Source organism: Helianthus annuus, chromosome 11, assembly GCF_002127325.2.
Source record: "Helianthus annuus cultivar XRQ/B chromosome 11, HanXRQr2.0-SUNRISE, whole genome shotgun sequence".
NCBI classification, from domain to species: Eukaryota; Viridiplantae; Streptophyta; class Magnoliopsida; order Asterales; family Asteraceae; genus Helianthus; species Helianthus annuus.
Genome location: NC_035443.2, coordinates 184,859,801 through 184,931,889, shown reverse-complemented (window position 1 = coordinate 184,931,889; position 72,089 = coordinate 184,859,801). Strand labels below are relative to the sequence as shown.

Genomic DNA, 72,089 nt, shown 5'->3' with positions numbered 1-72,089 from the left:
GCACAGCGGAAGCAGAAATAGATTCATTTCAACTTTAAATAAAATGTAATATTAAATATCACGAGTAGTTGAAACGGATCCACAGGCGGATCAAATAAAATAAGATAATTGTTCAACAGTTTTATTGTCGTCCGAGCTTGCGAGACTATTGTGGACGCTCTAGGAGACAGCCAGCCTAGTACGTGTAGTACCTGCACTTAACCTTTTGGGAAAATACGTCAGTTTACACTGGTAAATACAAATTAACTGACTCATTTTGAAAATGATTGAAAATTGATTTAAATGCACATGGCATAAAATATTTTTATAACTTAGGATAATTATGCAATATAAACTTGTAATGGATTTACATGTTACTCCGCGTTCAGTAGCCCGATCCGGAGACCGGGTTAAAGATTAATAGACACACCACAATATAGAGTTATACACTGACGGGTGTACGCCTACACCCCGTGCTCAGGTCGTGGCCATCTCGTAAGATAATGCCAAGGATATCCGGGACATGGTCATTAACCCCCCAAAGGCTTCAAGTAATAAAACACATTCAAAACAAGGTCATCTCAATGAATTCAACCACTATACGATTAAATGATTCGATGCCGGACCAAGCGGTATTTTATATACCTTACCCCAAGCACGTATAGGGAAAATAAGTTAAAAGTATTTACCTTAGTAAGTATGAATCACAATTGGCAAGTGAGGGTAGCTTTTACTGGGCCTCCTATTCTGGAACAAAGGTTTATAATAACCTATTAGATTCCTAACGGGTCTTTTATTTAAGCCTAAGCTTGACCGGTTAGTTTTAAGGACGATACGGTTCAAGCGCACGGTTAAGCGAAGACCGGATAGAATGTGATTTAGACCCGACAAGTTTGAATACTTGTGTAATATGGGTATACTAAATACATTCTGGATTTTGAGACAAAAATGATAACGTTTGACCCGTTTCGGTCAATTTATGCAACTAGTTACATAAACCGAACCGAGCGCTAAAAGCGCGTTACGGGTAGCCAAAAGAGTCATATGCAAGTTCCCTGAGATAATATGCTTTACATATGATATAATATCAGCAAGTTATGTTCCATTATGCCCCGAATGAATTTAAACTCAATTTATGCCTTATAAGGGCATTTTGGTCATTTAAAAGATTATGAAAGGGTTAAATTGGAAATCTGAGTTACAGGTCTGATTTATACAGTAAATATACTTAATTTGACATATTATAACAGTAGGGTATGACCCATATACAAAACTTATCATTTAAAATCAAACTATGCACCTTAGGGGTATTTTGGTAATTTCACAAGGGCTAAAAATGTCAAAACTGGAAACCTGAGTTCAAAAACTTATACTTACTGTTATTTTATAAAAATATGCTAAATACATCAGTAGGTATTAACCGTATATGTTTAATATGGGTATAGCGCATACTATGCGCTAAAAACGCTTAAAAAGGCGATTTAGAGCCGTTTCCGGGTTTTTAAAAGAAAGCTGAGATTTTTATATTTCCAGAATGCTCAAAATAATTTATTTAACAAATAAAATCAGTAGAAAAAGGTTTGGGGTCAAAAAGATTTATAAAACTCATTTTATGGCTTAAATGGTCAAAACCGGTATTAACCGAATCAAACTTAGAGACCTATGATACGATCAGCCAAAAATTAAACAAAAATCTTTAAAAATCCCAAAATATTATATAACATCAGTGGGTAAAAAGTTTTGTATCAAAACGTGGCCTTAAATAGGTTATACGCTAAATGCGCCGTTTATTTAACAAAAAGCTTTGGTTTTACGATATCGGCCATAACTTTAAATCCGGACCTCCAACTGATATCAAATTTTCGGTGCAAGTTTATAAATCAGTAATAAAGGTTTCTACTCTTTCATTTTTCCAAAAATCACATTTTATAACAAAAAGGGCAAAATAGTCAACTTTAAGCATAAATCGGAAACATGCATATGAATCGGTTAAGCATGGAATCAAGTTGTAAAATTCCAGAGAGTTATACATAAATAAAAATGGTCCAAAATAAGCTCTAATGCAGATCTCAAACATGCATGCACGGATCCGAATCGAGAGTCAAAGAAAAAGTCGTTTTGTAAGACTTTCGGTTCCAATCCGGGCTTATACTAAAGATTGTCGAGTTGATCATGATAAAACATATTCTTACATTCATTATAAAGTTATTTTTGATGATCAAACTGATTGCATGTCATCTACATTACCATTTATGCTAGATTTTACGAAAACAAGTTCTGTTGACTTTTTAAGAACAACTTTGACTCGACAAATAGCATGCTTAGAATGGGAATCAGAGAATACCCTTTTGAGGGTTTGTTTCCCACATAAATACCAACTTGTAAGTAGTTTCAATTTGAGAAATGACAGAGCCATCTTCGTTTAATCGAAAAGTCAAACTATATTTACTACGGATTGACTTTTGGCTAATAATCTATGCTAGAACGAATTAGAGGAAGTTATGGATGCTTACAAGAGTCCTAATGAAGCTTAGATAGCACTTTATAGTAGCCTTGTCGATCAGAAAGCTCCTGGAGATGCCTTGTGAATTTTTGAAGGTTGCTAGTGTTCTTGGTTACTACTCAAGATCTCAAATTGTGAAGCTTTTGATCAGATTTAAAGTGGTTTCAGGTGTTATGAGAGGTCCACAGGTGTCTTTACATGCATGGAAGTCGATTGGTGCATTTTGGAGGTGGTGCAAGCTGTAAACAACTCAAAAATCGGACCCAAATCAGGCTGTTCGCGAGTTTCTGCATCTGGGCATGGGTCGCGGCCCGCGTAAGGCTGCCCAGGCGGGCCGCCTGGGGTCTGCAGCTTCCAAACATTTGTTAAATGTTGCAGTTTTGGTCCCTGTTCTTCGCACGCGAGGTTTTTGCCGTTTATCTTGACTTGTAAACCCTCAAACTTGGTTTTTAGGAACCTTGGGACATTTACCAACATGGTAAAGTCCTCGGTTAACTTTGCGCTCACCCGAAAAGTCATGAAAATTCGACGTTGACGCTTTTAACCCCTCAAGTACGGTTTTGGCCATAACTTTCTCATACGATAACGAAACTTCATGAAATTTTTACCACATATTCTAGTGAGTATATTCTAGCATTACAAAGCTTCGGGGCTGCCAAAAGATCACTCAGAGGTATAAATTCAACATGTTGACACTTTTAGTCCCTGTAGTTTGTAATTCCTCACTTTCGTGCATTTTCCGCTTCGTATGATCCATGATCTATCCGTTTAGGGTTATAAACACCATGTAGGATTATTATAGAGTCTATTTATCCATTGTTGACACTTTGGACCCTTACGTTCCATAGTTTTCACTGTTTGTCAACTTTAGTCCCTCTAAAGTATGTTTTCGCATATCGGAAGTCTATGACACATGTCAATGCATTATTGGACGAAATTTTCGAGGTGTTACATCCTCACCCCCTTAAAAGAAATCTCGACCTCGAGATTTACTGGAACAAATGAGGATATTTTTCTTTCATCGTGGATTCCACTTCCCACGTATATTCGGGACCTCTACGGGCATCCCATTTGACCTTGACAATAGGTATATACTTCCTTCGAAGCTTCTTCACCTGTCGATCCTCGATCGACAATGGTTTTTCCACGAACTTCAAACTCTCATCTATGTGTATATCTGTATGCGGTATAACCAGTGATTCATCAGCGAAACACTTCTTCAAATTACAGACGTGGAACACATTATGTATAGCGCTAAGTTCTTCAGGCAAGTTTAACTTGTAAGCAACTGACCCGACACGTTCGATAATCTCGAAAGGTCCTATATATCTCGGGCTTAGCTTGCCTTTCTTACCAAATCGCATCACCCCTTTCCAGGGCGATACTTTAAGCAACACTTTATCACCTATCTCGAAGTGAAAATCTTTGCGCTTAGGATCCGCATAACTCTTCTGCCTATCCCTGGCAGCTTTCAAACGATCGCGAATCTGAACGATCTTGTCTGTCGTCTCAAAAACGATTTCTGGTCCTGATAGTTGGACATCTCCAACTTCTGCCCAACAGATGGGCGATCTACACTTTCTACCGTATAAGGCCTCAAAAGGCGCAACTTTTATGCTGGTGTGGTAGCTATTGTTGTAGGAGAATTCGATTAGTGGTAGGTTCTTATCCCAACTACCACCCAAATCGATCGCACATGCACGAAGCATGTCTTCCAGAGTTTGAATAGTACGCTCACTCTGACCATCAGTCTGAGGATGATAAGCCGTACTAAAATTTAAACGAGTGCCCAACGATTGTTGGAAACTCTTCCAAAAATGCGACGTATATCTAGTATCTCTATCGGAGATAATAGATACAGGTATACCATGCAACGCTACAATCTTATCAACGTATAATTGAGCTAACATATCGGAGCTATACGTCTCCTTGATGGGTAGAAAATGAGCTGACTTTGTCAGTCTATCTACTATGACCCATATGGTATCATTTCCCTTTCTCGTCTTTGGCAACTTGGTGATGAAATCCATTGTCACCATTTCCCATTTCCATGTGGGAATTTCAGGTTGTTGAAGCAAACCTGACGGCTTCTGATGCTCAGCTTTGACTTGCGCACAAGTCAAACATTTAGCTACATGCTCTGCTACGGACTTTTTCAAACCAATCCACCAGTAGTTTGCTTTTAGATCCTGGTACATCTTATCAGCTCCAGGATGAACAGAATATTTAGAGCTGTGGGCTTCCTGGAGGATAACATCCCGAAGTCCTCCATAAACTAGAACCCATATTCGTCCGTTTAGTCTTAGCATTCCATCTTTGTCGTAGGATAACTGCTCCTCAGTTACTCCTAACGTCTCTTCAGGATAGTTAGCTTCCAACACAGCTTCCTTCTGTGCAGCTAACACCCTTTCGTTCAAATTATTCCTTATTTCAATGCGCTTGGCATTGATTCTGATCGGTTTCACTCTTTCCTTTCTGCTTAAGGCGTCGGCAACTACATTTGCCTTGCCTGGATGGTATCTTATCTCACAGTCGTAATCATTTAAAGTTTCCATCCATCGCCTTTGTCGCATGTTCAATTCCTTCTGATTGAACAAATGCTGAAGGCTCTTGTGATCCGAATAGATTACACACTTGGTTCCATACAAGTAGTGTCTCCAAAGTTTCAGTGCAAATACAACGGCACCCAGTTCCAAGTCGTGGGTGGTGTAGTTCTTCTCGTGCACCTTTAGCTGTCGTGAAGCGTAGGCAATGACCTTGCCTCTCTGCATGAGTACACAACCCATACCAGTGTGTGACGCATCGCAATATACCACGAATTCTTCTATACCATCAGGCAATGTTAACACTGGCGCATTGCGCAACTTCTTCTTCAGAATGTCAAAGGATTCCTGCTGCTTAGGGCCCCAATCAAACTTAATCTTCTTATGAGTCAACGAAGTTAGAGGCGCAGCAATCCTTGAGAAATTTTCGATGAATCGCCTATAGTATCCTGCTAATCCTAGGAAACTGCGAATCTCGGTAGGAGTCTTTGGCTCCTGCCAATTCATAACTGCTTCTACCTTAGCGGGATCTACTTGGATACCACGCTCACTTACCACATGTCCAAGGAATTGGACTTCTCGGAGCCAAAATTCACACTTCGAAAATTTGGCATAAAGTTTCTCACGATGTAGAAGTTTGAGAATACAACGAAGGTGTTTCTCGTGGTCAGCTTGGTTCTTCGAGTAGATAAGGATGTCGTCAATAAAGACGATGACGAATTTATCCAGATAAGGCTTGCAAACGCGATTCATGAGATCCATGAATGCGGCTGGTGCGTTAGTGAGCCCAAAAAGCATCACTAGGAACTCGTAATGCCCATAACGAGTCCTAAACGCTGTCTTGTGCACATCTTCATCCTTGACCTTCAACTGATGATAGCCTGATCTCAAATCGATCTTTGAAAAGTAGCTTGCTCCTTGCAACTGATCGAACAGATCGTCGATCCTGGGTAATGGATATCTATTCTTGATAGTGGCTTTATTAAGTTCACGGTAATCGATGCACAGGCGCATCGATCCATCCTTCTTCTTGACAAACAAAATCGGCGCTCCCCAAGGAGACGAGCTAGGTCTAATGAAACCTTTAGCTAACAGATCATCTAACTGCGTCCTTAACTCCTTCATCTCCGTTGGTGCCAACCTATATGGCGCTCTCGCTACAGGCGCTGCACCCGGAATGATGTCAATTCGGAACTCCACTTGCCTATCCGGCGGTAAGCCAGGTAGTTCTTCCGGAAACACCTCAGGGTATTCCGAAATGACAGGGATATCTTCGATCTTCGGCTTTGGCTCATCAATAGTAACTTGTGCCATATAAATGACACAACCTTTCTGCAGACATCTGGATGCCTTGAGCATGGACACTTGCTCAGGCAACCCATGCTGGGTATCTCCTTGAATAGTGAGTGACTCACCAGACGGAGTTTTAACTGCTACCTGCTTTCTGTTGCACACAATCTGGGCTTGGTTACGCGATAACCAATCCATGCCTATCACTATATCGAATCCAGCTAGCTTAAAGGGAAGCAAGGATAGTGGGAAAGAATGATTCCTAATGGATATAACACATCCATCTAAAACAGTTGAGGCGGTTTCTATGGTTCCATCGGCTAATTCCACCTCATACTTCACACTTAAGGTTTTAACAGGTAGGTTTAACAACTTACAGAACTTATCATCTACAAATGACTTATCTGCTCCTGAATCAAATAATACTCTAGCGAAAACATCATTTACAAGAAAAGTACCTGTAATGACGTTATCATCTTGAACCGCTTCCTTAGCGTCCATCTTGAAGACTCTTGCATTGGTCTTCTTTCCATCATCGGCTTTCTTAGCGTTCTTTGGGCAATTAGACTTGATGTGCCCCTTCTTGTTGCAACCGTAACATGTTGCATCCTTCAGACCTTTGCACTTCAGAGTCGTATGATCTGCAGATTTGCAGATTCCACAGAATCTCATGGGAGACTGCGATTTTGATTCTAAACGACACTTCCCAAAATGGTGTTTCTTGCAGGTCTTGCATTTGGGCTTATCCCCTGATGGTTGCCAATCTCTCTTAGATCCCGACCCTTTCCTGTGGTCGTTGCTCCCTCGGTGTCTTTTCTCCGATCTCCTTGAGGTATCGTCCTCACGTTTCCTCTTGTTCTCCTCCGAGTTCTTAAGAGCTCTCAATCTGACTACATCCTGGGTGAGCGAGAGAGATAGATCAGCTACTGATCTGAACGTCGTAGGCCTCGATGCCTTGACACTTGCCTTGATCTCTGGTGCCAAACCCCCAATAAAACGGGCGATCCTTCTCGGCTCTGGGGTTACCAGGTATGGCACTAATCGAGATAGAGTGTTGAAAGTGGTAAGGTATGCCTGGCAGTCTAGGTTCTTCATCACCAGGGATACGAAATCTGATTCGATCCTTTCAACTTCATGTTGCGGGCATAAATTTTCTTTGATCAGGGCTACAAACTGATCCCATGACATACTGTAAAGTGTGGCCTTACCGGCAGCTTGCAAGAGGGATTTCCCACCACGCCAGTGCGTCTCCCTTGAATGATTGGGATACGTACTTCACTACATCCCGATCAGCACACCCGCTGATATCAACAACTGTATCCATCTCATCTAACCAGGTCATACAGTCGACCGCTCCTTTCTCCCCAGTAAAATCTCTGGGTTTGCATGAGACGAAATATTTATACGTACAGGACTTGCTGTGCGTTTCCTGTTTCTGCTTGATCTCCTGTTTCGCGATACTGCTGTGGTTAGAGGAGTGGTTATCCTCGTCATTACCAGGTTATGGCACTAATCGAGATAGAGTGTTGAAAGTGGTAAGGTATGCCTGGCAGTCTAGGTTCTTCATCACCAGGGATACGAAATCTGATTCGATCCTTTTCAACTTCATGTTGCGGGCATAAATTTCTTTTGATCAGGGCTACAAACTGATCCCATGACATACTGTAAAGTGTGGCCTTACCGGCAGCTTGCAAGAGGGATTTCCACCACGCCAGTGCGTCTCCCTTGAATGATTGGGATACGTACTTCACTACATCCCGATCAGCACACCCGCTGATATCAACAACTGTATCCATCTCATCTAACCAGGTCATACAGTCGACCGCTCCTTTCTCCCCAGTAAAATCTCTGGGTTTGCATGAGACGAAATATTTATACGTACAGGACTTGCTGTGCGTTTCCTGTTTCTGCTTGATCTCCTGTTTCGCGATACTGCTGTGGTTAGAGGAGTGGTTATCCTCGTCATTCTTCTTTGGCTCATCTTTCTTTGATACATCATTCTTAGAGGGCGGCTTGCTATGAGCCTCTGAATGATTCTTGGATTTGGAATGAGGTACAGTTCGGGTCCTACTTCGAGTCCCGCTCGATTCCCTGAATTGCCTATCAATGGCCTTGGCAACAGCATTTTCTACCAGTGCTTGTAGCTCCGCACCAGTTACATGAATCTTAGTATTATCTGGGTTTTCCTCAGAATGACTGTTTGTTTCTTCCGACTTGGCCATGTAGCTTTAGGAGCTACATAAAAGTAAGGACAAGGTCTATTTAGAAACCTAACAGTATTATCGTTCTTGACGATTTATTAACCATGGTAATAAAAGCCATATTAGTTAATTTAGTTAATTTCATTCAGCACTTTCATTAGCAACTTTATCATAGAATGAAATATATATATTGGCACAATAGGCCTAGTCACTTGGAGAAACTTCTAAATTTTAAATTTAGAATTTTTTATAGGATTAGAATTGTATAATTAAAACAAATAATCCTTTGCTTGGCAGGGAGTTTATAAACCACGGCTGCCTTTTTGTTTTATATGACATTAGTCATAACCCATAGGCATCAAGTCATAATCAGACATGTTTACAATATAAATTTTGTGACTTTGTGTGATTTTACAGATCACGCTAGCCAAGAATGTTAACATGTTTACAGATGTTAACAGAGATTTGAATCTTTTTAACCAGGTTTTACCATATTGGTCAGGCCTTTTAATAAGACATTCAAGCTAGGTTTTACCTTCTTAAGATTCTTATTAAAATGGTAAATTAAAATAATAATTGATATTTTTCATTTATTTGTATATTATGTTCATGCATATAGATAAAATGAAAACTTAAATTAACCATTTTAAATAAAATAGACTAGTACCAGTTTGCCCTAAACGGGACTTTTACTCAAATAACATGCCTACGCAGGAGCTAAGCAGATAAACAACAAACAAACCCACGCAGGGGTCAAACAGAAACAAACATACCTACGCAGGGGTAGAACAGGAAAAGATATATGCCCACGCAGAGGCAGAGTACAGAATAAATGTCCTCGCAGGGACATGAGTAAATAAGCTAACAAACAAAGGATTTAATAATCCTTCTTGCCTTTCCCCTTGATCAAATCAACCATCTTCTTAAACATTCCGCGGTTATGTCGGCGATCTTCCCGCATTTCATGTCGCAATTCACGTCGCACGTCGTTTATCCCCTGAAGGATTTCTTGTACTTGCGGTGGCGACATCATCGGCGCCTGCGGCGGTGGCGGATACTGCGGTGGTTGAGGAGGTTGCGGCTGCTGGTATCCATGCGATAAGTATCCAAAAGTTGATTGTCCCGTAGCCCAGGGACCTCCAAAAGCACCCTCCTGATTGAGAGGGTTGTAGCCCGAAGCTATCCAGTAAGGATCCCCTGTATAGTCATATCCTGGGGGAAAAGTTGGCTCGAAGGGATTATATGCGGCCGCGCTAGCATAAGCGGGGATTGGGTTCCCAAAATCCTGTGGTGGTGGTGGCGCGATTGGCGCAGATGTTACCTCTGAGACGGGATGCGAAGATTCTCCCATCTCTGGCTCCTCATGAAGGGGCGAGTATCGGCTGCTACCTGAATGTGGAGGGGTGCCGATGCGTATCCCTCCTCGTGTGGACATCCGAGCGTTCCTTCCCCTTCGCCTCTGAGGCGGAGGAGGCAAAACCGGAGGTGGTGGCGGCGGCGGAGTGACTACGTCGCGCCAGAAACCCTCTGAAGGATCCTGCTGCTGAGGCTGCTGCTGGGAGTGATGCTGGGAGTGCACGGGAGAGCTGTGGTAGGACTGGTGCATGGGAGAGTTATGGTAACTAAGGGTATAAACCCAGTCGTGCTGCTTGAATCTCTCCTCGTAACTGTCGGGACCATTGTAAGGTGATCCCAAAAACGGTGACCCATCAGAAATCTCGATGGGGTGGTTCGGTGTACCGGACGGTGGCATGGAAGGATCGGTATCCTCATCGACATCCATCTCGTTGCCACCCGGAAAGTGGTCTTCAGGTCCAAGTGGGTTATGACCCACTGGTTCTCCCAAGTAATCATCAAGGTTGTACAGGCCCTGATAGACAGGTGCTGGGTAATGATAAGGTGACTGGTGGAGAGGAATGTAGGATTGGTGTGAGTTGTGGGGCTCATTTTCAGAATGAGGCCCAAAAGAGTGTGGTAGGGAAAGTGAGGTACTCAGTGATGCTGAGTGCCTGGCGGGTTCAGCGAACGATCTCCAAAGATCTCGGGCATCAGTGTTTTGGGGTCCTGAAGGGGTTCGCCTATGCGACGGTCCAGCTTCATGGTCATGAGAGGTTGCGAATGCTCCTCGTCCCCTTCCTCGTACACGTGGCGACATCTTGAACCTGTCAAAAATCAAACAAGTGGCACAACAAAATATATAAGACAAAGTTAGAAAATAAGAAAAAATTTCGAACATTTCCTAAGTTCTTTGTCTAGACTCGAAAATCAAGGAATGTGCAATTGTGTAACTGAGATTAAACACAAAAGACTAGTGTTTAATTCACTCAGCGTTGGCTCTGATACCAACCTGTCACACCCCCAATTTCCACGTGTCACCGGTGGGCCCGGTGGAGGGTATGGTGACGTAGTTGGCATCATCATAGACAAACAACACAATATAATAATGCACAGCGGAAGCAGAAATAGATTCATTTCAACTTTAAATAAAATGTAATATTAAATGTCACGAGTAGTTGAAACGGATCCACAGGCGGATCAAATAAAATAAGATAATTGTTCAACAGTTTTATTGTCGTCCGAGCTTGCGAGACTATTGTGGACGCTCTAGGAGACAGCCAGCCTAGTACGTGTAGTACCTGCACTTAACCTTTTGGGAAAATACGTCAGTTTACACTGGTAAATACAAATTAACTGACTCATTTTGAAAATGATTGAAAATTGATTTAAATGCACATGGCATAAAATATTTTTATAACTTGGGATAATTATGCAATATAAACTTGTAATGGATTTACATGTTACTCCGCGTTCAGTAGCCCGATCCGGAGACCGGGTTAAAGATTAATAGACACACCACAATATAGAGTTATACACTGACGGGTGTACGCCTACACCCCGTGCTCAGGTCGTGGCCATCTCGTAAGATAATGCCAAGGATATCCGGGACATGGTCATTAACCCCCCAAAGGCTTCAAGTAATAAAACACATTCAAAACAAGGTCATCTCAATGAATTCAACCACTATACGATTAAATGATTCGATGCCGGACCAAGCGGTATTTTATATACCTTACCCCAAGCCCGTATAGGGAAAATAAGTTAAAAGTATTTACCTTAGTAAGTATGAATCACAATTGGCAAGTGAGGGTAGCTTTTACTGGGCCTCCTATTCTGGAACAAAGGTTTATAATAACCTATTAGATTCCTAACGGGTCTTTTATTTAAGCCTAAGCTTGACCGGTTAGTTTTAAGGACGATACGGTTCAAGCGCACGGTTAAGCGAAGACCGGATAGAATGTGATTTAGACCCGACAAGTTTGAATACTTGTGTAATATGGGTATACTAAATACATTCTGGATTTTGAGACAAAAATGATAACGTTTGACCCGTTTCGGTCAATTTATGCAACTAGTTACATAAACCGAACCGAGCGCTAAAAGCGCGTTACGGGTAGCCAAAAGAGTCATATGCAAGTTCCCTGAGATAATATGCTTTACATATGATATAATATCAGCAAGTTATGTTCCATTATGCCCCGAATGAATTTAAACTCAATTTATGCCTTATAAGGGCATTTTGGTCATTTAAAAGATTATGAAAGGGTTAAATTGGAAATCTGAGTTACAGGTCTGATTTATACAGTAAATATACTTAATTTGACATATTATAACAGTAGGGTATGACCCATATACAAAACTTATCATTTAAAATCAAACTATGCACCTTAGGGGTATTTTGGTAATTTCACAAGGGCTAAAAATGTCAAAACTGGAAACCTGAGTTCAAAAACTTATACTTACTGTTATTTTATAAAAATATGCTAAATACATCAGTAGGTATTAACCGTATATGTTTAATATGGGTATAGCGCATACTATGCGCTAAAAACGCTTAAAAAGGCGATTTAGAGCCGTTTCCGGGTTTTTAAAAGAAAGCTGAGATTTTTATATTTCCAGAATGCTCAAAATAATTTATTTAACAAATAAAATCAGTAGAAAAAGGTTTGGGGTCAAAAAGATTTATAAAACTCATTTTATGGCTTAAATGGTCAAAACCGGTATTAACCGAATCAAACTTAGAGACCTATGATACGATCAGCCAAAAATTAAATAAAAATCTTCAAAAATCCCAAAATATTATATAACATCAGTGGGTAAAAAGTTTTATATCAAAACGTGGCCTTAAATAGGTTATACGCTAAATGCGCCGTTTATTTAACATAAAGCTTTGGTTTTACGATATCGGCCATAACTTTAAATCCGGACCTCCAACTGATATCAAATTTTCGGTGCAAGTTTATAAATCAGTAATAAAGGTTTCTACTCTTTCATTTTTCCAAAAATCACGTTTTATAACAAAAAGGGCAAAATAGTCAACTTTAAGCATAAATCGGAAACATGCATATGAATCGGTTAAGCATGGAATCAAGTTGTAAAATTCCAGAGAAATGGTCCAAAATAAGCTCTAATGCAGATCTCAAACATGCATGCACGGATCCGAATCGAGAGTCAAAGAAAAAGTCGTTTTGTAAGACTTTCGGTTCCAATCCGGGCTTATACTAAAGATTGTCGAGTTGATCATGATAAAACATATTCTTACATTCATTATAAAGTTATTTTTGATGATCAAACTGATTGCATGTCATCTACATTACCATTTATGCTAGATTTTACGAAAACAAGTTCTGTTGACTTTTTAAGAACAACTTTGACTCGACAAATAGCATGCTTAGAGTGGGAATCAGAGAATACCCTTTGAGGGTTTGTTTCCCACATAAATACCAACTTGTAAGTAGTTTCAATTTGAGAAATGACAGAGCCATCTTCGTTTAATCGAAAAGTCAAACTATATTTACTACGGATTGACTTTTGGCTAATAATCTATGCTAGAACGAATTAGAGGAAGTTATGGATGCTTACAAGAGTCCTAATGAAGCTTAGATAGCACTTTGTAGTAGCCTTGTCGATCAGAAAGCTCCTGGAGATGCCTTGTGAATTTTTGAAGGTTGCTAGTGTTCTTGGTTACTACTCAAGATCTCAAATTGTGAAGCTTTTGATCAGATTTAAAGCGGTTTCAGGTGTTATGAGAGGTCCACAGGTGTCTTTACATGCATGGAAGTCGATTGGTGCATTTTGGAGGTGGTGCAAGCTGTAAACAACTCAAAAATCGGACCCAAATCAGGCTGTTCGCGAGTTTCTGCATCTGGGCATGGGTCGCGGCCCGCGTAAGGCTGCCCAGGCGGGCCGCCTGGGGTCTGCAGCTTCCAAACATTTGTTAAATGTTGCAGTTTTGGTCCCTGTTCTTCGCACGCGAGGTTTTTGCCGTTTATCTTGACTTGTAAACCCTCAAACTTGGTTTTTAGGAACCTTGGGACATTTACCAACATGGTAAAGTCCTCGGTTAACTTTGCGCTCACCCGAAAAGTCATGAAATTCGACGCTGACGCTTTTAACCCCTCAAGTACGGTTTTGGCCATAACTTTCTCATACGATAACGAAACTTCATGAAATTTTTACCACATATTATAGTGAGTATATTCTAGCATTACAAAGCTTCGGGGCTGCCAAAAGATCACTCAGAGGTATAAATTCAACATGTTGACACTTTTAGTCCCTGTAGTTTGTAATTCCTCACTTTCGTGCATTTTCCGCTTCGTATGATCCATGATCTATCCGTTTAGGGTTATAAACACCATGTAGGATTATTATAGAGTCTATTTATCCATTGTTGACACTTTGGACCCTTACGTTCCATAGTTTTCACTGTTTGTCAACTTTAGTCCCTCTAAAGTATGTTTTCGCATATCGGAAGTCTATGACACATGTCAATGCTTTATTGGAAGAAATTTTCGAGGTGTTACAGCCGCGATACGAACACTAATCTTCGCACACATGCCTGGAAGGCCTCGATACGAATACTAAACCTCGCAAACATGCCTGGAGGGCCGCGATACAAATACAACTAGTCTAGAATACATGGGAAACCCTTACTAATCTTCGCAAACATGCCTGGAGGGCCGCGATACAAATAAATACGATACAAAGTTTACAAAATGAACATGTGAATTACGAAACGAATACTATAACTAAACAACCAACTGTGAACTCGCTCAACTTTGTTGTTGACTCGTTGTTACATGCCTTGCAGGTCAATAGGTACTCATGGAGCTTGCACTGGGAGGCGCGGTCGTTGTGGACATGGATCGTGGATGCCGTGTTAAACATTTATGACATTTCGAACATATAACTTATGTTGGGTTTTACATTTATGCTTCCGCTAAACATTGAAATTATACTTTTGTTTTGGGAATACCTTTCATATTGATTGGTTGAATTACATTTATTATTGTTCAATATGATTGGTGGTTTGATCCTGGTCAGTCACGCTTCCAAGCGGTGGTACTCCGCGTGTGGATTTTGGGGGTGTGACAATATGACATTTTAATATTTGACTTTGATGTCGGCTTAAAATGTGTAGTAATTTATAATTATTCGTGTTAGTTTTAGTAAGTTAAACATGTTTAAATGTTATGTGTTTATATATTTAAGTGTTTATGGTATTTCGTGGTTTAAACATGTATAAACGAGGTTAAAAGAGAAGTGAGTTGAAAACACGGGCTCGGCAAGTTAACACGAAACCAGAAACAAAAGAGAATCACCAAGCATAGCTCCGCGCCACGCGGTGGATAGCTACTTAGCTGCCGCGACCCGCCTGGCACATCCAAATCATGTCGGTCATATTAAAAAGAGAAGTCGGTCAAGTGTTTCAGGTCCGCGAAACGCGGGGGGTGTTTGAGTTGAGTCCCTGACATGCGGCGCAAGTCCTTTACTTTATGGCAATTTTAAAGAATTGCCAAATTTAATTATTGAAGGATTCATATTCATAATAGGGAATTCAACCGTCACATGCATATTTTAATGGGCTTAAATACTTTATGGCAATTCTTATTTAATGGGCCTGGACATGATTTTTAGTATATACCTTTCATTAGGAGGCATTCATTCGCAGCCGTCATACGAAAAGCAGAAGAACATGCAGTCGGATCAACTCGGTATGACAACCGGCACCGTGAAGACAAGCATGAGCGGCTAAATCTTCTTGTAACTTCTGCCCGGATGAACGTTTACGCGGTTTGACTTAATTATTCGTTTTTTCTGATTCTTGTAAACTGGTATATCTTGACCACTTGTGTTAGATTATTGGTAAACGTTTCTTGTGTTTGAATTACTTGTCATTTATTAAGCGTATTGGCAACTTTCTTGCGTTGTTAGCGGGTTGGTAAATTGGTGGGTAATTGATACAATCAAACGGGTTATTAGGTTGCATAGTGAATCTTAAAAACTATCCCTATTAACTAATCAAATTCATTAATTCCGGGGCCATGTCTATGTGGTGTTTTGAATTAGAAAACGGATTTTTATATTAAAACGGGTATTCAGGATTCCGGGTGGAGGTTACATCTTCTTAATATTGATAACACTTTTCGTGACAAATCGTGTTTTCTTTTAAATCTACAAACAAACCCCTAATTTAGATAATTTAGTTTAATTATTTCCTTTAACGCTAACCACAAATTCCCCGTGGATACGATACCCTACTTACGCTATCTACGTAGTTTAATTAGGTTTTTGCATGACCCTTACGACAGTCATCAGACTTCACGAGTAGGGGTGTAAACAAGCCTAGAGGCTCGAGAGCTACTCGTTATCGGCTCGGTTAAAAGCTTGAATGAGCCGAGCTTTAACGAGCCCGAGCTCGGGCCTGAATTAGAGATCGTTTAGTTATTGAGCCCGAGCTCGAGCCTGAAATACAAAGCTCGTTTAGGCTCGCGAGCCTAAACTAGCCCAAACAAAAATTTATTTATTTTTTATATAAATATAATAATAATGATTATAACATTGGCGAGCCCGAGCCGAGCTTTGGCGTGTTTAAGCGATACTGAAGCGAGCTCGAGCCGAGCTTTTAGCTCGTTTGAGGTTGTTCTCAAAATAGTTTGAGCTGAGCTCAAGCTTTGGGTTTTACTTGCAAGCCGAGCTCGAGCTCAAATAAGTAGGCTCGAACCGAGCCGAGCTCGAGCTTTATAAAAACATGACGAGCCAAACTCGAGCCCAGTCGAGCTCGGGCTCGGCCCGGCTCATTTGCACCCATATCCACGATTCTTTCATTTGTCTCTGACTCATCATCTGAACTCGTGGAGTCTTCCATACACAAATCTTCTTCTAATGGATATTGATTGACTAAACTAGCCGTGTCATTTGAGGTTCTTAGTAGTTGGTTTTGTCATGTATTCAGTATTCCTTCCTTATCACAAAGTCTCGGCCCACTTGAAGAATGATAAGACCCGGCCCAAATTAAAATTGGTCTTCATTTGCTCTTGGCCCAATAATATAAAAAATAAACCCGGCCCAAAACAAATTCTTAAAAGGTCCAACTTCTAAAACCCATTCAATATTTGCGGCCCCATTGACCCAAAAAGATGTCTTCGGCCTATGTACCTTAAGAAAACAGACCAACCGACTTGCTAACTAACTAAGAGCATTCACATCCAATCCATCAAATTATACATACATTTCACTAAAAAACAACTTCTATATCAATATATTTCCACTAAAACAAATACTTTTTCTCTCTCCTTTCAATTAAATAATATTATCATTACCTTTTTCTCTCACTTCCACTCACAACCACTTTCAAAATATATTAAAAAATTATAACGGGTGAACAGTGTCCCCCCAAATATACAGATGAACAGTAACATTTTATCTCTCCTCTACTCACAACCACTTTTTATACCCTTTATAATATAAAAACCCCTCCTCACATAATTTGATGGTTAGAATGTGAATGCTCTAAGATATATGGGTTCCTATCGGTGAAAATTAAGTCGAAGACATGTATACTAGATTGGTGCCAATGAGGAAGTGGTGGAGTGGTGTTTTTTATGACTCAGGTTTGATTCCACTCTCCTCATTATTTTCTGCGTCATCCAGGTGAAGAGCGAATACGAGTGGCGTTTGTTCGACTTGGATGGAGGTGGGTTTTACCGATTATTCCACTGTCGTGCCTTCGGACGGGTGGAGGTTGGATTTCCACGCATCTGGGGAGAGCCAAGGGGCTGACAATGGTTAACTAGTCGACCTTGACCACAACCCTTGGTGTGACGGTGGTTGACACATCGTTTCTTGCCGTTAAAAAAAAAGTTATAATAGATTGGTGCCATTAGATTTCTTTTGACTTCTAGATACCCTATTTCTATACGCTATGTAAATTTTCTTTTGAGTGAATTTCAAGGATTGTCCTTTATCTTTATACCCATTTCAGGTGTTGTCATTTATATTTAAAATTGACGAGTTTTGTCCTTTATGTTTTCATATAATACACGTTTTGTCCTTTAGGCCTAACCCAGTTAGTTTTTTCAGTTAAATTATGTCATATGCTTGCACATGAGAGCATTTTTGTTAATTCAAAGTTAAGTTCAACGGTAGATTTACAGCTCAAAGCTTCTGCAACCTTTGAATTGACAAAAATGCCCTCATGTGCAAAGTACACGATCAAATTTAACTGAAAAAACTAACTGGGTTAGGTCTAAAGGATAAAACGTGTATGATATGAAAACATAAAGGACAAAACTCGTCAATTTTAAACATAAAAAACAGCGCCTAAAAATAGATATAAAGATAAAGGACAATATTTGAAATTCACTTTTTTCTTTTATATCCTTCTATATTTAAAAAAGTTGGAAACCACAGACTTCAACGTAAATTAATTGTTGACTTTTCAAATTGTATATGTTCCCAAGACCTTCTAAAGGTGAGCAGTTTCAACCTTTTGTCTTTTTTAGATTTCCAAGGCTTCAAAATATACGTATTTGGAGAGAATTTTAAAAAGTCGGGTGGGGTCTGCTATAAAGTTAATTTTTTCTATAAAGTGTACAAAATTATAAAACACACTCAAAATCTAAAAATAACATAATGAATATCACTAAAACACAATATTCAAACCCTAACAGTACTTAAAAACTTCAAACACACCATCGTACAACTATGAATATAAAACCCAATATGATAATCAACACAAAACATACTAATGTTAGGCATTCGATAATCAAAGCTTTATCATCCAAAACACAACACAAAACCCACAAATATGGTGTTTTAGTAATATTCACTATGTTATTTGTGGGTTTTGAGTGTATTTTATGTTTTTGATATTATAGTTTTTATGACTTTTTATACTTTGTAGAAAAAATAGACTTTCTAGCCAAATCCACTCTTAAAATGTCACACCCCCAAAATACCACCCAAGAGAAACCCTACTAGGCATGTGACAAACCATTAACGAGCCACCAATCATATTGAACCAATCATAGATTGTTAAATAAAATCATTAATTATTACTGAAAAGCACCGTCAATAAGTTTAAATGAAAACCAACATGTCAGCGGAAGCAAATAAAAGAAAACATAGTTAACTGTTTCAAATTAAATGTATGAAATCAATAAACCCATCATTCGTATCCAACCAGCACGACCCATGACTACTCCAGCTACTTCAGACAGCAAGTTCCAAATCCATATAATCTAACGACCTGCGAGCATGCAACAAGTGTATCAGACAACGCTGGTGAGTTCATAGTTTTACAAAAACGTTGGTTACCAAGTGTTTAGTTAATCCATTGAAGTTAATTCCGAAAGTAAAGATGAAAACAATGTTGATAATACCCCAATACAAGACGGCTTCTGATTATTTTGCCCTTTCTCCAATGCTCCTATCAAAGCATTGGTCATGACTAGGTCATTAGTTCAACACCCGTTCTCCCAGATACGGGGTGAGGTTGCCAAACCTAAGTAGCGCTACTAACTAATACCATGTTACCTTCCTGGTAACCAAACAACACGGAGGGACTTTAAAGGTGATAGGAAGAGTATATTATCCAACATTCCCGTTTTTACCCAAAAGACTTGTCCCTCCCAGGAATACCCACTGACTGTCCCAACCACCGGGACGCATGCTCAAGAGATGAACTCACCTTGGTTTTGCTCGGTAAGATTATTTACTTGTTTAACAGTTGACCGAATACGCCCTATGAAGATTTACCAGAACACTCAGTTTAGTATTCCAATTTCACTTATGTCATACAATATTCTCACATGTTACACAAACAGTGTACTAGCATTAAACGAGTTGTGCAAGTTGTTTCAGTCAATCAACATTATCCATGTCTAACGAAAACATTTATCCAATCCTGTCATCTAAACTGTTACACTCATTAAATCACAAGCATTACTCGACATATTGCAACTATTCACATACTGCCCATATAATCATTCTTCACAACATACATGATTTGGTTCACCACACCTTCTGTTTATTAATGTGAGTTTACAAGACCATTCGGCCCAATCCTACCAACAGTTAATATGCAACTCAATAGTTATGTTTAACCAACCCCCTACTTAATTAGAAACATATATTATATTTCACCTATTCCGTTTTGATAATTTTAGCGCAACCCAATAGCGAAACAGGCCCCAAAGCACATAGGGCCTGACCAACTGTTGTGCGACCCAGTTAACATTCTGTGGCCCAAACTCGTGTGCAAGTAGTCCAACAATCACACAACAGTTTATGATTTATATTGTGGTTTGATCTATGGAACAAACTAATATATATTCGGCCCACATATTATTTGATTATTAATTCACAATTTACAACATCAGTTACCTACCTCACAATTCATTAATGATCATTTATCAACATGTAACCAATAGTCAACAAAGGAGGCACCATCTCATTAATTACTATTTCCTAGGTACATCGATGTCAACTTCAACAAACATGGCATCATCTCATTAATTAATTCACACCATATTAATTACCCATTATTTACATCAATATTTAGTCAATAGTTCTTGTTCCTTATCACACTATATATATGGCTGACAAACATGACTTTTAATCAAAATCTAATTGGACCCTTAGAATCACTTAACCATCACTCCATTGGACCCTTAGAATATCATGATTTGATTTTGTTTAATTGTTATTCAAACTTATGTGGCCACCGATTACACCCCAGGTTTGGATGTTATAAACAATATTAGTTGAATCAGCATTAATGATTATGTGCGAATAACATCAGTCAAATCAACAAGGCCGTCCGACCACTTTAAAATTCCGAACGTATTCACACATTAATTACCAGATAACATATTCATATTAAACGTTCATGCTACACCTTACACATATACCAACTTCTTTCTATCAACACATAGCTTATGATCATTCATTATCATATAAGATCATCATAACGATTTTTATATGTTACAGTGCACACATAACCCTAGTCAATCAATAATTAAAATCACATAGCAACAAAGATTGAGAGTAATTATACTAACCGAAGGCTTTTCCAAAGAAACTAATGCTTCGAAGAAGGAGAGAGTCCTACTGCCGATGCAATACAAGGGAGGGGGTTTCTATGTCCGCAGCAATCAAGAGAGGGAAGGTAGGGTTTGTTTCAACTAGCCAAGATGTATATATCATGTGCAAGGAATGATTTCCTAAACGTAATCAGAATCAAATAGGCCGAGCCCACTTGAACCTCATTTTGTTTCATTGTCAATTGGGCTTTTAAGCTATTGGGCCCAGTTTAACAAATCAGACCATAACATGGTAGTGGGCCGAAGAAGTCACTTAATACATGAGGTGGGTTGGGCTTCAAGTGGTTCAGGTTTGTTAGTAGTGGGCCGAATCAAGCTATAAGGTGACCAAAGTGTATGTGCGGCCCAACCTAACCATTGACGCCTAGGATAGCCATCATCTATATATCAAGTAATTAATTGAAAGATAGAGTTTGTTGTGGTTTATGTTTTAAATTTACCTTAATCAGGAGCATATTACAAGTTACAAGTTCATAAATAACAAGGATTGATCTTTGATTGAACTATTACAATGAAAGGCAATTGGTTAACATAGTGGGCCGATCTTTAAACTAATTGAATTCTAATGGTGTGGCTCAATACCACTACAACCCAAAAACATAATTATACGGTTATACACGAGCACTGAAAGGAAAATAAAACGCTCGAAAGAGGAATAACGGGGAGTTAAGATCACGAGGTTTAAGGTTCACACATTTTGAAAGTTCAGGTTGTCACATCATCCCCAACTTGAAAGAAATTTCGTCCCGAAATTTGACAAGTATGCACAAATGAGTGAAGTGAGAAATCAGGATTGTTGCAGGTTTTCCTCAGGTGTCACATCATCCCCAACTTGAAAGGAATTTCGTCCCGAAATTCGCCAATGATATTGAAAGTTAGTCCCACCGTTTGAACAATCGGGGATAACAGAGCTTCACCTGATCTTTGTGTTCTCCCACCGCGAATTTCCACTATTTCTTAAGCTTAACAGCTTCCCAAGGGGTTCAAGTGCAAATCTTGGATCTGTGACCAGGTTCTCGTTTCCATATATGTGTTTCTGGTTGCTAATATCCTACCTTGACTTTCCCCATGTCAAATTTCGTTCCCATGCGTGGATATCTGGGCCTTCAGGCCCGGTCACCCACATATGGTCTTCAGGTTTCAATGTATCCTATCAAAACTTAGGATATCGAGGCCCATGTGCTTCGCCTACACCATTTCCCTAAGCTGAGAAAGCTGAGAAGACGTCCTCCTAATTTGGTTCCCAAGAGTTCACCGCTCCCCGCAGTGCTAACGAGGTTAAGGCTACGCAATCTTCGAAAATTCCGTGATGAATCTGTGATAGTATCCAGCGAATCAAAGGGATTGCTATATCCCAGAAGGAAATCAGGATTTGCCTAAGGTCAATTCTGAAATTCCACCTAACGATGTGGAAGCAAACTAGGTAACACGTCAGAAAATTCACGAATAACTGGAAGGTACTCTATCTTCTTTTCTTAAAGTGGCGAATCTGTGACAAGAGCTAGTATAGCAGAGTAGCCCTTCCGTAGACACTTCTGGGCTTTCATGACTAAGACGAGGCCAACAATGCGATGATCTTGAATTGATAAGGATTCCCCACTAGGGAGAGGGATACGCACGATTAACTTCTTGCAGAGAATTTTCTGCTTGATACATAGATAACCAAGTCCATGTCAATGACCATGTCAAAACTTACAAGAGTATTGGGAAGTAGGTCAATGTCGAACACTTGACCCACGAGATCAAGTTTACAACCAAAAGAACATGAGAAGCTTCTATCGATTTACTATCAGTTAATTCTACTACATGCTTATTTACAAGAAAGGTGGGAGTCAGTCCTAACTGACGACTGAACCCTAAGGCACATCACCCCAATCGAAACAAGAGTCAAATAAAACAGAAGCAGAAAAAGATCATTCAAGAAGACATACCGGTCTCAACATTGCCATCAGCCGATTCCACATCAGGTTTGGTTTTAAGAAGTATCAGGGTCAAGCAGAATAGAGACGAAGCGAAGAGCTACCTATACAAGCTATCCTGTTGCTGCTATGCCTGGCGTCGCCTATGCCAATCCTAAATGTCCTTCCATGAGCATCATTTCCAGTGTTGTTGTTACAGTTGCGAGGGTTCCCATCACCATCATTATTCCCTTGGTTGTTGACGTCTGGACTTAGCGACAGTCAATCCCTGTCAATGTCACCTTCGTTTCCATGTTGTAGACTACGATTACGAGTAAGAGTTGACTCCCACGAGTTGATTCGTAAGAGTTGACTCCCACGAGTCGCTGACTAGAGTTAAGAATTCAATTGAATTCAATTTGCCAGTGTTTGTTGCCGGTAATCAGGGTTGTCCAAATACTGAGGTCGGTAAAATACTACGCTCACCCTTTTGTCTATCGATCTAGCAAGTCGATTGAGTAATACGCGGTATGCTACGAGAGTGTTGCAGAAGTGATCACACTTCGAAATCTAAGACGTCAATACATAGAGTCCCAGCAAACGAAGAGAAGCGAGAAAGGTATAGACCAGCTCAAGGACGTTCGTTCAAGCACCTAACATTCTACACGTTTCGCTAGGCGTTCAGATGTGTGTTCAGATAATACTCGATAGCATCGGAATTTGTAAGGATTCAGAAAGGAGTGAAAAGATCATGTTCGAGTAGGAGACAATCACTGCTATGACTCCTATGGACTGTTGTGTTCTAACATAACGTCAATTAACAGAGCGGAACCCCTCTCACACTCGTTAAGCCTCACTGGGACTCACATGCACCCTACATTATTATTATGTGTGCACCCATAATAATAAGGCAATTTGCATGCTTATCTCAGTGCCTCTTAACTTGCGCAAAAAGTTTCCCCTCATCCAAACAACAAACGAAAGGTATTAAAGGGTTAAGAATCAGAATAAGCAATGGGTAGTGTCACACTAACAAATCACATAACAGGGGTTGGTAATATAAGGGCTCATACTGCAGTGTCAGGTGTGCATTCACGTGTAATGTTATACATAAGAGTACACTAGATATACTATGCAACAGTAAACGAGAAACGAACCTTGCAGTCTGGAGCTGAGTGTCATGGTCGATTTCTGATCTATTCGGTTATAGTCTGGTTTTATAAAAACGTTTTAAAACCAAGTTCACTATAACCAGTGGCTCTGATACCAAACTGTCACACCCCCAAAATACCACCCAAGAGAAACCCTACTAGGCATGTGACAAACCATTAACGAGCCACCAATCATATTGAACCAATCATAGATTGTTAAATAAAATCATTAATTATTACTGAAAAGCACCGTCAATAAGTTTAAATGAAAACCAACATGTCAGCGGAAGCAAATAAAAGAAAACATAGTTAACTGTTTCAAATTAAATGTATGAAATCAATAAACCCATCATTCGTATCCAACCAGCACGACCCATGACTACTCCAGCTACTTCAGACAGCAAGTTCCAAATCCATATAATCTAACGACCTGCGAGCATGCAACAAGTGTATCAGACAACGCTGGTGAGTTCATAGTTTTACAAAAACGTTGGTTACCAAGTGTTTAGTTAATCCATTGAAGTTAATTCCGAAAGTAAAGATGAAAACAATGTTGATAATACCCCAATACAAGACGGCTTCTGATTATTTTGCCCTTTCTCCAATGCTCCTATCAAAGCATTGGTCATGACTAGGTCATTAGTTCAACACCCGTTCTCCCAGATACGGGGTGAGGTTGCCAAACCTAAGTAGCGCTACTAACTAATACCATGTTACCTTCCTGGTAACCAAACAACACGGAGGGACTTTAAAGGTGATAGGAAGAGTATATTATCCAACATTCCCGTTTTTACCCAAAAGACTTGTCCCTCCCAGGAATACCCACTGACTGTCCCAACCACCGGGACGCATGCTCAAGAGATGAACTCACCTTGGTTTTGCTCGGTAAGATTATTTACTTGTTTAACAGTTGACCGAATACGCCCTATGAAGATTTACCAGAACACTCAGTTTAGTATTCCAATTTCACTTATGTCATACAATATTCTCACATGTTACACAAACAGTGTACTAGCATTAAACGAGTTGTGCAAGTTGTTTCAGTCAATCAACATTATCCATGTCTAACGAAAACATTTATCCAATCCTGTCATCTAAACTGTTACACTCATTAAATCACAAGCATTACTCGACATATTGCAACTATTCACATACTGCCCATATAATCATTCTTCACAACATACATGATTTGGTTCACCACACCTTCTGTTTATTAATGTGAGTTTACAAGACCATTCGGCCCAATCCTACCAACAGTTAATATGCAACTCAATAGTTATGTTTAACCAACCCCCTACTTAATTAGAAACATATATTATATTTCACCTATTCCGTTTTGATAATTTTAGCGCAACCCAATAGCGAAACAGGCCCCAAAGCACATAGGGCCTGACCAACTGTTGTGCGACCCAGTTAACATTCTGTGGCCCAAACTCGTGTGCAAGTAGTCCAACAATCACACAACAGTTTATGATTTATATTGTGGTTTGATCTATGGAACAAACTAATATATATTCGGCCCACATATTATTTGATTATTAATTCACAATTTACAACATCAGTTACCTACCTCACAATTCATTAATGATCATTTATCAACATGTAACCAATAGTCAACAAAGGAGGCACCATCTCATTAATTACTATTTCCTAGGTACATCGATGTCAACTTCAACAAACATGGCATCATCTCATTAATTAATTCACACCATATTAATTACCCATTATTTACATCAATATTTAGTCAATAGTTCTTGTTCCTTATCACACTATATATATGGCTGACAAACATGACTTTTAATCAAAATCTAATTGGACCCTTAGAATCACTTAACCATCACTCCATTGGACCCTTAGAATATCATGATTTGATTTTGTTTAATTGTTATTCAAACTTATGTGGCCACCGATTACACCCCAGGTTTGGATGTTATAAACAATATTAGTTGAATCAGCATTAATGATTATGTGCGAATAACATCAGTCAAATCAACAAGGCCGTCCGACCACTTTAAAATTCCGAACGTATTCACACATTAATTACCAGATAACATATTCATATTAAACGTTCATGCTACACCTTACACATATACCAACTTCTTTCTATCAACACATAGCTTATGATCATTCATTATCATATAAGATCATCATAACGATTTTTATATGTTACAGTGCACACATAACCCTAGTCAATCAATAATTAAAATCACATAGCAACAAAGATTGAGAGTAATTATACTAACCGAAGGCTTTTCCAAAGAAACTAATGCTTCGAAGAAGGAGAGAGTCCTACTGCCGATGCAATACAAGGGAGGGGGGTTTCTATGTCCGCAGCAATCAAGAGAGGGAAGGTAGGGTTTGTTTCAACTAGCCAAGATGTATATATCATGTGCAAGGAATGATTTCCTAAACGTAATCAGAATCAAATAGGCCGAGCCCACTTGAACCTCATTTTGTTTCATTGTCAATTGGGCTTTTAAGCTATTGGGCCCAGTTTAACAAATCAGACCATAACATGGTAGTGGGCCGAAGAAGTCACTTAATACATGAGGTGGGTTGGGCTTCAAGTGGTTCAGGTTTGTTAGTAGTGGGCCGAATCAAGCTATAAGGTGACCAAAGTGTATGTGCGGCCCAACCTAACCATTGACGCCTAGGATAGCCATCATCTATATATCAAGTAATTAATTGAAAGATAGAGTTTGTTGTGGTTTATGTTTTAAATTTACCTTAATCAGGAGCATATTACAAGTTACAAGTTCATAAATAACAAGGATTGATCTTTGATTGAACTATTACAATGAAAGGCAATTGGTTAACATAGTGGGCCGATCTTTAAACTAATTGAATTCTAATGGTGTGGCTCAATACCACTACAACCCAAAAACATAATTATACGGTTATACACGAGCACTGAAAGGAAAATAAAACGCTCGAAAGAGGAATAACGGGGAGTTAAGATCACGAGGTTTAAGGTTCACACATTTTGAAAGTTCAGGTTGTCACATAAAAGGTCTTAATATTTTCACATCCCTTCCTTTTAAGTCATGTGTAGTGGCAACCTTTTTTTATGGGTGGTTTATATGACAAATGGAAAAATAATGAATTGTGGGAGTTATAGAGGGTTATATAACATGTGTGTGTAGCGGAGGATTATGTAGATATGAGGTTATATATGTATATATATATGTGTGTGTGTGCGTGTGAGAGAGAGACAAACTTTTCACCTGTTATAATTTTCGCGAGGGATCCGGATTCAAGGGCTATAGCGCCGCTCAGGGTGGTGTGGGGAGACGCCATAGTGCGCTATGGTGGCCAGTGGCGTCGTATCCTTCCCCACTACGAAAGGACTTATCTTTTTCTATATATATATATAGAGAGAGAGAGAGATAAAGTGAAAAATGTATAGGAATAAGATGACGCATTTTAATTGGGATTCCAAGCTACAATTTACCAGCTTTGATATATATAATTTTTAAATAAATAGAAAACCTAAACCCTAATGACCTAAAAATAGAGGATTGTCACATGATGATTAGACGTATGTAGGGATGGACGTGGTATTGGTATCGTACCGAACTGGTACCAATACCGAAAATACCGATACCGAAATTCGCCAAAACTGGATACCGGTACCGAAATATTCGGTACGGTACGTTACGGTACCGGTATTTGAAGGTAAAATTCGGTATTTTACCGGTACCGATACCGAAAATACCAAAAAGTGAGTACCAGTACAGGTAACGAAAAATTCGGTACAGAAAATTCGATACCAGTACCAAGTATCAAATGCTCATCCCTATCCATAGATGTATGTATCATATTATAGATTTTTTAGTAGTTGTTGTAAACATCAAAAAATATAAAAGTTAATATAGTAAGTAAATAAGTGTATTTGGAAATCCCACGGGTATGCCCAATACCTGTATGTATGCCTGATCTTTAATGGGCAATTATCCGGTACATATACCCAACGTGTGTTGAGCCTGCTATGTAATGTTTTTACAACTGTGTATGAATAGAGATTACCGGTACCCGTTCCAGTGTTATATTCTAACTACCAATAACTAATGTGGTCTTTCTAGCAAATTAGAACGTCAATGATACTCTTTTTTTAGTATTTTTTTTTTACCCAAAATTGGCATTATAACATTTTGAAAATTTGCGTGACATGCTATTTTTGGTGATATAACCTTGTTGGTTATGTGAGTTTAAATAAAATTCATTTAATGTATTTATTGCTAATTTAGTAAATTTCATTTAATGCCTAAGACCATGCGTAGTCGTTGGGGTGAATAATGTCCCACCCTAGGTGTTTTGCGCTATGTGGCAGTCCAGTCAGCAATGAGGCATTATTGGGCGTTTTTACAAAAAGGGTGTAGCGAGGATGTGGGGATTGTGGGGCATTAAGTTTGTAATAAAATAAAATAAAATTAAAAAAAAACATATAAAAAATCTTATTGGCCAAAAAATGGAAGCTTAAATGTGATTGGCCAAGAAATCCCTCCTTCAGCGTGTTTTAAAACACGCCAAAACAAAATCTAGGCGAAAACACGCCCGAAAACGGCCATGGGGGTGGGCAAGGGGCGGAATTGGGCGTTATTAGGCAATATTTTTGAAAAAATGACGCCCACTACGAGTGGTCTAAATTACAAGCTCACCTAATCTTCCCTATATAATAATACTACACTCCTTGTGGCATTTGGAACACACATAGACCAATTTCGAGCTTTTTGTTTAACAAAATATGGCATCCATCAAAGTCGTTGTTGCGCTTTTGTTTATAAACGCAATTGTTGGTAATCTTTCGATTGCCGGTAAGTCAAGAAAAAAAAATCACTTTTTAATCACGATTAACTCCATTAATTGTGATGATTAATATAATTTGAGCACTTTTATTTAACTTGGTAAAATCGATTTAGTAAGGTGTATAAGGTTTGGTTTAATCATCAAAAATTTTTGATCTTGTGATCTAGTACTTTTTTCTTTTTGGTTTGATAAAGTGGTGAACCTAAAACTTCTTTTCAGAAAAACCTTTAGTTCGTACGTTTTGCATGTTAAATAAAAATTTGATGTTATTTATATGGTATTTTGTTTAGGGAGTTAAGTTCACGTACAAAGTGTCTTATCGTACAAAACTTACGAAAGGCATGAAAAAAAAAAAACAAAAAACGCGGTGGCATTTTCGTAATTATTTACATTGTATAGTAATTATCAAAATTACTCTACAAATGGTCTTGTAGGGTAATTTTGATCTTGTAGAGTAATTTTGTAAAATGTTTTTGTAGCATAATTTTGATCTTGTAAAGTAATTTTGTAGAGTATCATAATTATTTTACAAATGATCTTGTAAGGTAATTTTATAGAGTATCATAATTACTCTACAAATGATTTTGTAGAGTAATTTTGAATTGTATATTGTTTGATAAACTTGCAGAGTAATTTTGATACACTTGTAGAGTAATTTTGATAGTTACGCTACATGATCGAAATTAATCTACAAGAACATTTTACAAAACTACTATACAAGATCAAAATTACCCTACAAGATCATTTGTAGAGTAATTTTGATAATTATTCTTCAATGTAAATAACTATGAAAATGTCATCGTGTTATTTCAGCAAAACCTTCAGTTCATACGTTTTGTACGATAAAGTTATTTGTATTTGATTTTTTTCTTTGTTTAGGTGTCGCAAAGGATGTTCAACCATTATATGTATGCAAAGCATATTGGACAATTCATCCATGTGATACAGCTGTGTGCGACCAACAATGCCTTCATATGTATCCCGGTGATGGCTGGGGATATTGCATCCCCGGTGATATTTGTCAGTGTAATTATAATTGTACTTCTACCTAATACATTTATTGCTATAGATGTCTCTTGTCATCAAATATAAATTAATAAAACAAAATATTTTCGCATATGTTGACTTTGTTTCTTGAACAATAAACTTACATAGTAATTTATCTACTTCATCTCATTAGAGCAACATTTATTCAAATACCCATTGCTTACTTGATTCAGTTCACATGATCACAACATCAAAACATTATTTGCATACGAACAAGTGGTATATGGATAACCGTTTCAATTAGAGGGTTGGGGTGGTCATTACTTATCACTCATTACTCACTCACAACTTCCAATTAAGTTCCACCACGTCATCGAGCTTTATTCCAGGTGATTGATTTTAGTGGAAATGTCCATCACTCACAACACCCAACAATAAACCCTCACATTCCCTCACATTCTTCCATTCTTCACGCGTCATAAATTCAACGCGTTATCAAATTGACGCATGATACAATCGAGTGGCGGTGATGTTTGGGATTGTTTCACGCGTAATATATTTCTATCACGGGGTAAATGTCCTCCACCCCGGGTCCCCTTATGGTCAACATACAGGCTTAATACATCCAATATCTCCATTATGTGGACTTCAAGAATTTTGTGTTCCATCTTCATTGATTTAATATGGATGTTCTGTATAATTGTTCATCTTTGTTCTAATTCATGACACGTATTTGTAAAAAGCTTCCAATTTAACTATATAAACCTTAAAGCATACATAACTTATATAGGGTAAAGTTCTTGTACAAATAATCTTAACATACTAAACATACAAATTGAAGGAAAACTCAAAAAGACAAGGTGGCATTTTTGTAATTATCAATAACTATCAAAGTTACTCTACAAATATACCTAAAAAAACCTAACCACCCCCCCCACCCCCAAAAACCTAAAAAAAACCTAACCCACCCCCCAAAAACCTAAAAAAAACCTACCCCCCCCACCCCCCAAAAACCTAAAAAAACCTAACCCCCCCCCACCCCCAAAAACCTAAAAAAAACCTAACCCCCCCCCCACCCAAGCTAAAATGCTAAAAACTAAACCCCCCAAAAAACCTAAAAAAATAAAAGAAAACACACAAAATATTTTATTTTATTTTTTTAACATTTTTTATTAAAAAATCGCTACTTTTAGTAGCAGAATTTTTTTTTTTTTTGCTAACGAAATGTAGCGATTTTTTAATAAAAAATGTTAAAAAAAAAATTCTGTTTTTTTAGGTATTTTTGGTTGTAACTTTGATAGTTGGTGGTAATTACAAAAATGTCACCTTGTCTTTTTGGGTTTTCCTTCAATTTGTATGTTTAGTATGTTAAGATTATTTGTATTTGATCTTTTGCCAACTTATATATAATCGTATCTTCGAATAGCCTTTTTCTTCAACATAAGACATTATGCGAAAGGGGTAATCTACAACTAGTTTTTATTTATGGTATTTCATCAAACACCTTATGTGTACTGTAAAATTTAAGTTGAATAAGGACTTACACCGATTACTTGAACCCATTTTACTTTTTTTTATCGGCATACAACAAGCTTTATTCCAACATCACCATATAGTTACAAAGTAAAAGTGTCAGCAGGGAGCTTACACTAAAACTTCAACTCCTAACTTACACCCAAAGTAAAAAACAAAAACAGAAACATACAGTTCAAGTTCAGGTAATACTAAATTTCACCCAGCTATCCCATTGTATACTACTATTTTCAGGTCACAGATACTGAACGCGGAGAGCTGGGGAATATTGCACCACACGCTCACCTTATTCCATATCAATGCTGCAATATAAAAAGATACAAAAAGATGTTCGGCATCTTCTTCAGCTTCACCACATAAACGACATATTGTCGAACCCCTTAGCAGGCTCCGTTTTTGCAGCCCCTTTAATGTTGCCAATCGATCATGTTCTGCCCTCCATGCAAAAATGTTTACTTTTTTTTGGGGCCCACTTACCCTAAGTGCAGGGGTAAAAAGGTACCGCATGCTTTTGTAACATATCGCGACATGATACAACTGTGAAATACCCGTCTGAAGTGAGAGTCCACTCCCAACAATCATGTTCTACGCGCACCACAATGTTTTGTACTAGATTTTGCAGCCTGCCCCACTCTTCCCATTCAGCTGAAGTGCCCAAATTTCGCTTCCACTCCCAACCCATACGTTGCATGGCCACTGTAGCGTTTTTATTAGATTCCAAGTTGAAAAGTGCTGGAAATCTTTCCAAGAGAGGACCGTCCTCCGGCCAATAATATACCAAAAAACGCACCGTTTCACCATTTCCCAGCTTCGCCTTTATCAGATTATAAGCACACATGTTTTGGCCCGTTAAATCCTTCCTTAACTTGTGAATTCAACTCCAAACCCCCATCAAACCATCTTTTATCGGTAAGTAAGACCACGAATTCTCTTGAGCATGTAAAGCCGTGATTACTTTTTGCCACAAAGAATTTGATTCACATTTATATTTCCACCACCATTTCAATAAAAGGCTTACATTCATATCCCGAAGTGAACCCAACCCCAGCCCGCCCTTTTCGACCGGCCATATTACACTTTCCCAACACACCCAACTCGTCTTTGCCTTTTCTTCATTGGCCTTCAATGAAGTTAATATAAACACATGCATTACAAGTATAATGTAATCGGTTAACATATATAGCCATTAAGATAGGTTTTTTTTTTTAAATGAACTTTAATGTACTATATACATATTATAATATTTTACTTTCTTTTTTTATTTATTATTAGGTTATAAAATTATGTATTACATGGGTTATAATATTTTACTTTGTCTTTTTTATTTATTATTAGGTTAAAAAATTGTGTATTGCACGATGCTGGATTAATGAAATATTAAATGGTTATTAATTAGCAAAAAAATAAAGAAGCATTTTAGAAAAGAAATATTAAATAAAATAAAAGTTGGATGTTATGATTTAATATTAATATTTTATAGAAGATTGAAATGAGATAATTATGATTTAATATTATTCCATATATAAATAAGTGACTTTTTCATGCATAAACACTTGTAATTTATGCTTTGGGGATTTTTCAAAAAAAAAAAAAAAAACTTGATGTTATAGTTTTAACCCAAAGGTTTTTACCTTTTGCAATTTTAACCCTACAAAATTTTTTTTTTTAACTTTAACTCAAAACTTTTCATTATTTGCAATTTAACTTCATAACTTTTGTCAATTATACTTTTCGTCTTTGGTTTAACGTTTTTACGTTTCGTTACGTATAGTTCTAAATTTTTCGAGTTAATACGACGCAACGTACGAGTGTGGTTCAACTTTTTTATGTTTTGTTTCAAATTTTGCAAGTTAACACGGCGCAACGTGCATGTGTAGTTCAACATTTTTACCTCTATTTTTTCATGTTTGACAGGTTTGTCGCAAGACGCAGATCCTAGGTCGAGTCAGTGTTGGTGGTCGATCATGGTCATGTGACATCAGTACTATTTGACACCATTTTATGCCCCGCCGCAACGCGGGGTGTGCTTTGAGGGTTTTCCAAAGAAAAAATGGTTATGCATATGGTTGTCGTAACCTTGGCTTTAGGGGTTTTCCAAAAAAAATGATTTTTTTTACTTTTCACCCAAAAGTATTTCATAAATTACTTTTAACCCAAAACTATTTGGTTTTTTTTACTTTTAACCCAAAACATTTTATCTTTCGCAATCTATCCTCACAACATTTTTTACTTTCAACTTTGATCCTTTATAGTTTTCATTTTCCGTAAATTTTCCACTTTATGCTTGGTTCTAAATTTTGTGACTTAACACATCGCAACGTGCGTCTTTGGTTTAACGTTTTTACGTTTCGTTCTAAATTTTGCGAGTTAACACGACGCAACGTGCGTGTATGGGTGAACGTTTTTACATCGTCTATTTTTTTCCCGTTTGACAGGTTTAACATAACGTGCGGGTCCCAGGTCGACTTAGTTATAACTAAAGAATTCCCGCCGCATTGTGGCGGGTCTCAATTCTAGTTATTATTTAATTGAACAGAGAGATAGCAAAATAAATATTAAAAGATATCATAATTTAACACGCGTCCTCAATTTAATGGTAAAACATTAAATAGTTTATAATTCTCCCATAAATTATTTTATCTCTAATTAATAAGGCAAAACTGTCACACCCTCAGAATACCACCTAGGGAGTGTCCCTGATAGGCGTGTGACAAACCAATAACGAGCCACTAATCATATTGAACCAATCATAATGTTGAATAAAATCATCAATTATTCTGAAAAGTACTGTCAATAAGTTTAAAAGGAAATCAACATGTTCAGCGGAAGCAAATAAAAGAAAACATAATTAACTGTTTCAGCTTATATGTGTAAAATCAATAAATCCATTATTCGTATCCAATCAGCACGACCCATGACCTCTCCAGCTACTTCAGACAGCAAGTTCCAAATCCGTATAACCTAACAACCTGCGAGCATGCAACAAGTGTATCAGACAACGCTGGTGAGTTCATAGTTTTACGAAAACGTTGATTACCAAGTGTTTAGTTAATCCATTGAGTTTAATTCCAGAAGTAATGATGAAAACAATGCTGATAATACCCCAATACAAGACGGCTTCTGATTATTTTGCCCTTTCTCCAATGCTCCTATCAAAGCATTGGTCATGTCTAGGTCATTAGTTCAACACCCGTTCTCCCAGATACGGGGTGAGGTTGCCAAACCTAAGTAGCGCTACTAACTAATACCATGTTACCTTCCTGGTAACCAAACAACACGGAGGGACTTTAAAGGTGATAGGAAGAGTATATTATCCAACATTCCCGTTTTAACCCAAAAGACTTGTCCCTCCCAGGAATACCCACTGACTATCCCAACCACCGGGACGCATACTCAAGAAAGATGAACTCACCTTTGATTTGCTCGGTAGAATTAATTACCAGTTTTAACACAAGTGGTCAACCAAACCCTATAATATTTGCACGTAATAGTCAGTTTGCATACAAATCAAGCACATATCCTTTCACATGAAATCATCAGATTGTGCACAAAATACAAGTAACGGCATTCATCATCCCTTACACTAGTCTAACCAGTTAAGTAGGTTGTACGAAAATTCACTACCATTCACGGTCCCAAAAACATGAAGCCCAACTAATTATGGCCCGTTTACAAGTGTATGGTCCAACTAGTTATAAAACCCAAGTGTTTACGTGACTTAGATGTAAGTGTGCGGCCCAAGAGTGAATCATGGCCCACACAAAAACCCATCAAACAACTCTACAATTCATTCAATCAATTATTAACTCAAACCATAGATATGTACTCTGCTAAGATGTTCGGCCCAAACAAATTAACTATCATTCTTAGCATTCTGTAGTCTAATTCCATGCGACTAGCAATCCAAATTCACATAACACAATTAATACATTACTTCAAATATACACACCTCTTCATCATATTACTCGAACCAGGCTATGACCATCCACACCATTTTTCAACAAGCATCAGCATTATTCCATTCTAATCAGTTACCGACTTTGAGGATCTTAAACCTTAAGCATTCAACAATATTACAATGGGTCATCATTCTATTCGTAATGGCGATTTACACATAGCACATCTAAATCGAACCTAGGCACATTACTAACACTAGCATCATGAACTGGCAACATATCATCATCATCGCCTAACGGGTTTATAAACAATACGCATAATACGAGGACACTTTATCATCCAACCCAACCTCATACTTAATTATTCAGTCATGTGCCCCATACTTGTTTATTGTATCCGAACAGTAAACTCTAGTTTCATGCACTACTTCAAGCAATAACATTATCAACATGACCTAGCACCTATCACTGACAATGTTATTAAGTTGACAAGTTTGAGACCACTTATCCTTACATGCATTGGACCACTTTGTTGATTAGATCAAGGTTATAACACATGCACATGGTCTGTTCTAAATTTTTATCTAATCATTAGCAAGGTTTAGATATTCACTATACCTACTCACAGATTCATTAATCAACACATCAAAACCACTATCATATGCACCACATCCTATTATGATCGATATTAACCAATAGTAAGTAATCAGAACATTATCATTCTTTCAATATTTAAAGAATTCACATGCTACTTCCGTTGTCAGTAGTTCACATGATATGCAATTAATGAAAAGGTAATTGTTTCAGCGGTCCAATCAGATTCAATTGTCATATGAACAATATCCTACAATATGAATGTCAACAAAATTAATCTTTCTAACAATCTAGTTTTATGCCCACATCTCCTGCTTATCAATAGAATCGGACAACACACTCATGTAAGCAATCAAGGGATTCGATCATTAAAATAAAAGTGCACTAACCGGGTTATGGGATATTAGAGATGGGGGCTGCCGTCGATTCATGGATAGAAGGAGGAGGTGTCTTTAGGGTTTGCAACATGTGTGAGGAGTTGATTACAATCCATGTATTACGTATACATAAGAAGAGAGGGGGGAGAATTGGGCCGAGTTTGCATACGGGTAGATTGGGTCGAGTGTGATTAAAAGTGGTGGCGGCCCAATTAGATTAGCTTCTCTAAATTAATTAATCGACACATAAGGGCGTGATACCGGTTTCTCGTAGTTAATCAGTCAAACACATATGAACACACCCAATCATGTTTTACATTTATCAAGTATATTTCATACACGAGTGTTTAATAAATTTTCACCATACAAGGGATATGAAAGAGAAATAATAAGAAACAGGATCGCGCGACTAAATGACATTGACCTTGAAAGTTCGGGTTGTCACAAAAACCATTTTATCAAACACATTTCAAAATTTATCCTACATATATTTTACAAATATCAAAATCTTCTCTTATATATTTCAAAATTTATCTTACACATATATAAAAAATTGTCCTCCACCATGAATTAGGTTGTCTTAAAAGAGTATATTTAAAAATGTGTTGCAAATTTAATAATTAGCTAATTAATTACAAATTTACCTCTATGCCTTTTCAATAACATTAAATATACATATTAAATGAAGCAAGATTGAGTATTTCTATTGGTATTTTTATAAAAATTTCTTTTCATTTGAATCTTTCATTGTATACATATTACATATACATATAGCATGTTTGATTGTTGCATGTACTCGCTTGTTTTTCTTAGCGTCTGGCTGGACACTTTATATACATATAGGGGAGGGTTATCTTGATAACGCAAAATATTGCGAGAATCGTGGGAACAAATGAGAAAACCAATCAAAATCATTTTTTAATATAAACCTCATTATAATTAAAATACAACATTAAAAAAATTTTACTCTTTAAATAATTTATCTCTCCTTAAAATCGCTTTTTAAAGGTTTTTTTACACATGGGTAAATGGCAAACTTACACACATGTAAATCTTCTTTATTTACAAATACATATAAATTTAAACATGTAAATTTAATTTCTAATATTGTATTAGAATCATAATAATAAGTGTAAAAATTTTTTGAATTTGAATTGTTTTTGACCAAGTTATCATGGTTTTTTCATTCGTTCTCACGCTTTCTCGCAATATTGAGCGTTCTCATTTAAATCCTCCCCTATATATAGTGTAAAATACAATATTGCTTAACGTACGAGCGTGCGCCGTGAAATTACGCATGTTGAAACATAATTATGCATGTTGAAAGGATAAAGGTTCCGAGTTTGTGAACTTTTTTCAAGCGGTGTGACCGCCCACTCTGACTAAAGGGTAGATCCGCCCCTGCCTGCAACCACGACACCGTTCTCTGTGAACTATGGGATGATAAGTTGTATATGGACATACACATGGGACACGAATGCAACTAATAACAATAATAAAGGGGATTTTAAATTTTGGATATTGGATTTTGCATTTTGCATTTTGAAATACATAAATTAAATACAAAAATGGTTAAAAAAATTAAATTCACAATTGGGAGGTAAAAAACTAAATTCAAAATTGGGAGGTGCAGCAATCCACATTAGAAAGTCATCTGCCATCACCATCTCAATTTTATATTTCTTATAATTATTTTTTAATGATAGGGTAATTTTGTTATTTCATAACAATTTAACTAGAAAACTAACATTCATTTATGTTGGGGACTATCCGAGTAACAACCGAGCAAACTATAAGAATCATACATGTAATTTTAGAAAGTTAGAAACTAAAGGTGAAATTTAACAAACCACAGGAATTTTTTAAGCATTTTACTCTGTTACCAAAATATAGAGTTTTCGGATCAGAATCTTCTGAAGTTAGCACTTAAACATGGTAGTCATGTTCTCTCGAATAGATTAAATTATATAAAATATTAGATATATTTTTGTGAAATAACATGCCAATATAAATACAAAATTTTATCATGCATTTAAAAAAAAGATATAATAATTATGTTTGTTTTATTATGTTTTGATAAAACATTAAATTAATCAAATATTATATTACTTAATTCATGATGGAATATAAATTAATTACTAAAGAAGACAGATCTTGTTAATCAACTATATAATAATAAATATATAATAATATATACTTAATATACAAACATATACGGTTTGAAGATCCAATTTTATAAACAAAAGCAAATAATATCGTATTAGATAATTGTTACATATATAACACATGGGTATTAGATAATTGTTACATATATAACACATGGTTGGTACTCCTTTATCACTCAAAATCACAAAAAGAACAAATCAATTGAGGTCAATGGAGAAATGGGAAGGTAAGGTTTCAAGCACTCTAACAAAAGCAAATGCAAATCAAATATGGCCTTTGTTCATAGACTTCTTCAACTTCCACAAATGGTTTCCCAACTTGTCTACTTGCTACGGGGTCCATGGTACCAATGGCGAGGTTGGAGGCACACGCTATTGTGCCGGTTTCTCACTCCCAAATAAAGATGGTGGCGCGGACCAAGTTAGCTGGTCAAAGGAGCGGTTAGTAGCCGTTGACCACGAGAACATGGCCATGAGCTATGAGATGGTTGATTGCAATGTTGGGTACAAGTCTTATCTTTCGACGATCAGGGTTGTTGGCGGTGACGGTGAAGGTGAAGGGTGTGTGATCGAGTGGTCGTTTTCTGTTAACCCGATTGACGGGTTAACGTATGAAGATCTGTTTCAGAGATATCAAACCAGGCTTGATCAAACCACCAAGAAAATGGAGGATAGTTTGGTTCAAAACAATGGTTAATCTTATAGTTATAGTGTTAATTTGTTTATTAAGCTATTAACCCTTTTCAGTCGCATTTTGTTAATTATGTCAAGTTTAGTTAAATAAAGTTGTGTATCGTATGTTGTTTTAATTTGTTTATTAAGCTATTAATTATTTTCGTATGTTGTTTTAATTGTGATATATGTATCAAAATATCATGTATATATTAATTAATCATCAGGAAACTAAAATGTTGTTGTTGTGCTGTCATTGAGACACTCGAGAGTTATTGATGGTAGTGTTCTAGGTGGGATAAGGCTAAAATATATATATATATATATATATATATATATATATATATATATATATATATATATATATATATATATATATATATATGTGTGTATGTATGTATGTATAGGTGTGTATAAAAAAGAAGAGAACGGCCTGTCCTCAACGTCTTGGGCAAGACGGTGTCGACGCCGATGGAACCCCAGAAGCCCCCCCCCCCCCCCCCCCCCCCCGCCTGAGGTGAAGAGTGAAGGTGGGGTTGTGAAGCTATGTTAAATAAAACTGAAGAACATAATTGAATAAAACTTTTACCATGTATATAACTTTTGTATCATTTTATTACATGGTTATTATATTAGCATGTAAATTGCAAGTATATCTTCTAATAAATGTTTATGCTTTTTGGATGATTTTTATTTCCTTAACTAAACTCTTATCAACTCCCTTTGACTCTGGTGAGCATCCAAGATTTATATTTACTTAGGATGAAAATGTTGAAATAACATTGGGTTAATTAAATGTATTATTATACTAGTGGGGTGCACGTGCGTTGCGACATAAACCACAATACATCAGTTGGTGATTTTATGGGCGTGCACAAGTTATTGTTTGGTTTAGTTTGATTTTGAGCTATAACCAAAACCAAAAGTTCTGATTAAGATATTTAAAAAAAATGATGGGTTTAAATTATTACCGTACTCGGTTATGAACATTGGGTACCATCGATTTTCGATTAATAACCATAAGTTTAACTCGAGTTGACAATGTTGACTTAAGTTAAAAGTATTACTATTAGTTTAAGTGTTTGTTTTTTTTTTTTAATTTTTTTTTTGTTACTGATTATGTGATTAACGAAATAATTATAAACTTGGTATAATTGCATAAGAAGACCACTGAATATACATCTCATTATACAAGCATCAATATTTATCCATGGCTTTTCAGTTAACTAAAGTTGCATATAAGCATCAATGATAGTGTGCTACTTCCAATATTAAATTGATGCATTTTGTCATAGTTAAAGCTCTTTAATTGTTAATTGTTGATATAAACATACACCCCGTTGCATCAGCAGATAATATATTAAACGTGAACCAACCACTAATCAATAATAACGTTACAATGCTTTCAAAGCATAACGAAAGATCGTCCCAGAGAACAAGTGCTAAACTTTGACACAATTTGTCAAATTTCGACGAAATATATATACTTACACATAACGGAATTACCAAATGGGAATGTTAGGAGAAGACTCATTCGTCGTTACAAATCTTGGGTCGTCGACTGGTAGAGGGGAAACAAGAATTGGTTGGTCGTCTAAGTCTGAAACTTGAATTCAAATTATAAAAACCAACAAGGTTGGGCTGTTACAATAAAGAGAGACTATTTCGTATAATTTATAAGAAAAATCATTTATTGTAAAGAGAGATTTACCTTGTGTTTTGAGAATTGTATCGACGGAGAGTTGGCATTTGCACTTAGCTTTTGGAATGTCATCTTAAAAATTGATTGGAAATTACTCATAAAATCATCCTTCCTTCAAATGGATATGAGATTAATTATCCTTCTTTGACTTTAAAAACTTTGTCAATTGGACTCAACCCTACACCTTAGCACCTTTTCTCATATGATTACCAATTACTCAACACCCTTTCAACGTCGTCGTAAATTTTACCAAAAGCACCATCACTTGTTTCATTTCAAAGTCTCATTACACAAAAAAAAAAAAAAAAAAGAAAAAAAAATCGTTTTGATCTATGTTTATTCCCCTTTTTTAGTGATTAAATGGGAACAAAGTTCCATTGCTCCCACACCACACACATGGTCTTAGCATAACCATATTTTGAAGGAAAATATTCGATCTCATCTACTCTTTTTCATATGGTTCTTGATTTACAATTTCAAGAAAACATGCGGAATATTATTTGCAATTATGGTAACCCCAAGGTATAATTCTTTATATTCATATTTCTCCGGGGTATTTTGTGTATTTTTAGTTAAAACACTCGTATTTTATTAAATTTTTGGTCAACAGGTTTTAATGGTAGCCCAAGGTATAATTATTTTGTGTATTTTTAGTCAAAACACTCATATTTTATTATATTTTTGGTCAACGAGTTTTATTAGCTTTAATTTTTTTAACGGCAAATTTGATCATTAACGTACTATTGGAGTATCTTCATGCCATCAACAGAATCATCCAATCATATCCATCTTCACTAAGATATAATGCATATACATCAATTTAGAAAAGAAAAAAAATCCAATAAATCTGGAAAAAAAACCCTGTAGAAATCGAACCCATAAACTCATGATCTCTAACCTTGTTCCACCTCAAGATGTCACTAGGCTATCATAGGCCTTATTAGATTTTATTAATCCAGCAAATTCGGTTAGACTCCTGACACAAGCGAAGTCTTGCACAACCAAATCAAATCAATAATATTATAGTTCATCTTTCAACATAATAAAATAAAATGTCATTTTCATGGTGTGACCACTTCAATTCTACAACCATTATTTATTTTTTCATGCGTGAACCATAAGGAACTTGTTATATTGGTCCTACTAAATTTATTTATTTTTTCTCATATTTATGGTATTTGTTGTCATCAGTTGAATCCTAACTGAGTACACATACACCACATAAATGCAAATCTAAAATATAATGAACAATGGCACATCATACCAATGAAGTTACCAAAACAAAACCCCTAACTTAAAAATGACATAAGGTTGATAAAGAAGAAAGGGGTGGTCGTCGTTGTCGTCGTTGGATGAGGAGGAGGATGAACACGTAGGGGTACCGACAAAAGGTGTCGATCGATGGGGGCAACAGTACTCGGTGTTGGCTGACAATGGCAGATTGATTAGTTTCTTATGTGTGTAATCATTGTACTTACATATGTTATGCTCGTCAATAAATATGTGTTGTGTGTATTTATTTTTTCATATATAACTATCTTAACTTACAAAATATCATACATATGTGAGAATTTCGATTTATGAGCAGTGGCGGAGCTTGAACAAAAGTTTCGAGGGGGCGTAAAGTAATGGGACCCAAAAAACTTTTTTCTTATCGTTATGTTTCGGTTCGGGTCGGGTTGGCTGTTCGATTCAAATCGGGTCAAATAATAATAGTTCCAAATAAAACGTGTATATTTACCAAACTACCCATCATTTATATACAAAGTTTATAAATATTTAGAATATACAATTTAGGAAAAATAATCTGGGGGGCGATCCTATATAATTTTAAAATTTTCGGACGAAAAATCGCAGCTTGTACACTTCTAACCGAAATATTGGGGTGGGCGGGTGCACCCCCAAGCACCCACTATCCTCCGCCTCTGTTTATAAGTGTGGGTTTCAACAAAGTACACCATCAAAGCGTCACATTGTATCATCTCCCACGCCACGCGGGCATACGTGCGTGAGGGTGTTATGGTCCTCAGTTGAACCTTATAGCTTAGGTTTTTTTTTGAATAGCAAGATGGAGCCGTTTATTATTCAATCAAAACCAAACTGGAACCATAGCAAGGTGCTATGATTACTAGTGTACAAAACAGTCAAATTTAAAAACATACAGAGTAGCAAAACATTAACAATTGATAAATTCTATTCACCAAGAAAAGTAAAGCCATTTCTCCCACGATTCCAGACGCACCTTTGTTTTTTGTTTCATCCATTGATATGATTCTTCTTTGATTTCTTCGATCATTCTGTATACTTCACCGTCTCTTGCTCCAAATATTTTTTCATTCCGATTTTTCCAAATAACCCAAGCAGTTAACAGAAAAATAGCGTGTACAGCTTTTTTTTACCTTCGGCCAGTTGAAATCATTTAACGAACTGAAAACCTCGCCAAGTGTATCAGGTTTTGTTGCCGCAGACGCCTTGACCCACGTGCCGACTTGTTCCCAGACGTTTTCCGCCACCCTGCATTTAACGAGGACGTGATCCGGTGTTTCTTCCTCGCTATCACACATTTTATAGCTTAGGTGGTAATAGCTTATTATAGCTTTCACTTATATACTACTATAAAGTTGCACCTTCCTATGTGTTTGAAAAGTTCCCAGTTTGATCACTACTAGAAAACCACATTTTTTCCTACAAAAATTTCCTACAAATTTCCCACAACTCAATTTTTATTACAATTTTCCTACAATTTTTTGACAAAAAAGAAAAAAAAACCCAAAAATTTTCCATAGATTTCCTACAAAATTGCCACACAATAAGCATTTGTAGCAATTTCGTCACAAAATTTACAACCTTTTCGACTAAATTCCGACAAAAATTATAAAATTTTATATTATTTGAAACTACAATAAAATAAATAATTTAAGAAATATAAAATATTAAATTTGTCGGGAATTTGTAGCAAATTGAGACCAGTTGCTACATATTTCCTACAAAAAAAAGTTATGTTATCTGTTATTTATCAATTTTAGAAAAATAGATAATTTTAAAAAATAAAATGATAAGTTTCTCGGAAATTTGTATTTATCGAGTAAACTACCATTTTGGTCCTTGAGGTTTGGGCAGTTTTGCCACTTTAGTCCAAATCTCAAACCTTTTGCATCTGGGTCCCCGTGGTTTCAGTTTTGTTGCCATTTTGGTCCAAAAGTGAAATCAGGTCAGATTCCTCAAATTAAATCTTGTTATTTTGTCCTTTTCCTCAGGGGTAACTTGGTCATTATAAATTTATTATAACTCATTATTAATTAAATTATTAAATTAATAAAACTAAATTAAACCTACCTTATAAAAGAACATATATGTCTTCATCTTCACAACCACAATCACCGTCGAAACCAGCCACAACTGCGAACCTTCGTCGAGATCTGTGGATACAACTCCTAAAGAGCTCATGAGCTTCTTCACTAACGATGGACAGGAAGCTGTGTGTATAGGTATTATTAGATCATATATTGTAGTTATTAGATCATTGTTGTATAGAAGCTCTGTTTGTCCAATTTACTGGTGCCGCGAACAAATCTGAGGTTTGCAGATGAGTTTGAGTGTTAGAGGATTGTGGCTCGATGCGAGATCTAGATGGTTGATTAGGTCTTCCGGTGGTGTGTTAGGTATGGTGTGGAAGAAGTCGAGGCAGGGGTTTTGAGAGGTTAGGTAGGTGGCGGATGAGTTCTCGGTGACGGTTATTAGAGTCTGGTTGTTGAGAGAGAAAGTGGTTATTAGAGGCTGGGTGAAGAAAGGTGCGGCAGAGCTTAATGGTGGTGGCTGTGGGTGGTGGTGGTAGAGAGGGAGTGAGGGTTTCGGGGCATCTGGGGAAGATGAAGATTGTTCAGTTCTTTTATAGGGTTTAGTTTTATTTAGTGTTTAATAATTAATAATTTGTTATAATAACTCATAAAATGACCAATTTGCCCCCTGAGGAAAAGGACAAAAAAACTAGATTTTTTTTTTTAAATCTGAGCTGATTTAATTTTTGGACCAAAATGGCAAGAAAACTGAAACCACAGGGACCCAGATACAAAAGGTTTAAGATTTGGACTAAAGTGACAAAACTGCCCAAACCTCAGAGACCAAAATGGCAGTTTACTCCAAATTTATCACTCCTTTTCTTAATGTATTTCCTTCGTTAGGAAACAAATTTATTCATTTTTTTAATCTAACACTTGTGGCTTGGTGGTAGAAGGCTAATTAGATTCTCCGGTAGAGACTTAAGTTCGATCCCTATTTGTCTCACTTTTGGTTGATTAAGGCAATGAAGGATTTGAGCTTGGTCTTGTGAGAGGTTGTAAAGTTCAGCTCTTGTGATGGCACAAGACTGTCAAGTGACAGCCGGCGGTATGGTTTCCCGGGAAACATCCAAACCAAACTCTAAAGCCAGCGTAGACCTGATTAAGACAACATAGTTCAACCAGAGTAAAACAACGAGACTCTCCAATATAAGGAGTGCGTTGACCAATAAAAAGTCATTCCATAAAACATGTCCACTAGTTTCATATCTCAAAGTTCTCCACAATGAAAAATATATATACACCTCTCTATCTCTCTCCTTAAATCTCTCATCCTGTCTCTCTCATGGCTAAAGAAACCAAGAATCTAAAATGGGAAGGCAAAGCAAGTGCACAACTCAAAACCACCAAAGCAGAACAAGTATGGCCACTACTTGAAGACTTTTGCAACTTACACAAATGGCTTCCAACCATCAACACATGCCACTATGTCCAAGGAGTCCATGGCCAGCCAGGTTTAGTAAGATATTGTGCCACCATCATACCATCGTCTAACGACACCGATAAGGATCCAACGACGGTTGTAAAGTGGTGCCATGAGAAGCTGTTGTCACTAGATCCCGTCCAAAGGTGTTTGAGCTATGAGATAGGAGAGAACAACCTTGGGTTTACAACTTATGTTGCTGAGATCAAAGCGGTTGATATCGATGATGGTTGCGTTGTCGAGTGGTCGTTCGTGGCGGATCCGGTGGAGGGAATGAGATTGGAGGATTTGTGTGGTTATTTGGAATCATCTTTGAAAGCTATGGCTGAGAGGATGGAGAAGGAGCTACAAGCTGCAACTAATTGAAAAAACATAAAAAAAAATATATGTATTACTCTATTGTTTTTTGTTGTATTGTATAATAATCACTTTATGCTTGTTTACAAGTGGTTTTGGGGCATCTTTCTCTGCGAATGTTTTTAGTGCAAAATTAAATAAGTCGTCATGATTGGTGAGTGAGTGGTGACATAAATGAATAAATTTTATATTTGGTTAAATTTTGATTTAAAATCTTGAAAATCTATAATTATAACTTTGGCCCTATACTTCATTATTAGGGTGAAGGGGGTGTTCACCTAATAGGTGAGTCCCCTCTCTTACGCCAAACCAATCCATGTGTGCCACGTCAACTCCCCTCTTAAACTCCTCTAACACCCCAATTTGATGGCGCCACTCCCCTCTGAACTACCCTTGTTTTTTTATTCAAAAAAAAAAAAAAAAAAAACAAAACAATTGATTGGTTGGAAAGTTGATTGGCCCCACCATCTCTCCTTCTTCAATCGGTGAACCCACACCCAAAACCCACCCCGAATCGGGACCCCGCGGTGATGGCGGCGGTGTTCCCGATCGGGGAAACCCCTCACCGAATCACCTCCCCGAATACGCCCCGGACACCCTTAGATTTATAATTAGTTAAAATTACTATAAACTTATAGTTAATGTAATCACTGGGTATATTAAAAGTGGCGAGCATTAACTAACTTATAATTACATATTTCAAAAACAGAAAAAATAAAAATAAATAATATTAACTTAATACATTAAAGTAAAAAAATTACAATAAAACCTTGTTTAAGTCGGATAATTGAATAAAACCTTGTTTTTTGGTGCTAATTGAAGTCGAGATTCCTGTACCTCGTATTCATAATTTAATGTTAGAAAATTTTATTGTTTTTTGGCTTGTGGTGCCTGAAGTTTGCAAAGTCAAGACTCAAGATTCATGTACCTCGCATTCAAAATTCCATTTTCGATTTTTTTTTTCTGAAAGTTCTTTCCCAAAAAAATGTATTATATGTATGCGATTATTTTGACTACCTTGTGTTCTATTTGGAAATAAAAAAAATAGAAGATTTTCAATAATTCACACTTTTTTTAACGTTAAATATTTTTTTAATTACCGTCGTGTATGGGATTTTAACCTTAAATCTCTCCCTCCTAACCCAAGTGTTTAAAGGCTTTGTATTTGCTTATGAACCACCACCACCATACAGGTATGTTTAGTTTCAATTATTTAACGACTGGCATGCCATGTAACTTTTTGTTAGCTAGCTTCTTACTAGTTTTTAATATTATATATATCGGTTGGTGTTGAAAAAATAGTCTAACATATAAATTATTTGATATAAGAAAAAAACTAAATGCAAATTCAATTTCTTAGTTACATGGTTAAAGGAAAAATGGAGAATAATTATATAATTATTTCTTGTTTCAAAATTCGTGTTAAAGTGATATTTTTTCTTCACATATATATACAACTTCACGTTTTATTTAAAATCTACTAAAAATCATTCCAGCGAATTATTTTAATTTGCATTAACAATAACAATACGGTGATGCCAAAATTAATATAACAATAATAATAAAAGTTAAATTACAATAATAAGTAATACAAATATTGACAATGATGGGATAAGAATTAAACCGCTTTATATATATAACTAGGTTATAACTCTGTGTATTACACGGGTCGAATAAATGAATTTTATATACTAAATAATAAAACATTATCTTTTTAAAAGCCTCATTTATTGCACGGGTTGAAGAAATGTAATTTTATATATTAAATAATAAAATAAGTTGTATCTATAAGAACCATATGTATTGTACAGGTTGAATAAATGTAATATTATATACCAAATAATAAAAAAAAATTATATCTTTAAAACCATTGTATTACACGGGTTGAATAAATGTAATATTGTTTACCAAATAATAAAAAAAAGTTATATTTTTAAAAATCTCCATGTATTACATGGGTTGAATAAATATGATTTTATATACCAAATAAATAAAAAAATATATTTAAAAAACTAACGGATTTTTTTGTATTTAAAGTAGGATAAGATTGAATATTAATCTGAACTAACAGATTTTTTTTTATATTTAAAGTAGGATAAGATTGAATATTAATCTTTATTTAATTAGTTAATATAAGATTGAAAAATCATATGATTGACTAGGTGGGAGGTTGTATGATGATAAATCGGTTAACCGTACTGAAGGATAAAGATAATAGTGATTATTGAACAAATTAATTAATCAAATTTAACAGAAACATTTGTGATGTTAGGTGGATTTTTTTTAATTATTTGAAAGTTAATATCAACTTTGGAATTCGTATGAATTCTTATTAGATTTGATTAAATATTATTGATAATAAAAATTTGTATTAGATTAGATTTGATTAAATATTATTAATAATAAAAATTTTTATTAATTTATATTAAATATTATTATTATTATTAGTATTATTAATAATTTTAATCAATTAAATAAGAGAATGACAAGTGTCCCAAAACAGGTTTCTTTTATTATAGTAGATAGATACTCCTATAAACTTACAAATATCATATAGACTCATGCAAAATTATAAATATCATATATACCCTTACAAAATAGTTGAAATATCATATATACTCAATTTATTATAAAACAATTTAATAAATGATAATTTTACCCTTATTTTTCTAAAATTTTGAAATCTCATATATGACCTTTACTTTAAATATTATATTTACTAATTTCTAGCTTAATTTATTTAGCTTGAATATTATATATGGAGAATACTATTGTTTATGGAAATAAATTTAAAAAAATAAAAATAGATAAAAATAAATTCGGTAAAAATAAATTTAAGCTTAAAATGTGTTATGTAAAAATATGAAGTTAAAAGATGAGCATATATGAAAATATGAAGTTAAAAAATAAGGATAAAATGATTATTTATTAGGTTGTTTTTAATAAATTGGATATATTTGATATTTTAACTACTTTGTAAGGACATATATGATATTTTTAGTTTCGGGCACTACTTCCTCGTCCTCGTGAATAGGTAGAGGACGTTCAACATTTTCTCGTGCAGATGGAACTTGTGGGGAACGAAAACCATACGGGTCGAAGGCGGGGGTTTGAGGATCCATTGATAACAAATTTTGAAAATAGCCGAAAGTGGGTTGTGGTTGGGTGTTGTAAAAGGGGGGGGGGGTGTGAAGGTTGTTGGTAAAAAAACGGGGGTTGTGAAGTATATTCGGAAGGGGGTTGTGGTTGTGCACTTGCACCGCTCGAACCACCACGAGACGGTTGCGAGCCGCGTCCCTTAGATTTTTTCTTGGCTTCGCGGGGTTGGTTCTCCATTGCTCGGTTTGGCTTTGTGTTGTATTTGATAGATTTTTAGAGTATAAGTTTGAGAATGAGTGTGGTAAAAAATTAGATTGAAGTTGGTTATTTATATTGGTTAAAATTGAATTTTTTTTAAATATTACCGTTGCCCAACGTTCACCCTCGATCCTTGTGCATTTCTATAGCGGTGAACATACACCGATCTTGCTCACCGAATTGCCTCACCGCGGGGATGGCGGCGGTATTCCCGCTTGGGGAATGGGGTCACCGCTTGCCTCCCCGCATAGTGCCCCGTACACCCTAACAGTAATACAAATATTGACAGTGATGGGATAAGAATTAAACGACTTTATATATATAGGGGCAATTTCATATATAGCTCTACAAACTTGCAAAATATCATATATATTCATGTAAAATTATAAATATCATATATACCCTTACAAAATAGTTGAAATATCATATATACTCAATTCATTAAAAACAATTTAATAAATGACAATTTTACCCTCATTTTTCTAAAACTTTGAAATCTCATATATGACCTTTAACTTCAAATATTATATTTTACTCATTTCTAGCTTAATCTATTTAGCTTAAATATTATATATGGAGAATACTATTGTTTATAGAAATAAAAATAGATAAAAATAAAAACGGGTAAAAATAAATTTAAGCTTAAAATGTGTTATATAAAAATATGAAGTTAAAAGATGAGCATATATGAAAACGTGAAGTTAAAAAATAAGGGTAAAATGATTATTTACTAGATTGTTATTAATAAATTGGGTATATTTGATGTTTTAACTATTTTGTAAGGACATATATGATATTTTTAGTTTTGATTGGAGTTAAATGCCTGGTTGGCCCAGTGGTTTGCGAAAATTGCAGGCTTGGTCCTAAGGGTTCACTAATTACACATTTAGTTCCAGTGGTTGCAATTTTTAAAACCGGGTGGTTCTTAACACTAACCTTTGTTAAATTTTCCAGTTAAGTCTTTGTGAAATAACTAAGTTGTCCCTGAATAATTAAAAAATAAAAAAAATCAAAAAAGAGACCACTCATCTTCTTCTCCCCCATCTCTCTCTCTCTCTCTCTCTCTATATATATATATATATATAGGGTAGGGTTCTAGAGTGAACAAGGAGTAACTTGTAAACAGAGTGAACAGATCTTGACCACTCATTTGTTAGATGATGAGATTTAATTTAGTAATTACTAGTTTAAGAACCCGCGAGGTTCGCGGGTGGACTAAAACACAAATGAATAACTTTAATTTATTGAAGTAATCGTTTGAATTAAATAACCGTTCAAGTAATAATAATTTAGTAAACTACAATGAGACAAATAATGTAATATATCCAGATGCATGATGATCCAAATTTGTGTAATATTGCGTATATGGAAGATAATGGATAGAGGATTGTAAGTGAACGTGCTGTTTATTTATGCATACTTTTAGTTTAATATTTAAGTATGTGTATGAGTATAAATGTTTTTTATTACAGTAACAAAATTGATTAAAAAACAAAAATAATTAAGAATTAAATAACTTCAAAAACATGTTATTATGATTTTTATGGAACAGTTACATGGAATGAAAGATCGTTTGATGAATGAGTACATGGAGATCACAAGTCACGAAATACTTCTTTGTAAACTACATTTGTCGTTTTATTAGTAGGTTTGCCGTCATTGTCCAAAATCAGAAGTTTAACTCCTTGTCTGGTTTTAACTCTTGATAAAGCAATATACAGCTGACCATGGGTGAAAACTGGTTGCTTCAGATACAGACCAACTCTAGACAGTGATTGTCCCTGACTCTTGTTAATAGTCATTGCGAAACAAACAGCCAACGGAAATTGTCTCCTTTGAAACTCAAAAGGAATTTTTTTATCAGAAGGTATCAAACTAATCCTTGGTATATAAGTGCGAGTGCCTATGTTCCCTCCGGATATTATCTCGGCTTCTATTACACGGTTATACATTTTTTTGACTTGTAGTCGAGTACCATTGCAAAGCCCATTTTGTTGGTCAATGTTACGTAATAGCATCACCGGCACGCCTACTTTTAGTGCTAGCCTATGATTAGGTAAGCCGGATACTTTAAGACCGTTAAGCACATCAGGAGAGTATAGTTTTTGTTGTGTAGCGTTTGGATTTTCAGACTGACAAAGACTGTCTGAACTAAGATACTCTCGTTCTTCGCCTGGGAATAGTGACAACAACCGATCATTAATTTCATGCACAACCTCGTTCTTAGGTGCAAGTATAGCCCTCTCACTGAAATAATTCTGATTGTTGTAGTTTTCGAGAATTGAAGGATACACAAAATCAATTAAAGTTGAAATGGGATCCGATGTATCATTGATTAGAAGGTCGCTTGGTATTTCAATTGACGCTTCTCCATCATTTGGACCACCAACATTTCCCTCACCTATATCCAAAAGCCATTTGGCAAATTGTTTTATTTCTTCAGCGTCCGATGCTGAACTTCCAACTGTTAACCTCATGTTTTTTGTTAATCTCAGCAACTTACATGTATTCCACAGATAAGACGAACTTATTGAGGCATTGACAATCTCTTGTCTTCCACCATTTGGAACAACAGGAAGGATCTGTCTAAAATCGCCTCCTAAAACAATAACCTTCCCTCCAAAGCGGATGTTTGATCTGTTTGAAGTTTCGATATTGAAAATGTCGTTCATTGTTCTATCCAACGCTTCGAATGCATGCTTATGGACCATAGGCGCTTCATCCCATATAATCAAGTTTGTTTCGTGTAGTAGTCTAGCAACATCTCCATTAGGTTTTATATGACAAACTGAATCTTATGTAAGATTCAATGGAATACGAAACCTGGAATGCGCGGTCCTGCCACCAGACAATAACAACGACGCGATGCCACTTGAAGCAACGTTTAATACAATTTGACCTTTTGATCTGATTGCCGCAGATAATGTCTTCCATAAGAAGGTCTTGCCGGTACCACCATACCCGTAAACAAAAAAAACCCCACCTTTGTTACCCTCAATTGCGTTGATTATTTGTTGGAAAACTGACCGTTGCTCCTCAGTTAGCAAATTAAGTTGATTATTAAATTCAAGTTGAAGATTCGTTTGGTCGTAGATACGCTCCTCGTTAATCAAACGATTGTCTGAATCAGACATAGACGCAGTATCTGGGTACGACATTGTCTCAAATCTTTTGAGTGATGAGTTGTTTCTGGCTAAGAATTTTTCAACTTCACTCAAAACGTAGTTTTTAAGCTGGTGATCTGGAATTGATAAAGCTGTAAAAAATTGGGAAAAAAAATATATTATCAAGTTATGAAATCAAAAAATATTTAATTAACCAAACCATATAGCATAAATGAAACACAAAACCATGTTATCTTTAAATGAAAATTGTTTTTTTTTACGCAACCAAAAAGAAATAAAAGGGGATAATAACAACATTTTGTGTAAAACAATTACCTGTAAGACGATGATATTTTCTAAGTCTGTAGATATAGTCGTCTGTCATGTATCTCCATGTGCTTTCCCATACAACCTCAGGTCTGGACAACGTATTTGTTAATAGCAAAGTAGCAAATAAATTACGAAGATACGAAGGGGATCCTGTTTCATTTGCTTCCTTGATTGCCTCAATGTATTCTGCGTCATCGTCCAAAAGACCGAGTGCATAACATGCATCTCTAAATGTATCATATACCTTACCATCAACTGTTTTAATATCATCAAAAGATTTTGGTCCTTTCACTTTGTTAAGAAGAATTCTTAAATAATATGCTTCCCCAAGAGACGGACTTACAGCGTGAATTCTCCCAATTGACTTATGTCTTTGTCTAGGTTCCCAACAACGTTTATCAAGCTTCCATACATACCAACTTGGAAACTGAACATATGTAAGTGTACGGGCCAATGTGTCATTCGGGTCTTTGTTACGTTCCATCCAGGAAAGAAACATTGAAGCTTTGACAGATGGTTTGTTAAGGACTTGATTAATATCCTCGTCTGGTCCAAAAACAACAGGTTGTTTTCCGGGAAGATGGAAAGGCAGCCTCATAACAGAAGGAGTCCTGTAATGCACATCATAGGCGAAGATCCTCCAAGATGCCTCACAAGCCGATATATACCTACAATCATAATATTCTTTCACCTCGTCTTGTTCTAGTTGTTCATTGTTATTATCATGTTGGACAACAGCAACGGTTGCTCTATCAGGGCCTTTATTTATATATTTAAACAAATATTTAATTGATCCGGCTTGATTGCACCACTCAACATTTATATGTGCCTGGTAGCGTTTCAAAAGTTTTTTGTTGTATGGCACAACACTTCTGTTGTCTATGTCGATTTCATTTTTTACTACATAAGCACCATTATCTCTTCTTTTTGTATATTGGGAATCCATTTGAATCCAGTGTAGTATGATCTTGAAAATTCTTTGGAAAACCTTTCGAACACTTATTGTCAACCATACATGGACAACTTAAATTAGCGTTACCACATGGACCATGAATCATATAGTCTTTCACAAGCGCATATAATTCTGCATCTTCATCTTCATCAGGGATTTCTGCAGTTATAAATGGATCAACATGGTCTACCGTTGGAAGTTTGGATTCATTTTCTAAGAATAAGCATAGGTGGGCATGAGGCAATCCTCTCTTTTGAAACTCGATTGTGTAAACAACTGTACAAAAAGAAATCATTAGTAGATTTAAATAATCTAATATGTATATAAAAAGGAATTTGATAAAATACCTGCTGCAACTTTTCCAAATAGATGGCGTTCTTTAAAATCTTTGCAAATTGAATCCAACTTTATTTTAAACAATCTCGTCAGTATATCGGGCCTATCTTTAGGTTTAAGATTTGTGTCTCTAAGAAACCTTTTTACCTCAGGCCACTTTGGATTGCACGTGATGGTTATAAAAAAATCCGGATAACCAAACCACTTACAGATAGCCATGGCATCTAAATAATTTTGCATCATATATCTAGCGCCACCGGTAAACGAAGAGGGCAAAAAGATTCGTTTTCCAACCTTAGATATGTCTTGCTGGCCCTTATTTCTTAATTCACATAGACTTTCATAGCTATCTGACCTTAGATTCTTTTGTTGAAGTCGTATGTAGTTTAGCCTTTCGCTCTCAATCATAGTATACGCATCAACCAAGAATTGTTGAAAGAGTCTCCTTGAATTTAGAATCAATGAAAACTGATTAATTCTGTCTTGCACACGATATGCAAAAAACTCTCTCATTGTACAATTTGGACGTTTCTTATTGATTACGTCTACGACACCTCGATGAGGGATGTCAATTCTGTAACCATCATCTCCATAAGGGAATAAAATAGGATATTGAAGTGCAAGGTATGAAGGATGCAATTCACTAATTCTTTTCAAAGTACCTGTCTGCGTTTCAATAACTATATCTCTATTGTTGATTGTGTTTGCAATATCCCCCACAATTAGAGCAGCAACTTCACCACAAGTTGGTAAATTATACGTTCGTCCATCCTTTTCTCTAATACCAATTAGACGAAGCTTCAGATTAAGATCAGGGTTTTCATGAAAACAGTCTCTAACCATCCTATAAGCTTTTAACAACTGGTTTTCTGAATCTAAAACACATTTTATATGTTCAATCAGTTTACTATCAAGTTCAGCGACACTCGCGGAGGATGAATCCTTGGAACGACTGATTAAAAAATAGCGGAGTGTCAACAAACATCAATATTAATAAAAAATATATTATAGAAAGATTTGATGGGAAAAAAAATTATACTTTATTATATTTACCTAACAACGGAATGTCTGTTGGAAAGTTCGTTGTCAGTATCGAAAATGTAGAGCTGGCAAAATTTAGGTTGATCTCCGTCTTCGGGAAGCAGGCTTCCAGTGCTGTGGTAGTTCTCTCCACTAATTCTGTAGCAGAATGGTCCGTTACCTCTGTTGACAGTGTGATCAACCTTACCACCCATTGACGTGAAAGCAAACATGGAGTTATACCGTCGAATATTATTCAAAAAATGTTTGCTTTCTTTATCCTTATACGTAAAAAGTTTCTTATAACTTGGAACAGCATCTTTATAATCTGGTAGCTCTACTTTGCCATAACCACAACATAAGAAATAGCATATTCTTCCTTTCTCTTTTCTTCCCCTTCCTTTTTCAGCATCCCATAATTTAGCATTGCATACTTCACAAGTAATACATTGGTCACCATGATCAAAATAATCTGTAATGTTAGTTGAACAAAAAAAGAATATTACTTTACGAAGTATAAGTTTGTATAAAAAAATATATACTATTTACTTAATAAAATAAATAAAATAATTGATCTTATACCTGTTGAAACTCCTTTGTAAATTGCATCATCTGTAGTTTCCTCTGTCGTCAAGTCGATCATTGGTATAGGAGTTGTAACTCGTGGTTTACTTAATAACTTACGTTTTCCCGGCGACATCCTCTGTAAAGAAGAACTTTGTAGAATAGTAGGTGTTGTGTTGCTAGAATTTGTGATGTTTGAAGATAGAGAAAAACGACGGATGTTTATTGGTGTAGTCATGTTGTTTGTAAGACAACTAAGATTACCTAAATAACATAATATACTCAAACTTATTAACTTTTTTAAACATATATACCGTTTTTGAAATTAAATTTGAATTATTTGGTAAATATAATTATTACTTGTAGGTACAACCGACGTTGTAGGAGTAACGTTGTGCGTGTTGGAAGATATCAATCTTAATTCAGAAGAAGATGATAAAGTATTGGAAGAGTGTAATTTTCATCGTTGTAGACTTGTAGATCTTTTACTGTCTAAATATAACTTCCTTAACCTCCGTCTCTCTTTGCAGTGATTTTGAAGAAGTCTCGGTTCAAAAACTGTAGTTTTATAATAAAAAATAGATAATTCACATATAAACATTATCCACTAAAGAAATTAATTTTTTTTTAATAATATCGTACTTCAAACATTTATTAAAGTTTTACCTCCATATCCAATGGACGCCTCTGTTGTAACATTGACCATGTCATGCGGAATGGATGACGAACCAGAGGTAGATGCTATAACATGTATAGATTGTGATGTACCTTTTTGCGTTCCATAACGTTTACCATCGATGTATAATTTTCTAAGTTTACGCCTCTCCTTACTCTCATCTTGAGTAAGTTTAGGGATGAAAACTTGCAGACAATCATTAAATATAAAACACATATAAGCTAAATGAAATATAATGATAGGGTTTAAATTGAAAATGTGCATACTCAGAAGATAAAAAGTTAAATAATACCGTTTGAAATGTTGCCCAATGGTGTTCGTTGCTGGACATCTGGGATAATAGTAAATAGGTGAGTATAAATACAATACATGTGTATAAATACAATTTGATGTATAATTACAAATAAAGTATTCGAAAATAGGAAACTGTTATGTGTAATACAATGGCATGTTTTTTGACATAGGAATAACATAAAGGAAGCTGTATTGCAGTTTGGTAGAATATTACAATTTGCCGTAGTTTGAACGACGACATAATAAATGGAATGGGAATGGACCAAAAATGATACGTTTATTTCTTTCCGACAATGAAAATGGTTTGTAAGTTCTTAAATTTCATATTTAGTAGTAACATTTATAATGTATAGTGAATCAGTATATTTAAAAATAATTTCATTGTTTCATATTTTTTTTTAAATATATTATAGTTATTATTTTTATTAAAAATTGAACCGGTTATATATTTATAATTTGATTACATTAAGTAATCAAATAGTTTTATCTATATATATAAGTAATCATCTACTTGTCAAATCATATATCAGATATTTTATAGCTAACAATGATTCTTATTTCCCCTATTGTTTCCCCTATATATCTTGACAGTCTCCATACGAATACAAAGTTTACCATTTGATCGGCATTCTCATTATCACCGTCGAAAAGAGAAATCAACAACAGGTACGATTCAATCTAATGTTTCTCACATAACCTTGAGGTTTAATTGAATCAGTGTTAGGGATTTGCAATCTAAATTTGACGATTTTTCATAAACCGACATGTTCTTTGATAGACAACATATAGTTTTTAACGGCATTCTCTTCGTCGTTTCATCATGTTATATAGATTTGCGTTTTGGCTGAGCGAAATTACATGTTTTGTGATCGTAATCAGCCGTTATTGTTTCAGGGTTTAGTTTCGTATTGTTTGTTTTATCGGTTAGGTGGGTTTAGGGTTTCGATTTCATAATGATTATCGTTGGGGCATTATTATTATTATTGATTGATTATTTTCTGAACATCTATTATTGTTTGTTTTTGGTTTTTTGGTCAGGATAATTGTTGATATGTATATTTGTTTGGCATAAGTGTTACACAAAAATGTTAATAAATTTGGGGATTTTTTCAAAATCGATATGTTCTATGATAATCAACATCTAATATTTACTGTTATAATTGTATGTAGTCAATGGCGCGTTCTTCAACTGAGCGAAAGAAACATAACAAAGAAACGGAAGTGATCATGCTAACAGATTCGGACTCAGACGAATCTTTCACTTCCGAAGAAATTGACTGGGACGCACCAGAACCAAATCTCATTTTCATGCCCTCCTCTTGTACACGTTTTGTAAGTATTTATATTGATTATTTGTGTAGTAAGTTAACTGTTGTTGTTATATGGTGTCCTTAGTGCCTTTATCATTACCGTCTGGATACTTGTTTGGCATTTTTTAGCGGATACCAGTAAAGGTTGCAAGAGCCATGGGAATCGATCGCTGTGGAAAGGTGACCATTAAAAACAGGCGTGGTGTGGAAACAAATCTGAAGGTCACGGCTGAACCAAAAAGAGCAAAAAAGAAAAATCGGTTTAGTGTATTGGGATGGCCAGCATGGGTTCGTGAAAACAACATCAAGATGGGTTATCTTTGCGTTTTAGAGTGGTATGAGGACATGCCTACACTCTTTGTTAGGGATGTAATCGAAGAATAATGGGGTTAGTACCATAGATCAAAACCGTTAAACCATTTTATATGGTAATTTTGTCTAAGTAACGGTTTTGGCAATAAGTATATAAGTGTGTAGGACTGCTTTTTTAGGAAGCTGTTTAAATGTTTTGTTTATGTTAGAAGTTAGATGTTGGAACAGAACTTGATAATATTTTGGCCTATGTTATATGTTTAAATATTGTGATACATGTATCCTGTTGGAATGCTACTTTAAATATAATGGTCATCTAGCAATTACAACATCAATATACGATTATAAGTTGTTACAGACATAAGGTTTTGCTATTTAAATGTTTACGACGCAATCGTGGTCACATTATCTTGATCAATGCATCTAACTTTAAAACTATAATTTGATGGTACGTTCCTTTCAGAATTACATTTAGTTTACAACTATTACCTGAAGATACATTCCTGAGAGCGTTAGAATGTCTTTGTAGAGACCGATTTTTCCGAGAATCCAAATAGATTTTTTCGTTGTCGTCGCCTCTCTTTGGCTTCCTTATTCGTATCAGGATTGCGAACTAAAAAAAAATTTAAATTACAATTTACAAAGTATAAATATAAAGGAAACTACTATACCAACATATTAAAGGATTATGCATATATGTGTGAATTATATGTATACCATTAGTTATGTCTGAAAATGGAATCCTTGACATGCAACCTGCAACATCAATAATAAAAGCATACAAAAAATAGTATATGTCAATTGTTTGAGCCATGTGTCTACCTAATAATCAGTAAACTGAAAGATATTCAAAATGCTACCCCTTGAATTGTTTGTATTGCAAGGTTGATTGACGAAAGACGAAGACTCAATCTTTGACCTTTTCGATGTGAGTATAACTGTAAATAGGTTCATGAAAAATTAAGGAACATGATCGCGAAATTGATACTTTATTTTGATAAATCAATGAAATGGCACTTACGGTTTGCAATGTTCTCGTTCTGTACATCTTTGAATGAAGAAGACACATTTTCATTTTTCGATCTTTTTGACATCACCGGAAATGTGATTCAGGTTAGCGCAATAAGAAGAAGAAGAAGATAGAATCGTAAAATGTATAAGCCTTAAGTAAACCAACAAACTATACGATTACATAGTAAACGAAATAGTAGTCTTCGTTCAATATAAATAGTGGTTTACATATTTATGGAATCAATTTAATAGCAAATCAAGTTAAATTGCAAAAAATTTTCTTGATTTATGTTTGATTAGTTATTCCAAATTTAAAATTAGCTATAGTTTGACCTTTACAAAAATAGTTTTTGTATGTTTGGTATGTTATGAATTACAATAATCAATTAAAGTATATTGATTATATCATCAATATTAAACGAAAGTATGAAACAAATGTGAATTGAAAAATTGACAAATGACTCCTAAATAATATATTTAATAGTATAGCATTCTGGAATATTGATATACATTTCTAGTTATAGAAACAAACATAAACTTAAACAGTAAACATATACACAAAAGTTAGGTAACATACAAAAGTCCACATCAAAAATAAGTCCATATGGTTACATGTTCAAAGGATAGTTACCAAAAAAAAAAAACCCAACAGTTGTTGTAAAGACAGTTTATGAAAGTTCGGTGCACATTTGCTTAGACATGTCGGACATTTTTTAAGATAACGGTTTTCTTTGAAGTCACATAAGTGAAATCAAGCATGTCGCCGTCATTCAAGTTATTTTCGGCCATAAAGACAGGCCAATCGATGACTGAATAGCGTACAGCTTTTCCGTTCTTTTCACGTTTGACTTCGTAAGTACTAACTTGGCCGTGCATGTTTTCAATGTTATATATATATATATATATATATATATATATATATATATATATATAGGGTAGGGTTCTAGAGTGAACAAGGAGTAACTTGTGAACAGAGTGAACAGATCTTGACCACTCATTTGTTAGATGATGAGATTTAATTTAGTAATTATTTGATTAAAAAATAATAAAGAGAAATAATCAATAAGGGTAATAATGTAAAAGTACACATCTTTATTTTTGGGAAACTGGTAACGTAATTGTAATTGTCTCTTTAGATTATAATCAAATATTTTCTTCCATAATAATTGCTCTTGTTGATTTGGTATCAAAATATCCCTGGTAATAAGAACATCTTCCACATCACTCACCTTCACACGGGACCAGCAATACGAAGTAGGACAATCGGAGTGGCATTCCGCGAGGGAAATCAACGGAAGTTTACAAAACGGTAAGTTTATACTCAGTACATAGATTCCGGTTGTCTATGATCATTAATCCTTCTAAATTACTGAAACAAAAAAAGTTAGGGTTTAGTCCAATCGGTCTATATGAGATCATTTTGAAGTTTTACTAGTTGTTTAATCAAAAGTTTATGGTATGAGTTTTTGTTTTGATTGGTATGAATTCGATTACATGAGTAGTTGGTTTGTCGGTTTGGGGTTTGTGATTAAGAGGTTTGTCGGTGCTCTGTTTTTTCCGGCATTGTAATCGGAACGATGGGTTGCAGACCCTTGGGTCTGGGATAGTTGGTGTATTGTTGTTGTTATACACTTGTGTATTTATGATGTATATGATTTTTTTTTTTTGCAAAATGTATAAACATATGTATGGTGTGTACAATAGTTGTAACCTGTGATTTGAAATCTGTGCCATTAATACACATATGTATATATGTGCTGTAAATGTGTATACGTATGTTCTGTGTGTACAATAATTATAATCTTGTTATGTACACTGTTTATACACATGTGTATATCTTTGTTGTAAAATTATTCACATATGTACATTAGTGTTGTATATGGGTTTTTGGGAGAAAAAATTGTATGTAATGTGCGTTGAAAGGAAAAAATGTTTGTAAGATAAAGGGGTTAAGTATGTTATATACTAGTATAAGGATTGTATGCCTTATTTTTTGTGTATTAAGTTTTTATAATTGGAAACAGGTGTTTAGATGGTGAATGGTAAAACATATGAGAAAGAATCTGGTGCTGATGGAGCGAATGTTTGTGTTGATCAGGAACTTGAAGAGAAATCAATTACAGACGTAAATACACATGTGTATATCTGGTGCTGATGTTGCTGTAAATGTATATACATATGTGTACATGCAATGGCTGTCTTTACGAAAAAACGTGTTGTAAATACATATGTGTATATCTGTGCTGTAAATGTATATACATATGTGTACATGCAACTCTTATCTTAATAAAAAAAATAATTTACTTCAGTATATCTAGAAAAAAATATCTATCATACTGGGAATAAACACCTAAACAACTGATTAGGAATTCTATTAAAACTGCACCCAAAAACAATTATTTCTCGACATATAATCAAAGTCAGCATAATGCTTCAATCTCATATTAAAATCAACAATCAGATGAACTAAAAAACATATTTACGAAATCGTTTACGCTTGCGGCACAAAAAATAAAAAAACAGTTGGACCTGGACGAGACATATGAGATGAACTAAAATGATATCACAGACGATTCATGATTGTGTAAAAACGGGATTGAATTCTGTTAAATAAACAAATGATCTGGCAAATACTGGGCGATTTTCTTCGTATGTTAAACAAAGAGATGATTTCGAGAATACTGGGCGATTTTCTTCGTATGTTAAATAAAGAGATGATTTCGAAAAATATTGTATAGAGATTTAATCAAAGGAAATCTCCTAAAATTCCAAAAATAACGAACTTGTAACTGATAGAATTATTGAAAACAAATTTAAACAAAAAAGATTAATTGTAGAATTACAATCCCAACCTTTTCATCAACTAATCAAATGAATGGTTGAGATTGGTTCACTTTGTTCACAAACAAGGTTGTTGTTCACTCATGATCCTAACCCTATATATATATATATATATATATATATATTTTGCAGTTCTCTAATCTTTCTCATACAATTAAGTATGCATCTACCCCGCGAAAGCTACGATCAGGTATCTACTTTATCGCCATGGTTTATAAATACTTGATCTTTAACGCATGAAAAGTTTTCTACTTTTGACTTATTTGGTAACGCAAATGACATGATTTAGTTATAATCAACTATAAAAAAATATTAACTTAGCTAACATGTATGTTATTTGTAATAAAATATGCAATTTCAAGTTGAAAGTAGCATAATAAAAGCTTAATTGATAATCAAAGTATGTAACATACTAATTAATAAGACAAGATTAGAAACATGAACGTGGATCATTGTATAAATCTCATTACTCTGAAAATTGTCAATTTAAAGCCTTAAAGGATATAAAAGCTATTATCTTTTTTTTGGTATGATTTTTATCAAAATATATAGCTTGTATTAAGAATAATTAAAAAAATTATAAAAATAGTTGTGGCTTCTATCATATCTAACTTATATGTCATGATATATATTCTGGAAAGCATTACAAGTTATGGGCCGGTTAAGGCCCAAATCAATCTTAGTGTCTTTCATCTTGGACGGTTAATAACTAGATTTGGGCCCTTTAAGACATGAACCAAACTTCTTGATCAACTGAACTGGCCCAGACCACATGTTCATATCTAGAAGCTATATTTGATTGTCCTAAATGGCTAAATGTATTAACTTTTGAACAACTCACACACTATCCACCAGTTTGACTTTATTTTACCAAAAGCCTTCTTTTAATCTTTTCTAAAAGACTTGTAGCGAACAAGATAATGAGTTTGGTTTGATGTTCTTTGATAGTTATGTAAGACTTGTATTTTCTAAGCACATTCTGATATTTGACCTCCAAGAACTTTGAAAGCAAGTAATATTTTTTATGCACAAATGCTTTTTGTTGACCATTTCTTTTCTTTGACCACTTGTCTTTATGCACAATTAGTCACGTAGTTTAAGCTTGTTACAGGCCCTCAAAAGGGATTTAAAACCCTAAACCACTTGAACTTCTACTAGATATACAAACTGTAAAAATCCATAGAATTTTATAACTAAATGCCCCAAATTCATTCTTTGATACCCACAGGCCACAACATCAAATATAGAAAACTTTCAAGATTTGCAATAAAATTTCAACAATCTGTAGATTTAATATCCAAAAACCTAAATTGATCAACAAAAACCCAAAAAAGCAGCAAAAAATTCCAAATTTGACTCATCCCCTTCAAGATTTGAATACTAAAACCCTGAATTCTTAATCAAAGGAGAATAAAAGAAAAACTTAGGGACCCAGAGGAGAAAAAACTATTTATCCACCTCTAATCCACCATCCAAAACCAATATCCTATGGGTGTGATCATGACCCAAACCAGGATCCACTTATTTATTTTAATTTATCTTTGTCTAAAGAAAAAAGAAATAACTTCTTGAAAAAATGAAAAGGAGGACCATGGTTGCCATGGTTTAATCCATGCAAACCATAGTGGATCATGCAAGGGGTGGTGTAGATTTCCATTCATGTTCCTACATGACGAATCATGTACCAACCATTACCCCCACACCCTTAGCCTAAGACCGCCCGTACTGGGGCGTTTTTTTTTTTTTTTTAAAATTGAAAAATCACGCTCCAAAACGCCCCCACTCCCATTACATGGGGCGTTTTCGGGCGTTATTTTCGAGAAATTTTGTTGCCTGCGTGATTATTAAAACGCTTGTTCCATTTTGACCACCCAATCAAATCCCACAATGGCTAGTTAACGGCTATCTTATTTATTTATTTAATTTTTCAAACCCTTTTCCTATATAGAGGGTGGTTACCTTGACACTAGTCGGAACAACCTGGACTGCCGCCATCTGTGTCTCTATTGCCTCCGCCGTGAGCGGCGGCGTTACCGCCGTCCACCGTCTTCTCTGACTCATCTCTCTCTCTCTCACTTCTCGCTCCTGATCTCTCTCTCTTCGAGATCGGTTCTTACTTGTGCGATGAGGGTGTTGCATGGGGATGAAGAAGGGAGGTTTAGGGGGGATGTTGTCGGCTGGTTACCGGTGCCGAAACGGTTTCACCGGAGAGGGAGCTGCAGCTGGGACGGCGATTACTGCAGAGACGGAGGGGATGGGTGGTTGGCTGGTGGTTGTCGCCGGAAACAGAGGCACCTTGGGGTGTGGGTGGGTTGCAGGTTTGTGTGACTATCAATGAAAGGGATGAAATACAATATTCATTTGAATTTTAAAGAGAAGATAAAAGAGAGAGGAGAGATAAAGGAAGGTCTGCAACAATTAATGAAGAGAGAGGGAGAGATTAGACAATTGGAGTAAATGACCAAAACACCCTTTTTGTTGGCGTAATCTGATTAGTGTAGAGTGGTTCTCACGGTTCTTACAACTGGAGGTGGTTTTCATTTTAGCGCTCCCCCTATATATATATATATATATATATATATATATATATATATATATATAGAATAAGTATAATGTACATTACGGCTTATCCTACAAAACATACGCGACAAAATAACGCAAGTTATAAATGGAACATAATCACGCATGGGAAGTTATAAGTTGACCTAATCACGCATGGAAAGTAGGTATGTGCTTTATTACGCATGCATGTTCAAATCACGCATACATTATACTTATTCTATATAGAGTGCGGTTAACATACATTAGGGCTTATCAGTGCGGTTAACATACATTAGGGCTTATCATACTTCACGTACGCGAGTATAGTAACCGTCAGATCAGATCCATGCGTGATTAATCAGTCCCCTGCGTGATTATTTAAACATGCGTGATTTGAACATGCATGCGTAATAAAGCACATACCTACTTTCCATGCGTGATTAGGTCAACTTATAACTTCCCATGCGTGATTATGTTCCATTTATAACTTGCGTTATTTTGTCGCGTATGTTTTGTAGGATAAGCCGTAATGTACATTATACTTATTCTATATATATATATATATATATATATATATATATATATATATAGGGGGGAGCGCTAAAATGAAAACCACCTCCAGTTGTAAGAACCGTGAGAACCACTCTACACTAATCAGATTACGCCAACAAAAAGGGTGTTTTGGTCATTTACTCCAATTGTCTAATCTCTCCCTCTCTCTTCATTAATTGTTGCAGACCTTCCTTTATCTCTCCTCTCTCTTTTATCTTCTCTTTAAAATTCAAATGAATATTGTATTTCATCCCTTTCATTGATAGTCACACAAACCTGCAACCCACCCACACCCCAAGGTGCCTCTGTTTCCGGCGACAACCACCAGCCAACCACCCATCCCCTCCGTCTCTGCAGTAATCGCCGTCCCAGCTGCAGCTCCCTCTCCGGTGAAACCGTTTCGGCACCGGTAACCAGCCGACAACATCCCCCCTAAACCTCCCTTCTTCATCCCCATGCAACACCCTCATCGCACAAGTAAGAACCGATCTCGAAGAGAGAGAGATCAGGAGCGAGAAGTGAGAGAGAGAGAGATGAGTCAGAGAAGACGGTGGACGGCGGTAACGCCGCCGCTCACGGCGGAGGCAATAGAGACACAGATGGCGGCAGTCCAGGTTGTTCCGACTAGTGTCAAGGTAACCACCCTCTCGCTTCCTTTTACCGTACTGAAGTCGGATGACGATGAATCAGTATGATGATGCTGTTTTTTTTATATTTGATTGATGATGATGGAGTCGGTGGTGGCCGACGATGGCAGCCGGCGAGGCAGCGACACGGCGATGACGGTGGATGAAACCCACACCCAATAATGTTCAATCCTCCGATTGCAGAGGGTGACGTCGTTAGCACAGGTGGCATTTTTGGAGATGCTGATAATAGTTTGTTTGGCACACCGCAACGGACCGCCGGAGTTGGTAATGCTGTCGGAGGTACTCTGTTTTCAGGGCAGGCTAATATGACCGGAGTTGGGTTTGTGGAGCGAGGATCCAGTTCCGGGGCTTTCGAGACGCCATTGATTCCAACAAGTCAGCCAACGGACAATGGTAATATATATATCGGTCAAGCACTTAAATTTGTATTTTTTTTTAATGTTTTGGTCTTTTGATCGCGGTTGGGTATCAAGTATGTTTAGTTGGTTGAGTCTTTTTGGGGTCAATTTGATACTGGGGTCACTATTTGTTGATTTATGAATATTTGTTTTTAATTTTTGAAGCTGGGTTTATAGAATTAAATGATTGGTTTTTTAAAACAGAGGTTTGGTTTTTTAGAAACAGATGTTTGTTTTTGTGCAAGTTAACCCTGGTTTTGACCCACCCTAATTCTGCCGATAACTTGGTTTGTTTAAAAAATGATGTTTTTTTAGGTTATGATGCTGTTTAGTTGTTTGGCATAACAAAAATTTATATATGAGTTCGGGCCCAGGTTTGGTTTGGTATCCCAAACAACCACCAGTGTCTCCCACGACCCCCTGTCACCCACCCCAAACACCCTTTGGTTCACCACCCCCCGCTTCGGGTCACCTTCTATCTACCACAGCTCCCCAGGTCCAGTTATGCCGGGTGTCAGGCACTTAAGTTCCCCGCTAGCCCAATTTGCTTCCCCCACCCAACTTCGAAGTGCTTTTGGCCCTTCCCATGGATCAACTTCAAGGACGCCAACGTCTGCAAGTGTAATTGAGAGGTCAAACGGCAAGCGTCCGATGACTCGGGTTTGGGTACCGAAGGCGCCAACAGTTGGAGTTGCTGACCCGGGTGATGGTTGCAAGGGTGCAGCGGCTGGTTCAGATGCATGTTGCTTTTCGTGGGGGTCGGACTGTGACTCTGACTTGGATTAGCCATTGGGAATGGTTTTGAAGCATCTTATGTTTGTGCCTGGTGTGTTTCATTTTCAGTGATGTGTGTATTAATGTTCGTTTGTACGCGTCGTCTGTTTGTAGTAATGTTTAGGGTTTAGGGTAATGTTTCGTTTTATGCATAAAAATGGGACGTAGGCCTTTTCTAACGTTTTGTTGTATGAAATAAAATGAGACGCGTTTGTCAGTGATATACTGCGCCTAAACTGTCTAACGAAAAAAAGAAGAACGTAAAACATAAAAGATTATGAAGACCGTAAAGAGTAACAAATTTCAATGTAAAATGTAGGACGTAAATTTGTTAAAATTATATGTAAAACGTAAAACGTAAAATTAAGCTTCTCATACAACGTTTTAAACATTTTTGAAAAAACGTTGTAAAATTTTAAAACGTAAAACTCAATTTTTTAATCGAAGATCACGTAAAACGTAAATTTTTAAAACGTAAAGCTCAGTTTTTTAAACGAACACGTGAAAAACGTAAAACCTTACATTTTAAAAAACGTAAAACACAATTTTTAAATGTAAAACGTAAATTTTTAAAACGTAAAACTCATTTTTTTAAACAAAAACGTAAAACGTAAATTTTTAAAACGTAACACGTAAAAATTTTAATCGTTCAACGTAAATTTTCTAAACATAAGACGTAAACTTTTTTTAAACGAAAGGCATATACTTTTTTAAAAGTAAAACTTAATTTTTCTAAACGTATCCCGTAATTTTTTTAATCGTAACACGTAAATTTTTTAAACGTAGGATGAAAATTTTTTAAACGTGGGATGTAAGCTTTTTTTATGTTTTTTTTAACGTTTGACGCTACCTACCAAACCAACAAGTAAAGTTGTCCGCATAACTTTTTAACGTTTGACGCTACCTACCAAACCAACAAGTAAATTTGTTAAAAGTTTATGTAAAACGTAAGTAAAACGTAAAACGTAAATTTAAACTTCCCATACAACGTTTTAAACATTTTTGAAAAAACGTGAAACGTAAAACGTAATTTTTTTCCCGTAAAACGGAAAAATTAAACGTAAAAAACTAAAAAAATTCATCTATTAACGTAAAAAACTTCCCATACAACGTTCATAAAATAAATCGTAAAAATCGTATAAGATTACGCAGACCGGTAAAAGTAAATCATTTAAATGTAAACGTAAAATCATTAAACTATTTGCGAAAAAAACGTATTTTTTACGTCAATTGGGAAAACCGTGAAACCTTTGAACCACTCTGTAAAAAACGTAAAGCGTAAATTTTTAAAATGTAAAATTTTAAAACGTAAAACTCAATTTTGTAATCGAAGATCACGTAAAACGTAAAGCTCAGTTTTTTAAACACACGTGAAAAATGTAACAGCTTAAATTTTTAAAAACGTAAATTTTTAAAACGTAAAACACAATTTTTAAATGTAAAACGTAAAACTCATTTTTTAAACAAAAACGTAAAAAAACGTAAATTTTTATAACATAACACGTAAAAATTTTAATCGTTCGACGTAAATTTTCTAAACATAAGACGTAAACTTTTTTAAACGAAATGCGTATACTTTTTTAAAAGTAAAACTTAATTTTTCTAAACGTATTCCTTAATTTTTTTAATCGTAACACGTAAATTTTTTAAACGTAGGATGAAATTTTTTTAAACGTGGGATGTAAACTTTTTTATGTCGAAATTTTTTAAACGTGGGATGTAAACTTTTATGTCGAAATTTTTTAAACGTAAGACGTAAATCTTTTAATGTAAAACGTAAAACTTATAAAATTTAAAACGTAAGAACGTAAATTTTTTTAATGTAACCCGTAAATATTTAACGTAAATTTTTTTATGTTGAAATTTTTTTTACGACAATGCATGGCGGCAGCACGCGACCGTCAGAAAGCCTACGCGGATAAGCGTAAGAAGCCATTGGAATTTCAGGTCAGGGACCGGGTTTTACTTAAAGTCTCACCCTGGAAGGGTGTGGTTCGATTTGGTAAACGAGGCAAACTCAATCCACGGTATGTTGGACCGTTCGAAATCACTGAAAGAATAGGCCCAGTAGCCTACAGACTGAACCTACCAGCTGAACTCGGTGCAGTTCACAATGTATTTCACGTGTCGAATCTGAAGAAGTGCCTGTCAGATGAGACCCTCATAATTCCTTTTAAGGAACTCACTATCGACAAGCGGTTGCAGTTCGTCGAGGAGCCAGTTGAAATCACGGACCGGGATGTTAAGGTCCTCAAAAACAAGAGAATCCCTCTTGTTCGAGTTCGTTGGAACTCCCGACATGGCCCAGAGTACACCTGGGAACGCGAAGACCAAATGAAAGAAAAGTACCCCCAGTTATTCGGAACCAATGCAACCACTACTGAGGCTGAAGCTACTACTACTGAATTTCGGGACGAAATTCCAAATCAACGGGCGGATGATGTGACACCCCAGGAAAACCAGTAAACGATACAACTTACCTAGCTTCCTCAGTAACCGCATGCTAAATTTCGGGACGAAATTTCTTTCAAGTTGGGGATAATGTGACAACTCGAATTTCCAAGATTCCTATTTCGCATTTATTGCACGTTCATGTATTGTTTAGTTGTTTAATTGCACAAGTAATTGGCTATAGAACTGTAACGTTTTGATGCAATGAAGTGTATTGTGTGATTATGCATGGTTATGTGTTAATTGTGAAAGACTTGTCAAATATGTGAACTTGGTGGTGGAATTGTGAAATTGTTATGAGATGGTGTACTTGTGTAAAATATAGTAATTCAGGGTGTATAGAGTAATTAGTGAAAATTAAACCATACTTAACCCTAATCTCTTTCACTAATCATTCCCTAATCATCACAAGAATCAAAACACGTACACCCACATTCCCAAACCCTCTCTACGACCACCTTCTCATCATTCTTGGATTCACAAGTTCTTTTGCATCAAGTTTGATTGCCAATCCGTCTAGAACCGAATCAAGGTAATTGTTTAATCATTCTTTGTGATTAGTAGTTGATTGTGTGATTCTTGTAAACCCTAGTTCTTCATATGTTAGTTCTGTAATTACTGAATTGAATCTTGATTATTGTGTTATGTTGATGATTGCTTGCGAAATCGTTTGTTTGATGACAAGATATGCTTGATACGAGGAAGATGTTAATTGTTGAATTGTTTTTCTGCTGTGCAATGTATAAATTAGGGTTTTGGATCGTATAACAACGTAACTGATGTTCATACGATTGATGTTCTGCTTAATGATTGATCTTACTTGATGTCCGAGGTTTAATTGTTGTTAATGTCCGAGCTTGTTATCACACATGTCTGAGTTTCATGCATACAACATTATGCCCGACCTTTTTAGATTGAGGGTCCGAGTTTTTAACTTCATTGTATTGTCCGACCTATTTTTAGATGTGGTGGTCCGACTTTTAGCTTTAGCACCTATGTTGTCCGAGTTTTACAAGTGTGCAAGGTCCGAATTTTGTTGGGTGATGATGTCCGAATTTCATGCACATGATAGGTGGTCCGAGTTTCTTTTAGGGGGGGGGGGCTTGTCCGATCTTTAATCATTGAAAGAGGGGGGAGTCCGACCTTGTGGCCCAAACCTTTGTCCGACCTTCATGTATTGTAATGGGTCCGAGTTTAGAACCCCCTTACCCTAGTCCGAACTTTAGACCCCACATTCTCTTTGTCCGAGTTCTTGCTTGTAATAAGTGTGTCCGAGCTTTGATCTAAGATAGCACTTGGCCGAGTTTGGTTATTATGTGAGTCCGATGTTTAACGGTTAATCCTGTTAAGTCTATAAACATCTGGTAGGTTGTTTACTTAGCTAAATTATTTAACTCTTTCATTACGTGACTTGGTTAAGGAAGTGCATTTAACGTTTGTTAACACGCTAGCCAATTATGTCCTGTTAGACATGTAACATTGCCAGTGTATGATTTCCGTTAAGTGCGTTAACTGAATGAAGTATGTAAATTACATGATAACCCTGTCGAAGATAAATGGTGCGATGTTGATTGAACAGTATACGTGATAATCGTCAGACATGTAAAGCATGCAACTGTTGTTAACCTGATGATCCGTAAAGCGTGTTATTGATTAACTACGTTAGAAATGATCAAGCACTCTACCATATGATGCATATTTGGATGAATGTGAAATATAACTGTTAGGAGTTGCATGACGATGTTTGCTTGAACACACTTTGTGACATAGATTACATGTGAAATATTGCGAATTCGAAACTGATTATTATGCGTGCACAAAATAGGACTTGACTGATTACCTGTGAGTGCATAACCTAGCATACCGAGCAAACCAAGGTGAGTTCACACAGCCAAGGCATGGGGTTCCCGGGTGGGAATGGGATTTGATGAACTATTGTATATACTTCGCTGATAGAACTACAACTAGACTAGTAACACTTATTGAACTGATCTTCGCACACCTGCCAAGGGTTGGCCGCGATATTATGACTGACTTCGCACACCTGCCTTTGGAAGGCCGCGAACTGGAACTTACTAATCTTCGCACACCTGCCTGGTAGGCCGGATACAGATAAACCTAGTCTAGAATACTCGGGATGAACATCCCCTAATATCTTCGCATACCTGCCTGGGAGGCCGCGATGGAAACTAATACGATACATGACATAACGAACGAACATACTACTACTCACACTATACTATTACTGAACTGTTAACTGTGAACTCGCTCAACTAGTTGTTGATCCTCTGTTACATGCCTTGCAGGTCGTTAGATACAAGGAGCTTGCACATGGAGGAGCAGGTCGTTGTGGAGCATGGATCGTGGATGCCATGTTAAGACATTTAAACATTTGAACTTATGTTACACATTGGGTTTTCATACTTATTCTTCCGCTATACTTTGAAACTATGATTATGTTTTGAACACCTATCGTATTGAATGATTGGTTTACATTTATTATACTTGATATTAATTACATGTTCGATATGATTGGTGGCTTGATCCTGGTCAGTCACGCTCCCAAGCCGTGGTACTCCGCGTGTGGGATTTTGGGGGTGTGACACTCTTCTTCAGGTTGGATACATGAAACGTATCATGTACTCCATTAAGTTCTTCCGGTAACTCCAACTTGTATGCCACGGTACCAATTCTTTTCAATATTCTGAATGGTCCGATGTATCGTGGATTCAGCTTTCCACGCTTTCCAAATCTGACT

The 72,089-nt window shown here is 36.1% G+C and overlaps 4 protein-coding genes across 4 annotated transcripts; 2 read left to right on the top strand and 2 right to left on the bottom strand.

The window, feature by feature from the left end:
* Nucleotides 1-38,555: 38,555 nt before the first annotated feature.
* LOC110887480 (lachrymatory-factor synthase) lies at nucleotides 38,556-39,215 on the top strand. The gene has a single exon (XM_022135085.2). The coding sequence runs from the start codon at nucleotides 38,578-38,580 to the stop codon at nucleotides 39,061-39,063; it is 486 nt and encodes a 161-aa protein (XP_021990777.1). The 5' UTR covers nucleotides 38,556-38,577; the 3' UTR covers nucleotides 39,064-39,215.
* A 6,047-nt stretch (nucleotides 39,216-45,262) lies between these two features.
* On the top strand, nucleotides 45,263-46,058 carry LOC110891433 (lachrymatory-factor synthase). Its single transcript, XM_022139125.2, has one exon. The coding sequence runs from the start codon at nucleotides 45,364-45,366 to the stop codon at nucleotides 45,865-45,867; it is 504 nt and encodes a 167-aa protein (XP_021994817.1). The 5' UTR covers nucleotides 45,263-45,363; the 3' UTR covers nucleotides 45,868-46,058.
* Nucleotides 46,059-50,766: 4,708 nt separating this feature from the next.
* Nucleotides 50,767-51,926, bottom strand: LOC110888974 (ATP-dependent DNA helicase pif1-like). Its single transcript, XM_035980205.1, has 2 exons — nucleotides 51,353-51,926; nucleotides 50,767-51,283 (listed from the first exon to the last, which is right to left on the bottom strand). The coding sequence occupies exons 1-2, from the start codon at nucleotides 51,924-51,926 to the stop codon at nucleotides 50,811-50,813; spliced, it is 1,047 nt and encodes a 348-aa protein (XP_035836098.1). The 3' UTR covers nucleotides 50,767-50,810.
* Nucleotides 51,927-52,010: 84 nt separating this feature from the next.
* LOC110888975 lies at nucleotides 52,011-56,413 on the bottom strand. Its single transcript, XM_022136467.1, has 8 exons — nucleotides 56,188-56,413; nucleotides 56,011-56,079; nucleotides 55,540-55,785; nucleotides 54,991-55,429; nucleotides 53,949-54,889; nucleotides 53,665-53,877; nucleotides 52,656-53,549; nucleotides 52,011-52,471 (listed from the first exon to the last, which is right to left on the bottom strand). The coding sequence occupies exons 1-8, from the start codon at nucleotides 56,411-56,413 to the stop codon at nucleotides 52,011-52,013; spliced, it is 3,489 nt and encodes a 1,162-aa protein (XP_021992159.1).
* Nucleotides 56,414-72,089: the final 15,676 nt, after the last annotated feature.

Coding starts and splice junctions, on each gene's coding strand:
- LOC110887480 (XM_022135085.2), top strand. CDS start 38,578: ATGGAGAAATGGGAAGGTAAGGTTTCAAGCACTCTAACAAAAGCAAAT.
- LOC110891433 (XM_022139125.2), top strand. CDS start 45,364: ATGGCTAAAGAAACCAAGAATCTAAAATGGGAAGGCAAAGCAAGTGCA.
- LOC110888974 (XM_035980205.1), bottom strand. CDS start 51,926: ATGGTCCATAAGCATGCATTCGAAGCGTTGGATAGAACAATGAACGAC. Junction 51,284..51,352: donor TCTTAGTTCAGACAGTCTTT/GTCAGTCTGAAA, acceptor ACGGTCTTAAAG/TATCCGGCTTACCTAATCAT.
- LOC110888975 (XM_022136467.1), bottom strand. CDS start 56,413: ATGTGTTTTATATTTAATGATTGTCTGCAAGTTTTCATCCCTAAACTT. Junction 54,890..54,990: donor AACAGACATTCCGTTGTTAG/GTAAATATAATA, acceptor TTTTTTAATCAG/TCGTTCCAAGGATTCATCCT. Junction 52,472..52,655: donor AAAATATCATCGTCTTACAG/GTAATTGTTTTA, acceptor AATTTTTTACAG/CTTTATCAATTCCAGATCAC.